Source organism: Equus quagga, chromosome 19 (assembly GCF_021613505.1).
Source record: "Equus quagga isolate Etosha38 chromosome 19, UCLA_HA_Equagga_1.0, whole genome shotgun sequence".
Lineage (NCBI taxonomy): Eukaryota > Metazoa > Chordata > Mammalia > Perissodactyla > Equidae > Equus > Equus quagga.
Window position 1 is genome coordinate 23,146,990 of NC_060285.1, and position 72,089 is coordinate 23,219,078.

The 72,089-nt window shown below is 40.7% G+C and overlaps 3 non-coding genes across 3 annotated transcripts; all 3 read right to left on the bottom strand.

The window, feature by feature from the left end:
- Positions 1–1,294: 1,294 nt before the first annotated feature.
- Positions 1,295–1,366, bottom strand: TRNAW-CCA (transfer RNA tryptophan (anticodon CCA)). The gene has a single exon. It is a non-coding gene; the product is annotated as a tRNA-Trp (tRNA).
- A 644-nt stretch (positions 1,367–2,010) lies between these two features.
- TRNAD-GUC (transfer RNA aspartic acid (anticodon GUC)) lies at positions 2,011–2,082 on the bottom strand. Its single transcript has one exon. It is a non-coding gene; the product is annotated as a tRNA-Asp (tRNA).
- Positions 2,083–30,030: 27,948 nt separating this feature from the next.
- Positions 30,031–30,163, bottom strand: LOC124230655 (small nucleolar RNA SNORA18). Its single transcript, XR_006886259.1, has one exon. It is a non-coding gene; the product is annotated as a small nucleolar RNA SNORA18 (small nucleolar RNA).
- Between the last annotated feature and the right edge of the window lie 41,926 nt (positions 30,164–72,089).

A 72,089-nucleotide genomic window follows, 5' to 3' on the forward strand; every position in this document is an offset into this window, starting at 1 on the left:
TCATTATTTTTCCGGATCCTCCTTTATGAGGCCTTCTTGTACTAACCAAGGCAGAGTTAATGTCCCTATTTTAGGACCCCACACCACTCTGTTCATGCTACTTTCATGGCACTTATCCCAACATATTATGGTATTTGGTTACTTAATATATGCCTCCTGTTGCTCGAAAAAGCCCATTTTTACTGTGTATCCTTTTCCTCAGTGCTTAGCACAGCATCAGACTCATCAGAGTTGGTGGTCCATAAAAACAGTTGAAATTGATGATCTAATCTCAATCTAATCAAATAGAGGGAAGAATAAACTACATGAAGTGCAAATACAATATATACTGCTATAATAGGTTGAATTATAATAAGTTAACATATTTTCAAAACACTAAGAAAAATTCAAGGACTTTCATGGAACATATCCAATAAAAACCTAAAAATATTAATTTCTCATAGTCTTGCTATTGATTTTTTGTGATTTTTGTGTCAAAACAAATGTTTGACACATGCCTTGAAGAAACTCCTCAGTACTGAGAACGCTGGAGCTTACAAAGGTGAATGAGTAAGCTCTGCTTCCTCGTATTAAAGTGATTAATAGTTGAAAGTGGTATCTGACTTGCTACCATTCGCATGAATAGGTGAAAACATAAAAAGCGTATTGGTGTATCACTTAAGTCCAACGGCTTCTAGCACTTTTTTTCAAGAGTTTGCTTCCACTTTTATTGTAAAACATTTAGTAAAGAGAGGAATCTGGAGTCATTCACCTGGGTTGGAATCCTGGGCGACCCTTGGCAGGTCACTATTCCTCTGTGTGCCACAGTTTCACCTGTAAAAGTGACATTTAATTACGTTTTGGGGTTGTTTACGGTGCCTGGCTCACGGGGTTAAAACACGTAAACTATTACAACATTCAGAGTTAGAAATTGTGCTGTCTCGTACTTGCTTTCAAAAGGCGAACGGGTCTGAAATCGGTTTTGGAAAAACAGCTTGGACAGTGCATTGTACATTTCCTGTGAAGGACCACAGTGCATAGGTATGCCCACTAATGTACAACAGAAAGTCCTCATTTCTACACATTACGAACGTTAAGCGACAGAAAACTCACTTTACAAGGCCTAAGGGTACATAAAAACATAAGCTTTCAGGCTCTAAGATATTCAGTTAGCCTTGTCTTTTTGCAGACAAAGTACTACTAGGATAACATTTGATCAATGAACATTGAATCCTAAAACGAAAGATATTTTTCAAAAATTGGCGGGAATACACCTAGGTTTACACAAGCCAGCGACTTCAGAAATAAAAAGCCGTGACCCCGACGTGATTCGAACACGCAGCCTTCTGATCTGGAGTCAGACGCGCTACCGTTGCGCCACGAGGTCCTGCTGGGCTCTGGCTCCCGCCGAGTCTTAGGACTCCGGTAACATGGCGGCTCTTCCGGGCTCTCCGGACCTTTCTTGCATTCTTTCCTTGCCCCTCCACTCAGTACAGTTTGGAGCTGGAGACTGATTCCGTTAGCGCCCATATTTTCCTGACACTTAGCCTTCTACCTAAGTAGGGATGGAACCAGCGGAGGCGGGAAAATGGGCTTTCCCTTTTGGTCTGGTCCCAAGCGTCAAAGGAAATCGGTCCTTCCTCTTCTTCAGCAAGCGATTTCCGTTCTTACCCGCCCGGTTAGGGGCGGAGACTTCGCCCTCTCTCTCCCCTCCCCCGACGGGTTCCGCGCGCTGAGTTCGTGACCTCGAGTTGGAATTTGGCGGGGCGCCACTGCGCACGCGCAGACCTTTGCCAGCTAGCGGCTGGAAGCGACGCTGAGGGCTAACGTTTTCTTCCTTCTTCTTCTTCCAACGATATAAAGCATTTTACTCTCAGGGTGCGCTTTTATTTCACGGTGAGCATTAAGCTTAAAAGTCACCATTTTGAAGAGAGGCACTTACAAAAGATAGAAGCATCTTGTGTTTGTCAGGAGAGTAACGCAGTTGAATTTTACACAGAAAATGCTTTGTGTTAGTAAAAGACAACCAACCTCCCCGTCGGGGAATTGAACCCCGGTCTCCCGCGTGACAGGCGGGGATACTAACCACTATACTAACGAGGAGCTGCTACCTAGCATTCTCCCAAGTCCTTCTTCAAGGTAAGAGAAGATTCCCTCCCCTCAGGCTCGGCCGCCTTCTGCTCACTCTCCCGAAGTGTGAAAACCTGACACTTGGCGCCGCTCCTCTCATTAGCCTCCTTGGGCACCTTGCAGTCTTCGTTGGTGGGAAGAGTAAATGGTATAGAAAAAAGGAAAAAAATGCACTTCCAGTTTTAGTGATGGTGACGTGTTGAAAACAGTTTCCTGGGACTCCTTAGGCTTTCCAGATGATTTAGGTTTCTGGCGGGAGGTTTTTATTTAATCGTGACCAAGAGTATGTGAGTTGAAGCAGAGCTTTACCTTCACAAATTTATGTATTCATTCTGAAGTCGAAGTTCAAGGATATCATATGGTTGCCAGATGTCCGGAGCAGTCGGGGTTGTCCCTCAGTCCGGTGCCTCTTCAAACAACTTGTAAGCTTTCATGACACAAAACTCTTGCTCATGCTTTGACCATCTGCAGCCAAATGAAATTTTATTAGCTGATTTTTTCTGTATTTGGGTCTCTTTCCTGAGGCGTCTATAATTTACTTGAAAATCACAAACACATAAGTGGTTAAATAATAATATATTTAAATAATTCAAAACAAGGATATTCCATTGATTAAACATAGGGTTAGGAAAGTGCACTAACAGAATAATTTGTATCATCCTGAGCCTTTTCATAAACAGGATCAGACCTGTTCCCAGGGGAACCAGGAGGGCCTCACATATAAACTTTTGACATTATTTCTAAATAAGCTAATTCATAGAGTGACAAATTGATGTGATTGAAAGTTTTCATTATAGAACTTAAACTTGTGGGTCATAAGGAATCCATTCCTTATAGTGTACTATGAATTAATATATTTTTATAGATCATAACTTACATGGTGTTTTCCATCTGATGAAAGAGATTATTTGTTTAATGCAGACATTAAACAAATGGCAATTTCTGAGGCTTGTTTGGCATTTTTTTTTACTCTTAAATACAGCAAAAGCCTTACTAAAACTCAGTCTCTTGGAACTCCCTTCTACTTCTGACCCTCCAGTAACTCGTGTGAGGTCCAAAGGGCACTGCGATAAGTATGGTGATGTCCTGTTCCTGGTAAGACTGAAGGGACTTGCCCCACGTCTCTCAGTTGGCAAAGCTGTAGGGCAGTGGGAACCCAAGTCTGAACTGCCCGTTACCCCCACGTTCCACACCGTGGGAGAAGAGGCTTAATCTTTGTCCCTTCAGAAGAGACACCATCCTCTCCACTGAAGCTCTGGTAAAGCTATGCCAGTGCTCATACGTGTGTTGTTACTGCTCTTCTTTTTTCTTCTCCCTAGGGAAATGAAGAAGCAACCTGAGTCAGCAAAGACCGCAGAGCAGAGAACTGAGCACCTGCTGTCCATCTTCCTAAAATGGAAAGGAAAAGAGGGGGTAGTTAACCTGAACAGGGTAGGGGAGCTCAGAGATTCCTCCCTGTCAGCACCGGGAGGAAGTAAAGGTTAAAATCTGACTGGCAGTACAGAAGGCACAGAACTCTCTTTGGAGGTAAATAGCGTGATGGCAGTCGATATTATTGAAAGTGTCAAATCTTGCACTACCTAAATAACTGGATAGCTTATCACAGCTTACAAAACCATTCACATTCATTTCATCTTCTCAACAGCCTCGGGAGGTTAATAGGGCAAATGTTCTATCCCTATTTTACAGGTGGATAAAGAGAATTTTGTGCAGAGTCATACAGGTAGGAAGTGGTGAAAGGCCAGGAATCACCCAAGCCTTGACTGCAAATCTTGTGCAGGGTTCACTTTGCTGCACAATTCCACATACAGGTATATTAACAAATAAATATGTATGGAGAGACAAACTTTGTTACTAGTATCAACATATGTGTCACACTTGTTCCTGTACGTATTAACGTTTACTCTAATTACTTAGCAGGCACTGTAGTTACTTATTCACTGTTGAACCTACAATATGCCAGACATTGTTTTAGATGCATGGAGAGGTTTAAAGGTGTAAATCTTGTTCTCATGGCACTTATATCCTAGCAGAAGGAAGATATAAGTAAACAAGGAATATAATAAATATGTTAGATGGTGACAAGAGTGGAAATAGAAAAAGACAGCATGGTAAAGGAGAGTGGTAAGTTAAACAGAATGGTCCGAGGGCCTCGTTTTTAAGAAGGTAACATTTGAACAGACTTGAAAGAAGTAAGGGATGTAGTCAGATAGCTACCTGGGAGGCACATGGGGCTTAGAAGTCATTGTAAAGACTTTGCCTTTTATTTTGAGGGGAAATGGGGAGCTACTGTAGGGTTTAGGACAGAGAAGAGACAGTCTGATTTACGTTTTAAAGGGTTTTTGGCTACTGGGTTGAGAGGAGGCTGTAGGAGGGCAGGAGCAGAAGCAGGGAGACCAAAGAGGTCTGCTGCAATAATCCACATGGGAGATGATGGTAGTTCAGGCTAGAGTGGGAGTGGTGGAGAATGTGAGAGGTGCTGATTTATTCTGAAGGTAGAGCCAATAGAATTTCCTAATAGAGTAAATCTGAGATGTGAAAGTAAAACAGGAATCAAAGATGCTTCCAAAATTTTTGGCGTGAACAACTGGAAGAATAGTGTTGCCATCAACTGAAGTGAAGAAGAAGAATGCACAACTTCAGAGGGCACCGTCCATATTGATAGTCCATGTGAAGGGCACACTGGGGAGGAGGCAGGGGACCATTCACATAGATGTTCTGTGGATGGCATTCCTTCGAATTGTGCAACATGGCATCTCTGCATGTGGAATAGTATTTGGAGGGCTAATAAGCATTTCAGTTTTGGATGTGTGAAGGTTGAGACATTGAGTAGGCTGTTGAATATAATGGTTGCGTACTCATTGTATAGGCCAAGCACAGTGCTGGGTGCTGGACATAGAGGGATGAACAAAGAACCTGACCTCAGGGAGCTTTCATTTTAGTGGAGGAGACACATATCACTAATCAAAGAATAACAACAACAACAACAAAGTAAAATTACAACTGTGACAGTTACTAAGAAGAAGATGTGGAGGGAAGAGGTTTTTCAGTAGATGGAACCGGATGTGCAAAGGTTATTGGAACTGAGAGAATGTGGTGAGTAGAGGGGTTGAAAGAAGGCTGAAGTGGCTAGGGAGAGTGAGGAAGATCATGGGAGAGATGAGGCTGAAAGGCCAATGGGAGTAGGACGATGCAGGGTCTCTCAGGCTGTGTTAAGAATCCCCCATTTTTTGGCCTGTTGTTCACTACTTTTCCTTTCTTTCTATTTTTAGGGTTTACATACAGTAAAATTCATTCTTTTTCGGGTGTACTGTTCTATGAGTTTTTACCATAATCAAGTTGTAGATTATTTCCATCACCCCATCACTTCCATCACAAAGTTCCCTTAAGCCCCTCTGCAGTCATTCCCCTCCCTCCAGCCCCAGGCACCACTGACCTGATTTCTGTTTCCAGAATGTCATATTAATGGAGCCGTACAGTTTGTAGCTTTTTGCATATGCCTTCTTTCCCTTAGTATTATGCTTTTGAGAGTCATCCACGTTGTTGTGTGTTTCGGTAGCTTTTCTTTTTTAATTTCTGATTAGTTTTCTATTGTATGGATGTTTGTTTGTTTATCCACTCACTAGTTGACGGACATTTGGGTTGTTTCCAGTTTTTGACTATTATAAATATAGCTATTGTAAACATTAGTGTACAGGTTTTTGTATGGACGTGTATGTTCATTTCTCTTGGGTCAATACCTAGGAGTGGGACTGCTGAGTCTTAGGGTAAGTGTATGTTTATCTTTATAAGAAGCTGCCAAACTGTTTTCCTACCTGGCTGTAACATTTTGCATTCCCACCAAACAATATATGAGAGTTCTTCTTGTTCCGCATCTTTGCTAGCACTTGGTACTTCAAATATATTTTTATTTGAGCCATTCCAATAGGTGTGTAGTGGGATCTCACAGTTTTTGTAATATGCCATTCCCTAATGATTAATGATGTTGAGCATATTTTCATGGATTTATTTAAGCCTCCACATCTTTGCCCATTTTTTAATTGGGTTGTTTTGTTATTATTGAGTTTTGAAAGTTCTTTACAGATTCTGATTAGTAGTCTTTGTGTGTGTGTTTATATCCTGGGAAATAGCAACACATATATAATATATATACCAACACATATATAATATATCTTGGGAGATATATTTTCTCTCGAGCTGTGTCTTGTCTTTTCACTCTCTTAAAGACCTTTTGTTTTTATGAGAGCATACATGACCTGGTTTCTTTTGTTTCTTTTCTTTTTTCTCTATTATTCTCACTTCCTCAACCCGACCTTTGAACATAATGTAAACAAGAATTTGGGCCAGTTCACTACCCAACTGTCTTTCTTCCCTTCCCTCCTCCTCCATAACTAAAGAAGAGCCTAAATTGCTCCTGAGTAGTTTTTGGATTCTGGAATCATTCATTCACAGAAATATTATGTACATCTATGAAAATGCAAAACTTCCCATGCAAATATGGGAACTAACCCTCCATAAACATTAAAATGCAAAGGTGAATGTTTATGATGTGGCCCTGGGAGACCTACATGGGTACATGTTTAGTTATTAATGGAAAAAAAAACTATTAAGGATGCTCCTACTTTGCTATTTCCCAGTGTAATTTATTTAAACAATAACCCAAAGTTAAAAGTGAGAGGCAGAGAAGTCTGTCTCCCTCCAGTTCAATCAACACTTCAGTCTTGTCTTTTCCTTTTCATTAAAAAATAAATCTTTATTGATTTGTTCTTTGTGCCAGGTATGGAGCTAGGCACTGGGGACAAAGATATGAGTAAGACTCAGTGCCGTCGAGGAACTGAGATTTCACGCGGAGCAGGACTCTAACTGATGGTTCTAATACAATTTAAATGCTATGAAGGCGGCATAGTGCATGCTTGTTGAGAGCTACTACGTGTAGGCTCTGTTTTAAGTGCTTTGCATATGTTAACTATTTAATCCTTATTACAATCCTATGAATTTGTACAATAATTCTCCCCCTTTTACAGATGAGGAAACTGAGGCATAAGAAGGTTAAGGTCACACAAGTAGAAAGTCATGGAAGTACGTGCAAAACACTATGGGCTTATAGAGAAGGAAGGACTACCTCTGCTGGGGGTGGTTGAAGAAAACCTACCCTTCAGCTGGGCATTCAAAGGATGGTGAACTTTGAAAGAGAAGGGGAAAGGTTTTCCAGCACTTCTGGAAGGGGGAAGCACTAATACAAAGGCTCAGAGCTTGTGAAAGAGTATGTGGGGGTTTCGGAAACAGCAAGGAGAGGGGCTGCTGCTTGTGGGAGAGGATTGCAGGAGGTGGGAGTGTCTTCCTCGTTCGTTGGAGTGCACAGTTGGGGAGAGTTAAAAATCACAGACTTGAGGAGCTGGCAGGAACCTTACAGATCTTTTTGACCTGTTCAGTTATACAAATAAGGAAACTGAGGCCCAGAGAGCTCCAGTGATTTCCCTCAGTTCTCAAGGCTGAGAACGTCACCATTCTTCCTTTCATTGGTTGCAGTAATGCAAGGCAATCTGTGGGCTTAGTGATGAGGTGATCATTGGTGGCTTCCAGGGCATCAGACCTTGGCATCACCTTCCCTGTGGTTACCTCCCCCTGGGCTGATCTCAGCTCCCTGTCCTTTGAGGAAACCACCTGCTGGCATTGGCCCCAAGCCTCAAGGTCAGTGACCTCCCTGTTCCTGACTTTTTTCCTCCTCCTCTTGCTGACCACCTGCTGACCTGCCCGGGTTAGTAGCAGTACTCATTGACCTGTCTGGCCTTAAGGCAAGCATTGGTCCCACTGGGAGGACCACTCAGTCCTGGTGACCCATGCTCTCCTCAAATTCATTCAGCTTATTTGGGGTGGGGTGAAATAGTTTCTGCTTCTTTTCTTTAGTCTTTACCTGTTTTGGCCTCCAAATGCGAAGTAACAGAAAAATTCCTGCTGCAAATGCATGACGCAGGTCTGGATTCAAGTTGCTCCTATATTAGGAAAAACGCTGCCTGAAGCGCTTTTGAAATTTCTTCTTTGATGATTCACTCATGTGATTAGCAAGATTATGTTATCAGAATTTATTGATAAAAATAAAGCTGATGAACCGTAAATGAGAAAACCAGCACAAAATAGCATGCAGAGTCCTATTTTTCTAGGCATTCATAAATATTGAAAAAAGTCTGGCAAGAAATACATGAAGATATTAAAAATAGTTATATCTGGGAGATGTCTGTTCTTTCTGCTTTTCTCTATTTTCTAAATTTTCTACTATGTGCATATTTTATTCTTGAACTCGGAAGAACAAACAATGAAAAATTTTTTTTTCAAGTTACTCACATCAAGCAAAGCAAACAGCTCAAACGCATACCCGTGATAGTCTTCCCCAGGCCTGTGCTAATCTATTCGACTGTGATTTTCCTTGTTAGTCGAAGATTTCATTATTTTGCAGCATAAGTTGTTTATTTTTAGTTCTTTAAGGCACAGAGGTCGGGGTGGATTAGGAAGCAAACAGCAGCTCCAGTAAAACTGGGCGTGCGGCATTTTTTCCCTTGTCCCTTTGTCTCCCGGCTCCCGTGTTCCAGGTCTTTTGTTGTTCTCCGCACGGACTTTGATTCGGAATTTAAAGAAAAACAAGTGCCGGCCCTCCGCGCGCCCTCTGGTGTCCCAGTGAGGTATAACCAAACGTAACCCACAAAGACCACAGCCATTTTCACACAGCGCTGTCCACGCGTGATGATGCCTGGAGACAAGAATGTCTGGAATTTTAGAGGAAGGAATCACACACCAAAGATCTTGACAGGTCCGTTCTTTGAAACTATAGAGGTGTGGATACTGATTTTTTTTAAAATGAAAATCAGCATCTGGGTATGTTAAAAAATAATTAGATCAGTTCTCAAAGCATTTGGTACAGGTTTCTGCGTTCTAAAACTAAGAAGGTCAAATTTTCTTCTATAATTACACCATAAATCAATACTTAGGGTTAATTGCAGTTAAATTAAGTGGAAGAGGTCTGTATACCTAGGCTTTAGCTTGACTGACAATGATTTCTGCGCCTTTGAGCTTTATCAAAATGATGTGAGAGTTGATACTGAAGGTGCTTTATAGCTATACTTTACTTCTTTGTATTGTGGTTTCACCAAACTACATGTTTTTTAAAATTACATTTCCCCTACAAAAAAGACAAGGAATTTTTTTTAAAGATTTTATTTTTCCTTTTTCTTCCCAAAGGCCCCTGATACATAGTTGTATATTTTAGTTGTGGGTCCTTCTAGTTGTGGCATGTGGGATGCCGCCTCAACGTGGCCTGACGAGCAGTGCCATGTCTGCGCCCAGGATCCCAACTGGTGAAACCCTGGGCTGCTGCAGTGGAACATGGAAACGGGGCAGGCCCCCTAGACAAAGAATATGTATATATATTTTTTTCTGCTTTATCTTCCCAAATCCCCCTTGGTACATAGTTGTATATCCTAGTTGCAGGTCCTTCTAGCTGTGGCATGTGGGACGCCACCTCAATGTGGCCTGACGAGTGGTGCCATGTCTGTGCCCAGGATCCGAACCTGCAAAACCCTGGACCACCACAGCAGAGCACACGAACTTAACCACTCGGCCACGGTGAGGCCCCAGGAATATTTTTTAAAAATGTTTATGGGTTGATAAGATCTCAGGCATTGCAGTTTTATTTGAATAGGTGTTGGGAAGACCAAAGTTTACCTCTACCCTCTTAGGGTCTCCTGCTGGGCCTGAGGGTTAAATTGACATAAGACGGATTAACAGGAGGAAAGCACACAGATTTTTATGTGTACATGGGAGCCCCCATTGGAAAATGAAGACCCTGAGAAGTGGCAAAACCTAAATGTTTTTTTATACTAGGTTGAACAAAGAGATGCTGTTGTGGAAAAGTAAACAAAATATATGGGGCGGCTAAAGGAAGATAAGTTATTTTTTATTTTTGTTTTTTCCAAGATTAAGCTTTTTTTTTTTTTAACTTTTTGCTTTTATTTTTTTTTCCTTTTTTTTTCTCCCCAAAGCCCCCCAGTACATAGTTGTATATTCTTCGTTGTGGGTCCTTCTAGTTGCGGCATGTGGGATGCTGCCTCAGCATGGCTTGATGAGCAGTGCCATGTCCACGCCCAGGATTCGAACCAACAAAACACTGGGCCGCCTTCAGCAGAGCATGTGACCTTAACCACTTGGCCACAGGGCCAGCCCCTATTTTAACAAGGTCTATTTGTACAGGATCCTTTGGGCCTCCTCTCGGGATAAGAATGTTTCTTTTTCTTTCCTCCTGTCATAGGCAGGACACCTTTCACATGGGAGTTTTGTCTCCTGCTTTCCGGAAGAAAAAGGGGAGGTCAGAGCTCCCTTCTTGCACCTGTTGTTTTTCAAGTGCTTTTTTACTCAAAAATAATCCTTATGCCAAAGTGGCATATTTTGGGGTGGCATGTTCTGCCACCTGTTACGGGTGATGCATGTACATGGTATGAAATTAAATGAGTACCAAAGGGTATACAGAGGAAAGTCTTTCTCCTATCTTTGATCCGTAGCTACAATTCTCACGTTGTCAGGATATCACGATATGAGGATCAGTGCAGCAGCTCGACAAGGTCATCAAGAGCTCTGGGTTCTTTCTTCTCTTTCCTCTGGGTCTTTTCTCTGTGCACCCCTTAGCAAACTGACTTTTCTTTTCATGATTGTCACTTCATGGTTACAAGATAGCTGCTGCAGCTGCAGGCATCATGACCACTTTCAAGGTTGCAGCATGAGGGAAGAGACAGCTCCAAGAAACTCTCCTTTTGAATTTGTCCCTTTTGACAGGCAGAAAGGCTTCCCAGAAGCACTGTGGCAGTTGTTCCCTTATGTTTCTTTAGCCACTGTTGGGTCACAAGGAGGCTGGGAAAGTGACTACCTGGCAAAAGGGAATGCGTAGTGATTACAATATCAGTTTTTAGTATTCTAGTGTTCTGTGCTGTTTTTAAAAACTGAAATCTGGTTAGTATAATACTGTTTTTCCTTCATTTAGCAATAATGTTTTAATCAGTTTTATGTCTGGAGCTATGCCCAGAAAATTATATACTGCATTAAAATTCCAAATCAAAGGTGCACATGTTTTGAAAGCATTCTGACCACATCCTTTCTCTATTTCAAGTCTTTCCACAGCATCTTATTGTTGATTTATTTCCAATTTTCCTCATTATTAAAGAGGTTGACTGTCTTCTCATATTTATCTGTCATTCGTACTTTCTCCAGAGCTAGTTGGGGTTCTAATTTTCTTCCAGAGTGGACTGGAAGACTTCTGGTGGGGTCATTTTAGAATGGAAGGGCATGGTTTAGAACAGCAACTGAGACAATGGTGACATCATCATTATCTCAGGATAACTAGGGGTAGCTGTATCTCCCAGTTTGCCTGTTGTCCTCGTGGGTTTTATTAAAAGCACTCCAGTCACTCTTAAAAGGGTCTCGATTTGGATGAAAAATTATGTGGTCATCTATTATTTGAAATATACATCAAAATATCACAGTTGTCATTTTGCTCGAGTCTCAATCACTAGGCGCAGGATTATCATGAAGGCTGGAGTTTGGTCAGCTTCTTTTGTTGTTGTATCTCCAGAGCCCAGACCAGTGCCTGGTACACAGTTAAGTGCTTAATAAATATGAATAAATCAATAACTAAACTCATTGCTTGGAGCTCGGCACATTGCCATCTGAGCAACTGGCTTCTGTTAGCAAGGAATATAGAGGAATAAGTTTGGGGTATATAACCAATGGTGCCTGCCAAAACATGCATTTTAGATTTTGATAGATTTCATCAAATTGTTCTCCACAGGGGTTGAGCTGGTTTATACTCCCACCAGCAATATGTGAGAGCATCTGTTTTTCTAACCTTCATCCACATGGTGTTATCAAAATTTTTATCTGCCAATCTGGTAGCTTTAATTTGTATTTCCCTTATTATGGAGAAAACTGAGCATATTTTCATATGTTTAAAAGCCATTTGAAATTACTTTCCTGGGAACTGTCTGTTCATATCCTTTGCCCATTTTTGATCAAGTTATTGGTCTTTTTCTTATTGATTTGTAGGAATGTCAATTGTTGTTCCCACTTTCTCATGTCTGCTGAGTTTGTTTATGGTGTTTTTTTTCCTAAGCAGAATTTTAAAAATGTATTTATATTTAACTTCTTTCGTTTTATAGCTTCTTTGATTTGTATCATGCTCACAAAGGTTTTCTCTACTTCAAGATTATAAAATAATTCTCCCATATTTTCTTCTCATACTTTCAGGTTTTCAAATTTTCAAGATTTGTACATCTTGATCCATCTGGAATTTATTTTGGTGTAAGCTTTGAGGTATGAATCCAAGCCAATATTGTTTATTGAATATTCCACCTTTTTCCTACTAATGGAAACTCTTAAGGGTTCCTTTTTTCAGGGACTCCATTCCTATGACCAGTACTTTTAACACTCTAGTAAGTTCTAAGGAAAGGAATTCAAGGGCAGAGCAGTCAGGATGAAAATTTAATCTTTAGTTTCATGTCTTACTCTTCTTCATTTTACAATAGCAATACCTTTTGCTATGCACTTGTGTGTTAAGTATAATACTGTATGAGACATATATGTAGAGTTTAAAGAATAATGGTAAAATGACACTGTGTCCCTATTACCCGGGTTAACAACTGAAACATTGCCAGTAGCTTGAAATTCCTCCGTACTCTACTTCAGTCATATTCTCTCCCCTCTTCCTCAAGAGGTAACCACTCTCCTGACTTTTTGGTAATTATTCCTTGCTTTGCTTTATACTTTTACCACCTATATGTATCCTTAGATAATACACCGTTTCTGTTTTTGACAACTGAGTGGCAAGCACAGCCATTGTGGCAGGCTCTCAGAAGATAAGCTGAACAGATCTCTGAGTCAAGTTCAGGTTCAGTGTTCCTAAGAGAATCCAAGAGCTTCCTCAGGGAAGGGAGGGGTCAGGATCAAAAGAGAGTTCTGGGAAACAAAGGGTATACCACAGTTGGGAAATCTGCTAGAGCTGTGATTTGGGCCAGGTAACGGACATCTGCGGAAATATAGTCGGGGGTGGGCAGCTCTCTATCTGCTGCTTTCCATCTCTCGCTGGCCTCTCTCCTACTCTCGAGAGGAAATCAGACCCTTCCATGGGGTGAAGTAATTTCCTCAGCTCACCCAGACAACAGGCCATGGTGGAGGTGTTAGTCTTCTGTTGCTGTGTAACAAATTCTCACAAATGTAGCAGCTTAAAACAACACACATTTGTCGTTCCCAGGTTTCTACAGGTCAGGAGTCCGGCACATGTTAGCCGCTTCTGTGCTCCAAATCTCGTGAGGCTGAAATTGAGGTGTTGATTGGCTGTCCTCATCTGGAGGCTCAGCTAGAGAAAGATCCTTTTCCAAACTACCTCAGGTTGTTAGCAGAATTCAGTTCCTTGCAGCTGTAGGACTGAAGTCCCCATGGTCTTGCTGGCTGCCAGTGGGGACTGCTCTCAGCTCTTGGAGGTGGCCCTCAGGTCCTTGCTCAGCAGCTCTTTAGAGTGATGAGATTTCTGTGGCTTACAGGTGAAGTTCTGTGAATCACCTGCTTCTACCGGCTTCTCCCTTGACCTTCTCTTCACACCCTCAACTCAGTTGTTTAAGCCTCTGATTCCTTCTGTTACACCCCTTCCTATTTGTGTACCTGCAGTGGCATCTGTTTTCTTGGCCAAACCCAGACTGATACAGTTGTTTGCTTTCAGCATTGTTCTTGGGAAATCTAAAACTATTTTGATTCCTAATACTTTATATGTGACTCTTTTATCCTCTCTGGGGGGTGCTAGAATCATCTTTTTGACCCTTAGTGTTTTGAAATCCCAAGTGGTGTGTCATGAGTGCTTCTGTTTTCATCCATGGCGTATGGCTTTCAGAGAGTCTTTTCAAACTGGGGTGATTCATGCCCTGCAGTTCTATGATGTTTTTATGAACTGATTATTTTCTTCAATTTATTTTCTCCATTTTATATTTTTGGAACTCCTATTATCTGGATGTTGATCTTCTTGGGTTAGTTCTCTAATGAATTTTTTTTTTTTTTTTTGGTGAGGAAGATTGGTCCTGAGCTAACATCTGTTGCCAATCTTCCTCTTTTTGCTTGAGGAAGATTGTCGCTGAGCTAACATCTGTGCCAATCTTCCTCTATTTTATGTGAGATGCCACCATAGTATGGCTTGATGAGCCATGCTAGGTCTGCACCTGCGATCCAAACCTGTGAACCCTGGACCACCGAAGCAGAGCACACAAACTTAACCACTACGCCACCAGGCTAGCCTCTAGTTTAAAAAATTTTAATTGTTCTTTCCCATAGCTTTATCTTTTTGCTCTACTTTTGGGAGATTTCTACAAATTTATCTTCTAACCTTTGAGTTTTTAATTCTGTTAGCATATTTGAAAAATTTCAAGTGCTCCTTCTCACATAAAGATTACAATTTTAAAATGGCATTTAGTTCTCGTTTTATGGGAACAGAATATTCTTTTTTTTCCTCTGAGAATATTAGAATCTTTTTGAAGTTTTCTTCTCCTTTCTGTTTCCTTCAAGTTGCTAAACTTTCTGTTTGTTTGGTTTCCAGTGCCTGTGCTAGGGGCTTTTCTTGACTGATTGGAAGTCCTGGGTTGTCTGCTCCTGATTAAGAGTGAGAACCCGAAGACAATTTGTAGTTTTGAGAGTGTGGGTAAAGCTTGTTCTCTTTGGGAGCCTTACTGTAGGTGTCCTGAGTAACTATCCGCTGTTTCCATGTCTGTATCCTTAGTTCTTTCCTCTTGAGCTGCTTAGGTTACTCTGAAAGTATTTCAGTCATCTACCTGGAGGACTAAGATCTGGTTGCCAATGTTTTGGGAGCCAAATAAGGAAAGAGAGGTGAGGGTCTCAGCATTCAGCCTTCAGTGAACACATAGTTACTTAATATACCTGATTTCGTACAGTATCCATGATTTCAACTGTCTTCAAGTCCAGAGAATGCCATTTTACCTTCCCCAGTGAATATACCATCAGTATATTGCTGGTGTGAGAAAGGGGCATGGGCCTAGCTGTATGAAATGAATAAAAGGACCTAGGGGATTAACTGCTGCCTCTTTATTTTATCATCGTATTCTGCCCCCAGTTCCAGAGGTCCTTGATACTAGCAGTTATTCTGAAGTGTTAATCAGGTTGATTCTCAGCTTCCCTCACTGCCAGCTTAGAATTCAACTTTCTTGGGTCTGCTATCAGTTACCCCTCATCCATTTGTTTTCTAGTTTCCAACATTTCTTGATGCTTCCTCTTTTCTTCCCCTTGACTCGTGGATTTATGTTTAAAAAAAAAAAGTTCTTCAAAGTCACAAAATGGCTGCTGCAACTCTTGACCTCTCATCCACGCATTGTGACATCCAAAACAGGAAGAAGGAAGTTTTTATTGAGAAGATAAATTGTTCCAAAGTTAGACCACCTCTCAGTTTGATTGGTCAGATTTGTATGCCCACCACATGCCCACCCCTATATCAAATCATAGCAAAAGGGAAAGGAAACCATCAGGGTTCAGTAGCTGGGGCTGGGGAAGAGCCCACTGTCTCCAAGCATATTTCTGCCTTATACCTGCACAAACAGGGGCCTCTGTGAGCAATGGATAAGGGCAAATATCTGCCAAATAGGCAACCTACATTGTTTGCCATGTTCCTGATATAAGCATGCCACACGTAACACTGAAGACTTGTTGATTAGTTGACAACCAGTAGGCAAAAAGCAGATAAAAGTGTCTTGAATGCCTCCTGATGATGTCACATCATTTAAGGTGCAGTGATCAATCCATCAGTAGCACAGAGGGAGAGGATAAGAATGGTATTTTATAAGAATGAGATAGGTGGCCAGAATTAGCAAAAGTTTCAGAGTTTGCTTTAGGAAGAAAGTTAAGACAATGGAATAAGAATTTGATTAAATTCACAGCTAGAACCAGATACATCACTTTAACATTAATAGCAAAAAAGCCAAGAAAGAAAATACTTCCAAAAGGAAAAAAGTGTATTTGAAGCTTTTTGGGATTTCTATTCATGAAAGAAATGGTTTTCAGTTGGCAAAAAAGTCAGCGGACCTCTCTACATAGCTGAGGAGGTTAGCTGATCCTGCTGCTTTTGATGAATTATTAGAAGACTCACCCACTTAGAAAAAGCTGTGTGCATTTGAAATAAATCATTAAAAAGTAAAGTTGATTGTAGCTTGTGAAAAACAAGACAAACAGGTACATGTAGTTCCTTTCGAAATATTTGTTCTCGAGTTCTGAAGGGATTGTGCCAGTTGGGTTCTTAGAACTCACACTAGCTAGATTAAGCAGAAACAATTTATTAAGGTTTAACTGAGAGCTCAGAGAAACTCTGGGAGGGTCAGAGTCAGGCTTGGTGGCCTCACAACCAGAAACAAATGACATGGTGGCTTCACTGAAGACTCCGTTATATCGTCAGCCGCTGAAGACCCTGTTAGAGTGCCCTCTACCGCTGTCTGCACTGAAGACCCCCATCGGAACATCTGCCACTGCCGCCTCCTCAGGTCGGCACCTGTACCTGCACCCTTTCCAGAAACATGGATTCAGTACACTGCCTCTTTCCTCCTGTTCTGCAAATTGAGTTTTCAAATGGTTGTATCTGATTAGTAGAGCCATGTCACATGTCTGCACCCTAGCTGCAAGAGAGGCTTAGAAAATAAGTTTCTGATTTCTGCCTTTGAGAGTGGGACTCATGTGGTGGGAAATTCTCCAAGCAGAGGAAGAATGTACAATAGATGCTGGGCTGCTGTGAAGAGGGTACATGCCAAATGGGAAGAAGACAGACAGGGCTAAGAGAATGGACTTTGGATTCAGATGGACCTTAGTTCAAGTCCAGCTCCACAGCTTCCCCAGAGTCACTCTGGGTCAGCTACTCAAGCCTGTTTCCTCATACAGATAATAATAGTGGTGACCTTGTAGAGGTGCTATTAAGATTGAATGAGGCAAAGCATAAAGGATTTAACCTGATGCTTAGTACATGATCAACACTCACTAATTACAGGTTCATATTATTATTGTTTATGTGGTTATTGTTATTGTTGATGTAAGGACAATCAAAACTGAGCTATAAATTTGAACCTTTATAGTACATTTGGTGGTTTCTGTCCCAAGAATTACAATTACAATGTTAAATTCAGATCCTCCTTTTCTAGCTCAAAGAACCCCACAAGGAGTTAGTACCAATATCCTGATAAATTATAAATGCCTTTGTCATACTCACCATCTTCCTATATCTTCTCCTTGCTTAATATTTGTCCATCAGTACAATCACAGAATGCCAGTTATAGGTCAAAATGTGCCCTTATCAAAACCAAAGTAGAAATAGAACAGCTCAGTTCATGTTGATGTTGATAATGTTATGTTTGTTGTTTTTTTGGTGGAAGGGGTCTTTTATATATGTGTGTGCTAATAAATAAACTGGTTTGATAAAAACTTTGGCTGGGAAAGGATATTAACATGTAAATATCTCTATGAAATAAAAGATTAGTGGATGCATTGCCAGTGTATACCATCACAGAAAAGAACAAGGAATGAGGCAGTGGAATCCTCTCCATGTCCACATTTCATTGAAATCCTCCCTCGCTTTTTAGAGGAATGATGAAAGTCTGGTTTTATTATGCTGCATAGGCTGTTCTGCAAGTGCTCCACAGCTAACCCCCTTGTAGTGTAGTGAGCACGGCGTTTTGGAGTCAGAGGGTTGGCATTCAAACCTCTACTCTGCCATCTATTAGCTGAGTAACTGTTTTGAGCCTCAGATTTGTCATCTGTAAAATGGAGATAAAATACTTTTCTTGCAGAGTTCTTGTGAAATAAATGAAGTGTTCAGTATGTTTGGTGCTTAGTAAAGTGTCTGACACAGTCTGCATTAGCCACACATGATAAAGAGAAAAGGTAGCAGAGACAGTTAAAAAAAACTTAATTGGGGCTTGACTTTCATTGTACTGCCTTAGCTGTTTATAGAGAATTTAGTAAGTTTTTAGGCTGGCAACATTATTTTAGTTTCCCCTGTGTCTTAATCTGTTCAGGCTGCTCTAACAGAATGTCATAGACTGGGTGGCTTTAAATAACAGACATTTATTTCTCAGAGTTCTGGAGGCAGGAAGTCCAAGATCAAGATTACAGCAGATTTGATGTCTGGTGAGAACTCTCTTCCTGGTTTATAGATGGCTGTCATGTCCTTGTGTCTTAACATGGTGGAAGGGGCAAGGGAGCTCTCTGGGGTCTCTTTTATAAGGGCACTGCCCTCATGACCTAATCACCTCCCAAACGCTTCACTTCCGAATACCATCACATTGGGGGTCATGATTTAACATATGAATTTTTTTGGGGGACACAAACTTTCAGTCTCTAGCACCCTGGATACTGTTGGACCTGTGGTCTGGTTTTCAATTGCTGCAGAACAAACCACCATAAAACTTAGTGGTATAAAATAACAATTTTATTATGCTCCCAGTTTCTGTGGGTCAGGAATCCAACAAGGGACCATGGAGTTGGCTTGCCTCTGCTCCACAATGTCTAGGGCCTCAGGTGGGAAGACTTCAATAGCTAAGCATGGCTCAAAAGGTGAGGGGCTAGAATCACCTGGAGACTTTTTACTTACATATGTAGTGCCTGGGCTGGGATGACTTGAAGACTGGGCTTAACCAGGGTTGTCACCTGGAGCATTACCTTTGGCCTCCCTGTGGGGCTTAGGCTTGTGATAGCGTGGTGAGTGGGTTCTAAGAGAGAGCATCCAGACAGCGCACAATCCAAGAGTACCAGGCGAAAGCTGTGTGGCCTTTTCTGACCTAGTCTCAGAAGTCACAAAGTGGTCACTTTTGCCACATTCTGTTGGTATGAGTGAGTCACCGAGGCCAGCCCAGATTCAAGGGGAGGAGAATTAGGCTCCACTTCTGGATGGCAGAGTGGCCAGGTCACATTGCAGAAGAGCATGTGGGATAGGAGATGTTGAGGCCTCTTTGGAAAGTGCTGTTTCCCAGAGCCTGGTAGGGTGAAGTGGGTTGAGCATATTTCAGCCTGGCACTGAAAGTTTGGTTCAGGTGAAGATGTTTCAGATATGTTACTCAATGAGAAAGGCAGCTTGTAGAACAGCATGTACAGTACGATTTCATTTTTGTTTAAAAATATGCAAAGCTGTATCTGTATGTCTTTGCATGTGTATGTGAATGTGTGCATTTGTGAGTGTGTAGTGGGTATGATATATCAAGGGCACAAAAATTGGGTGTGCTAGAAATATGACAATTGTTTTCTAAAACTCAATTTCTGACTACTATTCCCATATTCCTCCCCCCAGAGTCTGTCTTCTGCCCATTCTTCCTGACACAGAAAATGGTCCTTAGTTGCTACTAGATAAACACAATTGACTTCAGTGGTTGCTCAGTCGCTTCAGTCTTAAAGTCCTGGCATATTCAGCATTGTTTCCTGTCAGTATTCCTCTTGCCTCCCTGGAGTTAATGCTAAGCTAAGCTAAGCTTATGCTAAGCTAATGCTAAGCTAAGGGAGTGTTAAAAGATAAACTGAGGCATATTAACCATTTTAAGAGTTTATTTGAGCAAAAATTGGTTCAAATGGGGCAGCACCAAACTGGAAATGGTTAGGGGCATTCTGTGGACTGGAGCCAGGGGAAAGACAAATAGAGAAGGTGCAAAAGCAAAGAAAAGAAATTCTTTGATTGGCTACAGTTTAAAGCCTGGATGGCTGTTTGTGGTTGGTTGTCCTTAGCCTTTGGATTTCATAACCTTGAGGCATTTACAGGTTTAGATTTTGGTTTGCTTGTAGGCTGCCAGGGCATTAGAGCCACATGAGTCTAATGGCCTCCTTGATTAATTAATTTAATGGGAGTTTGTGTAAATGCCACTTTGGCAGCTGGGGAAGGGAGTGCCTGCTTTTTCATCTTGCCCATGACATCCTGCGTCAGGTGTCTCTCTGCCCACCTGTTGTCTGAAGGCCCTGGCTTGGCTCTGCCTGGTTTCCTGATGCTGGTGCTCTCTGGAGATGAGACCTCATCCTCCACACTCCCCCAGTGCAACTACTCCATGTCATATCCCTCCACTGCAGTGATTTCTTGTCTGGGCTGAAGGATGATCGTGTAGTCCAGACTGTTCTTTTCCTCTCTCAGCTTGCTTTTGAGAACCATTTGGGCCCTGGGGAGCTTTTGGAAGCTCTTGCATGACAATCAGGGAGCCATGGAGATCCAAGGGACTGACCGTGTATTTTTTCCACTCCTTTGTGTTTTATGCTGCAATATGGCTTTTGGTCTTTTTTTTTTTTTTTTTTTTAAAGATTGGCACCTGGGCTAACAACTGTTGCCAATCTTTTTTTTTTTCTGCTTTATCTCCCCAAATCCCCCCGCCCCGTACACGGTTGTATATCTTAGTTGCATGTCCTTCTTGTTGTGGGATGTGGGACGCTGCCTCAACGTGGCCTGACGAGCGGTGCCATGTCCACGCCCCGGATCCGAACCCTGGGCTGCTGCAGCAGAGCGCGCGAACTTAACCACTCGGCCACGGAGCCGGTCCCCGGCTTTTGGTCTTAAAAGAAAAAAATGTGTGGTGTGTTCTCTTTAGTACCTCTGCTAAAAATCTCTAAAGTAGTGGATGCCCACCCATCTAGCTGGGGGCAGGGAGCAACAAACACAGACTCTTAGAAGGCAAAGCAATTAATATTTTATGTATCATCCTGCCACATATACATAGGAAAGAGAATGATGTGCATCTGGATGATGAGAAAATCATGGGGATTTTTTCCATTTCTTTTTGTTTATCTGTATTTCTAAGTTGTATACTATAAAGAAGTATAACTTACTTATAGGATTAAAATTTTTGATCCGTATAATCCAGATGTAGAAAATCAAGATTCTTTAATATCAAATGATCCAAGGATATAATTTTTTACTTATAGGATTAAAATCTTTGATCTGTATAATCCAGATGTAGAAAATAAAGATTTTTTAAATATCAAATAACCCCAGGATATAATTTTAATTACTATGATACAATAATACTCAAATATTAGTGTATATTGCCAACAGGATATTTGGGGGGTATATATAAAGGGCAGATCTATAACCCAGTTGAACCTCTTTGATTAATTTTGTCAGAGGTTAATGAAGTCATTGGAGGAAGAATAAATGCTGGTTTAGTTCAGAGGCAGCCCCTGATTTAGGTTAGCTTGGGTTGGTGGGTTTTAACTCACTTTCTCCTAAGTCATTCCTAGGTTAGAAGATTCCAAAGCACCCGGTCTGGAGCTATTGGTTTGCTCTAGGCTAGAAGTTTGGATCCCAGTCCAGATTACGTCTGATTCAGGGTCACACATTCCCTGAGGGGGGCCAGATGGGGTGCTGTTTTTCTTGGCAGTCTCCTGGCTGTTGCTTCAGCCCAGAGCACATTCTTCCTGTCAGGCTGATGTGCCTGTCCAGTATCATCTATGAGGTAGTGCTTGGCATTTCTGGACAGCCAAGCATACGGAAAAGCACAGCTTCTTTCTCTAAATCCACCCTTTTAAAACCAGTAGGTTTATACCTACTGAGGGGCAGGGCTGAGAGACTGTGGAAAAGTCCTTTCTGCAGTAGAAAACTGTCCCTATAGTTCCGCACAGACTCCAGCATGTGGTGCTTGCTAGTTAGCCCATGTGTATTGGTTCATACCTTTTAGGTGTTAAGTACCACTGAAGTGAACTCAAACTTATTGAACCTTTTAGAAAGTTTGTTGGCTTATGTCACTTCAGAGTCCACAGGTAGAATAGCCTTCATAATTGGTTTGATCTGGGAGCTCAATTATGTCACCCAGAACTTAGTTCATTTCCATTTTTCAACTCTGCCTTTCATCGTGCCAGCTTTATTGAAAGGCAGGCTGCCTGCTCTCATGGGTGAAAGATGGCTTCCAGCAGCTCCTGGGTCTACATACTTCTTCCATGTCAGAGAAAGATAGACTTTTCCTTCAAATATTAAAGAAAATGCTGGACTTCATTCTGGTTAAACCCATTGAGGTTATGTGCTCACCAGTTGCTGTGACCGGAGAAATGCTACGTGATGATAGATCACTGAAGTAAAAAGTGATTGGCTCAGGCTATTTGGGCCTGGAGCTAAAGGGGTATCAATTCTACCCATGGCCAAGCATAGAAGAGGGGCAACACCCCAAAGGAGACTCTGGATGCTTTTAAAAAGGGGAGAAAATAAGGGATGAGTTTGAGGTAGTCACCTCAACAATTGCCTACTACGCTTTGCTTCTTTATCCTCTGCTAACCGTGATTTCTTAGCTCCTCTTCTTGCAGTCAGAAGCTCCTGAACTTGCTCTATAATCCTCATGCTCTGTCCCATAGCCCACCAATTCTTTTCATTCTAGTCATACATGAGATCTGTTCTTAGAAGGATGGTTCTCTAGAAAGGTAGAAATTTCCCTGGAAGTCATTCTTTTCTACCCAAAGCAGTGAGGCCATGATAAAAAGCACCTCCTAGAATGCTGAGAGCAAGGACCAGAGGAGCAATAAGATATGAGGGTCAGAGCCTCCTGGAATCATGGCATTGTCAGGATAAAGCCAGCACTGGCCGTGGAAATCATCTGGTCAGCATGGCTCTAGCTCAGCACAGTAAAATCAGGATGGTGGGACTGGTGACCCCAGGCATGCAGGCAAGGGCAGAGTTTCTTGGATGTCAGGAGGCCTGAGACCTCTAATATCTAATGTGCCTCCTTGAGCAGGGACGTGATGTACTGCCTACAAAGGACACACTGGTCCCTGTAGCTGCCTATACAGGAAGAACCAAGGCCAGGACAGAGGAGTGCAGGACCTTGAAAGCAAAAGAGTAAAAAGAATTTAGATCTTTTCCATCTAAGTAGGAAGAAGAGCATCTCCCACCCAGTGCAGTAAGCTTCAGTCATTCATGAACTTCTTAGTGAGTTCTGACTGTGTACTTGGGGCTATGCTGGCCCTGGAGACACAATGATGAACAAGTCGTCCCTGCTCACTTGGAGACTGCAATAGGTGGGGACACGGATTAGCCAAGTTTCTTATGGCTTAAGGAAGCAGAAGTGACCTTGTATGCTTGTTGAAAGAATACTGGAGGTTCTTAGAGAATTCACGCAAGAGGCAGAGACTAAGGCAGCTTGGGACACATTGCTAGTTAGAGGTTAACAACGTCTCTGAAGAGTGCTGTTGTTAGTGTGAAGGGTTTCTGTGTTCAATCTCTGTGGGTCTCGATTCCAAATTCCTAGAGGGGGCATCTGATTGGTCCAGCTTGAGTGAATCAACTATGGTTCAGGGCCCAAGCTTATGAAGTACAGACATGGTTGTCGGAGTCTTACCCTGTCTGTTGAGTGCAGTTCCCAGAGAAGGGAAGAAGGCTGTGACCATGAACTCCACTCTCTGTGGACAGGGAGGTAGATAAGCAACAGCAATTACGGCCCAGTGTCACCAGTGCTGTGTTAGGGGAAGCACGGAGTTATATGGGAATGTAGTAGTCAAGATTCTTTTGGAGGCAAGGTTTAGAAGCCCAACTTAAACCAATCTAGGCAAAAAGGGGAAATTGAAAGACTCACATTGTGGGGCTGGCCTGGTGGCGCAGCGGTTAAGTGCGCACGTTCTGCTTTGGCGGCCCGGGGTTCGCTGGTTTGGATCCCGGGTGCAGACGTGGCACCGTGTGGCAAGCCATGCTGTGGTAGGCGTCCCACACATAAAGCAGAAGATGGGCATGGATGTTAGCTCAGGGCCAGTCTTCCTCAGAAAAAAGAGGAGGATTGGCAGTAGTTAGCGCAGGGCTAATCTCCCTCGGTGGGGGAAAAAAAAGGCTCACATTGAGAAGGATGAGGGGCAGTGGTATCAGCGGCCCCTGGGACTAGGGACTTCAGTGCTACTAGGTATTTTATTCTCACTCTATGAACCCAACTTCTCTCTGTGTTGTCAACTTCTTTGTCTTAGAAAAGCTTTCTTTTCACAGCATGAAATCTGGCCACTGGCAGCTCCTGAGTCCCACATCTCCTGGCCTCATCACCAGAGAATAAATCTCTTTGTCCAGCTTCAGTTACAAAAATGCTAAGGAATAACACTGATTGGCTTGGCTGTAGGTATGAATCCATCCCTTGGCCATTTAACTGTGTCTAGAGAGGTGGAATAGTGTAAAAACATATTCCACACTAAAGCTTCATGATGGTTAATGACAAACCAAAATGATTGATACCAAATGCTTTAGGTTCATATTCCCTGTACTAGTTATCTATTCCTGCATAACAAGTTATCTCCAAACTTAGTGGCTTAAAACAACAACAGATATTTATGATCTCATATAGTCTCTGGTTTGAAGTTTAGGACTGGCTTAGCTGGGTGGTTCTTGCTTATGGTCTCTCCTGAGGTGACAGTGAAGATGCCAGCTGGGTCTGGAGTCATCTGAAGGCTTGACTGGGGCTGGAGGATTCCCTTCCAAGATGGCTCACTCACATCGTGCTCAGTTCCTCTACATTTGGGTGCCACTGCAGGCAGCTTGAGGGTCCTCATGATATGGTGACTGACTGGCTTCTCCCAGGATAAGCAATCCAAGAAAGTGCAATGGGAAAGCCACAATGTCTTTGAAGCCAAGCCTCAAAAGTCACACTCTATCATTTCTGCAATATCATTTTCATTATTTAGATTAGCTCTATTAAAAGTGGGAGAGGATTACAGAAGAGTGTGAATCCCAGGAGGTGAGAATCACTGGAGGCCATCTTGCAGGCTGTTTTGCAGGCTGCGTACCACATTCCCCAAAATACATGCTATAGAATTAGGATGTTAGAAGTTGTTGTATGAAGAAGAGACTTTGCAGTCAAGTCAGTTTGAGAAAGAATATGTTAAACCAAACTAAACAAGTTTTTTCCTGCAGTGTTTCCATATAGCTTTTAGCACATTGACATCTGCTTTGAATTCCTGAAAGGGGGATAGAGTAAATAACAGCACAGTTTCTTTCTCATTCTCCAACTTTCCTTCCAGTGGGTCCTTCTCCCTTCCCCCCATCCTTGCCTCCTTCCCTATTAGAGTGCTGCCTGTCACCTATTAAAAATCATTGTCAGAATGCTGCCTGTCTCCTGTTAAAAGTGTATGTTTCTGGCAAAGCAGTACATTTTCATTTGGAGTTGCTCATCTTTGACCCTCCAAAGCCTTCCTGTTCATTTGGACAATGCACATCATGAAAACCTAGGAGTGGTTAAAAAGTAAGGGAACACGTTTTCTTGTGGCATGAGTAGTTAGTCTCTGAGGAAGTTCTGCGGGAGTGGTTTATGAGCTCTCTGTATTGGCAATGGTGTTGGGTGATGAGTCATATAGTGACAAATACTGTTTGAAGGCCAGCAACCATTCATACATAAAGGTTTGGGTCGCTTCTTTAAGATATATTTGTTGGTAGAAACACAAGGTACAGGTTAGTAACATCTTGTACTTTGAGTTTTTGCTGACAAATACTGAACTTTTCAGTTTTGGGACCTTGCACGCCTCCTCTTGTCTAAGTGGTTTTTTTGTTGCTGTTGTTTCTTTTGTTTCAGTTATTTGTCATGGCAACAACCCAATTTATTTAGAGTGTTTTATTACATTTCTGTAAGCTGGTTACACCACCGTGAATTATTTAACTCAGTCTAAACACTGAGGTGGTATGTATGTGACAGCTCCTACACCATATGTGTTTTTGGAAATGTTCTTATAGAGATGCTTCCAAAGACAGCATCTGCTCTCATGCATCTTTTATAATATTTTGCATCAAGACCATATAATAATTGATCTTCACCATCTGATAATTTTTCATTTAAGACAGTTTTTCCTCTTATGTTTTTGATAAATAACTTTTAATATTTTAGAGAAAAATAGCATCTGAATTAAAAATAAGAATGACAATAAAAATGTCTTCCCCCGAGATATTTAATTTCTGTTATCCAGTGTGTACTTTTTAGAAAGAGCTGAAGTCTGTGCATTTAGAAGAATAAGGTTTTCTGGATATTTTCTCAAATGGAAAAACCCAAGTTTATTCAACCTGTGTTTCACATGGAAGTCTAGGTCACATAAACGCTGCTGAGAATAAAATTCTCCTATCCATCCTTCTTCTCTGGACTGAAAATATGGGCCTACTCTAGGTTCCTGTTTACATGCTCTCAGGCATCCTGCCTTCCTGCACAAAATGGAGTTCCACAATGTCCAGTGTTAACTAATGACCTCTTTTAAATTGCAAATCCACCTTAAGATCCTTTGGTTGTCTCTGTGGAGGGAAGACTTAATAAATCCCCAAAGACAACCCTGCAGAGACCTGTACATGCACAGCTACTGATTTCAGAAAACAGTGCATCATGCAATAAGCTAGTGTTCATCTACCTTCTTGAAATAGCACTTGAAACAATCTATTATTAATAACATTTCCCGAGTTCTCAAAACCAGAAAATTGGCTCTATATAGGGGACCAACTTCTTGATTTGCCTAAACATACATTGGTTCAAATGCAATAAAGGAAGTGCAACCACTTTGACTATAAAATCTGCTGCTTTTCAAACTGGGAGAGGTGCCTAAGGGCCTCCAAATGCTGTGTACCCCGAGGTCTCCCTAGCGTGATGTGCAAACCACTAGCAGAGTGCAAGATGATTTTAGGTGATGTATGGATAAACTTTCAAGAAAATCCTAATGGTTATTTACTTGTAGTGGGTTGACTAGTGTCCTTCTCAAATTTCATGTCCACCCAGAAGCTCAGAATGTGACCTTGTTTGGAAATAGGGTTTTTGCAGATGTAATTAGTTAGGGATCTGGAGATAAAATAATCTTAGATTTAGGGTGGACCTTGAATCCAATAAGAGAAAGGAGAGGGAGATTTGGACACAGAGACAGGGAGAGAAAGGGCGTGTGAAAATGGAGGTAGAGATTGAAATGATGTGTGTACAAGTCAAAGGACATCAAGAAGCTAGGAGAGGGGCATGGAACAGTTTCTCTTCCAGAAGGAACCAACACTAGTGACACCTTTATTTTGAACTTCTGGCCTCCTGAACTGTGAGAAAATCAATTTCTCTTCTTTTAACCCACCCAGTTTATAGTATTTTGTTACAGAGGCCTAGGAAATGAATGCACTTAAAGATTGTTATACAAAATATACATGTATAAAACGTGTGATTTCACAGTTGTTGCTCTTTAGACTGGTGTTCTCTAATTTATTTAGGTAGCAAAAAGTGCACTGATTTAAAAAAAAATTGAGTAAATAATCCCACAGGAGGTAGGAGGATATTGCAAAACTGATGTGGGTGGCATGTGGGTGGAGGACCAGTTTGGGAACCACTGCTGTTTGCAACCCACAGTCTCCTTCCTCCTGGAGCAGCATTGTGGGAGATCTGGGTCAACTCTTCTCTCCACACCCAGTCAACTCCGTGACTGAGTAAAATACAAATAATGGTCTTGAGAAGCCCCATCTTCCTCAGCAGTAAAATGAGGACAGTGATAAATATCTTAGAGAACTTTTGTGGGGATTATAAATTACTTTTCCTTCAGCCTAGAAATACGAAGAGCTTAGTTATTGGAACCAGTTTTGCTGAGTGTTGGGGCTGGGAGCTCCTGGCAGCTGAGCTGATGTACAAAATAACATTTTGTAATCAGTGCCCTCACATATGAGCTGCAGGTGATAAATATATAGGGCTAAGCAATATGGGAAGTGAGTTGTGGTAAAGCAGTAGGAACTGGTGCAAATAGCTCTTGGTGAGTCACAGCTGAAGTCAACTTTCTATTATTTCTGGGTCTTATTATGCATTTTATGAGTTATGGTGGCCTTTATTTCTCCCTCTTTTCAACCCTATCTTCTTGGAGTTCATAAAAGTGAGGAAAAGAACTCTAGATGTAATCTGACATATCTTAGATGTAGGAAAGTATGTACTTAAGAAAGTTTAAAGAAATTTTGTAAATTTGATGTGGATCCCTGGAGATACTCTAGGATAGTTTCCTAGGCAGACTTGGCTGGTACCAGCAAGGTGTCCTGGAGTGGGAATGATACAGCTAACATCTATTGTGTACTGGCCTATGGGTAGGCACTGTGTTAAATGCTATCTCATTTAATCAGCCCCAAAATCTCTGAGGTAGGTATTGCTATTAAAATTATTTTACAGATGGGAAAACTGGGCTTGGAGAAGTTAAGTAACTTGTCCCAGTTCTTATAAATAGAGATTAAGTAACTTTTTCCAGATCATCAAGCAAGGAAGTCTGCACCTAGAGCTTGCACTCCTAACCTCTATATTATGCTGTGTAAAGCCTTAAAAAATGTAGAAATACAGGAAGGGGAAGAACACCCCTAAATGGTGCGAAAGAAAGAACTTGGTCTTTGGAGTCAGGAAAGTCTTATTACAACCTTGGTTCTGCCACTTAGAAATTATTTGACCTCAGGCAAGCTACTTGAACTCTGTGAACCTCAGATTTCCCATCTGTGAAATGATTGCAGTAATGTCTTAGTGTTCCTGTGAGGATTAAATAAAATGTATCCGTTACAGTGTGGGATGTGTGGGAAATAGTCTGCATTGTGCCAAGTATTTCTGCTGCAATAACTTACTTAATCCTTACAACAACCCTTTGAGGTAGGTATTCTTATTGCTCCTATTTTACAGGTGAAAAAATTAAGGTTTAAAGACATTAAGTAATTGTTATGTAGTCAGCACATGACAGAGCAAGAATTCAAACTTAGGAAGTCTGATTCCACAGCACAAGTGCTCATCTACTTTTACTGTCTTCCTTCCCCATGTGAAAAAGACTTCGGAGTTGGGGTTAAATACAAGCTTGAGGAGATTCTACAAGTATAGCAGCTGGTAAAAAAAAGCCAGTTCATATTTAGGGTACATTCGTACCAAAATAGGATCCAGCGCATATGCTATATTCTGTACTGTTGTTCCATCACACACTCAGCTGGGTGAGCAGTGCGGGATAGATTGCTGAGAGACCAAAGACTCAGAGACAGTGAACGAGACATATGGGTTTATTGGGGAGTTACTTACAGGGAGTGTCCAGTGGCGGCCAGCTGGACAGGCAATGTTCATCCGCTACTGCCCCCTTAAGCTTGCTGAAGTAGGCAGAGGAACAAAGGCTGCATTCTTGCCAAGGGGGACTGTCCCTGTATGACCTACATTCCAAGAGCCAGAACCACCACCCCCAGAAGACCTCCGTGTTTCCTCAGACCTCGAGGGTCTTTGTGCTAACTATCCCATGAGAAAGCAGCTGGGTTTCCCAAGCCCAGGACTGTTATCAAGGCACCTCAAGGACATATGGTTTTATAGGGGCATGCCAGCTAGTACCCCTACAGCTGTTCAGATTGCATCTGCAGTAGTGTGGTCAAGTTTGGATGATACTTTTTAACAGGTATGAACAAATTGGAAATGACTATCATAATGAGAGGGGTTGGAAGTGATAGCAAGAGAGGAACAGCTGAAAATGTTTGGGTTTGATGAAGGCCTGCAAGGGATCAGAGAGATAGATGTCTTTGGGAAGAGCTGACTGTCCGGCAGGTTGACAGTACCTTGTTATAATCACTAATGGGTCCCACCTCTGTTCTCAGACTTGCAGGTTCAAGATTTCAGTGTATCAGTTAATCCACATTCAGAGTTGATCATATACTTGGCTTCTTTTATCCCCACTTGAAAATGGACATACTGATGACAGACTTCAAACATTTCCCCACCTAGAATCTTTGGGATCTAATTTCTTCAAATAATTTATTTTAGGGCCACTTTTAGGGTCAGAGTAGATGTATCTGCCTGGTTCTCAATTTCAGACACCCTCTAAACATGAATGAGTTCAAATCATATTCACTCCTAAGCTATCATGCCCAAGAATAGTACAGAATGCGGGGTATGCCAATACCTAAGGTACAAAATTTAACCATTAGGTCTATCATACTTTTAGGAGCTCTGTCTTGTAGTTCGTTACTACACATCTAGTAGATAGTTCTCTGAGTAAAGCGAAAACCACAAGGTTACTCTGTGAGGCATTTCCAACAATGTGAGTCTACGGGAAAAGCTCCATGGGGATAGACCTCAACTATTGGGTTGTTTTTTGTTGATTGATAGGTTCTTTATATGCATATATATGTATATAAAATATTCCACTATATTAGATAATTCAGATAAAATGCGATATATATGTATGTATACATAGGAAAATAAAATGAGGTGTAAAATTTTGGTATATCAGTTGCAAATATTTACCGTCATATTTCATTTGCTTTTTGAATTTGTTTATATGTCTTCTACCATACACACAATATATATCTAAATTTTATGTTTTGTCAAAATAGCTTTCTCCCCTGCAAGATTATAAATATGTTTTCCCATTTTTTCTTTTATCTTTTAAAAAATTTACATTTTAAGTATAACTGGAATGTGTTTTTAAGTATGATGTGAGGAAGGCATTTAATTTTACTTTTTCCCAAATGGATAGCTCCTTGTCCAAACACCATTTACTAAATAGTCTGTCATTTCCTGACTGATTTTAAAGGCCTCATTTATCATATACTAAGATTATATGTATATATATATTTTTCTGGGCTTTTAATTTTGTTCTGGTAATCTATTTGCCTGTTTTTCACAATACCACATTATTTCAATTATTGTGACTTTATAGTACATTTTGGTAGAGTGAGAGTCCTTTTTCTTGTTCTTTTTCTAAAAATCTTGACTTTTTTGACACTTCTCATCGATGAACTTTAGAATTAACTCACCAATTCTATAAAACATCCTGTTGGAATTTTGATTAAAATTGCATCACATTTATTATTTAATTTGGGGAGCATTAATATCTGTGCAATATTGAACCTTTTTAACTACGAGTATCTTTTATGGCCTTCATTAAAATTATATGGTTCTCTTCAATAAATTTCATACTTTTAAGTTTTTCCTAGGTGATTCAAGGTTTCACTGGAATAGAACATAGCTTTCTCCTCTTATGTTTTCAAATTAGCTTTTGCTGATTATAGAAAAGCTGTAGATTTTTATATGTTAATCTTGTTTCTACCTTTCCAAAAATTTTAATTAGTCCATATGGATATTTTGTGGATTGCCTTGGATTTTCTAGGTATATGCCTGTCTTGCCAATATTCATATTTATTTCTTTTTTCTGATCTTCTTGTATTGACCAGTAACTCTAGGACAAAATTATTGACCACAAATATAGGCATTATTATATCTTGTTCCTGACTTTTATGGAGATGTGGCCTAATATTTTACTTTTCAGAATATTTGGAATTGGCAGAATGTTGATAATTATTGGAGCTGAGCGATAGGTACATAGAGCTCATTAATCTTTTCTATATGTTTATGTGTGTTTGAAAATTTCCATAATAAAGAGTTAAATAAAAAAATAGAGTTAAATAAAAAAAAAGAACAAGATGTTTTAGGTTTGTGGTGGAAATCCTTTTTCAAATTAAGGAAGTGTCTTTTTCCCCTAGCTTATTGTAAATTTTTTATTTGGGATGGGTATAGAATTAAATGTGTCTTCAAAAAAAATTTTTTTGAAAGAAAAACTGTAACAAGGTCCACCTGTCTCAAAAGACCAAAGAAAAAGGTATGAGAATCTTAATATAAAACATTGAGGGGCCGGCTCTGTGGCCGAGTGGTTAAGTTCGCGCGCTCTGCTGCGCCAGGGTTTGGATCCTGGGCGCGGACATGGCATCACTCGTCAGGCCACGCTGAGACGGTGTCCCACATCCCACAACTAGAAGGACCTGCAACTAAGATATACAGCTGTGTATAGGGGGGATTTGGGGAGATAAAGCAGAAAAAAAAAAAAGAAAGATTGGCAACAGTTGTTAGCCCAGGTGCCAATCTTAAAAAAAAAAAACAACATTGAAAACTTGTTCACCTAATATTTAGGTTGGTTTCTCTCTCTTTTCATTGACAGCTTTCAATAAGAGTAAAAGTACCTCTAGGGCCTAGAACATTGATGAAAACACAGAAGGGACTAAATAAATAATGTATCATTGTTAGAGACTTTTGGGGGGAGAGAGGTAAAGGTCATGGAAGCTATATCGCACCACCCAGATCTCTCCAGGACTGAAGGACTTATCCCCCCAGCTGCTGCGATTATAGTTGGCTGACACTTTCCAGCTGCCGACCCTTTCCAGAACTTGCCCGTGGCTGAAGAGAACCGCCTTGCTCAAGCTTCTACCCCCTTCCCAGGAGCAGTTGCATCCAACGACTGGCCTATGTGGGGCTGTAAAATCCCAGCACCCTTGCCCAACCCAGGACAGGTTGAGAGGGCTCTCCCAGCTTCAAGAGCTCCCTGCGGGGGGCAGAGGTCTTAGAGTTGCCAGATAAACTAAATACAGGATGCCCAGTTAAATTTGACTTATAGATAAACAACAAATAATTTTTTAGAACCAGCATGTCTTAAATGTTGCATGGGACATATTGCTGCTAAAATTCTTTTTGCTGTTTATCTGAAATTCAAATTTAAATGGGCATCCTGTATGATTATTTGCTAAATCTGGCAGTCCTATGAGGCCTTGCAGCCTAACTTCTTCTCCTGTAATCCTGCTTCTTTCCCTTACTCCACAGGTGTTGATTCTGGGAGCTCACCCTAACCAACTTCCTGCATGCTAACCTCAATCTCAGAGTCTGCTTTCTGGGTGACAAGCTTGCAGTAGAGTGAAATTCGAAATAAACACCTTTCTTTGCCCTGCCCAAATGTTAGAACCAATTGAGAGATTGGCACATGGGTCCAGTAGACAGAGATCTCATTAGATTGATTATTGAAGAGCTAAGCCTGGAGACCATGGCTTGTCTGAGAGCCTAACAGGTTTCCTAATATGTCATTCCTAATTGAATTTACTCAGTTTGCCCCACTAAGCCTACTTTATAGCTGTTTCTATTACCTGTTCATCATTGGGTAAGTCATTCTTCCTTTCCTGGGGAGGAGTGAATAAGGAGGTGGGCAAGAAACCAGGACTGTTACTTTTGTGATGGCCCCACTGCATGAAAAGATGAAGTCAGAGGAAAGGTCTCCCACTAAAAACTGCTTTGTATAGGATAAAAGCAGCCCTGTTCAAATGGCCTAAATGACCGCATATGTTGTTAGTGCTGTCCAGTCAATTCCAACTCCTAACGCCCCTGGGTACAGCAGAGAAGAACCCTACCTGGACTTTTTGCACCATCCTCTCACCTTCCGGCGCTATATCAGACAATACTTTGCTGCTATTTAAAGGGTTTTCATGGTCAATTTTTCAGAAGTGGGTGGCGAGGTCCTTCTTCCTAGTCTGTCTTAGTCTGAAAGCTCCCCTGAAACCTGTCCACTGTGAGTGACCCTGCTGGTATTTGAAATACTAGTGGCCAGGAAACGAACCTGGGCTGCTGTGGTGAGAGTGCTGAATCTTAACCACTAGACCACCAGGGTTGGCAATCATAGATGAGCCTGATGCAAAATAGGCTGGGACCTTTCGAAAGTATGGGTTCTGTCTCCTTTTCCTCCTCTGTCTCTTCTCCTGTAAGTGAAGGATTCCCTCAGGACTTAGGCTTGTCTGTCTTCTCCATCTATGTTATCTGCTTTGTCAGGTTATCTAGTCTAACATAATGCTTTTATGGGCATGACCTTCAAATCAACATTTGCCTTGACCTCTTTCCTGAGCTTCAGTTCTTTCCAGCAGTTTCGTCCTCTATACCTTGATTTTCTGAAAGTACCCTAAGTACAGTATTCCCTGATTTAGTCACACCGTTTTGCTTGGGTGTGAACAAAATTCTCATTCAAGTTGCCAAGGAATGAGGGGTATGTTGTGGGGAGAACACACATAGGCACCTGGGGAAAGTAAACATCAAGGCTTCAGGGAGAGCAGGGACTGGAGGATGGGACAAGACTCAAATGGCCTTTGTTTTAAATTCTCAAAGAACCTACTTCTTGAGTGCTTACTATGTGTGGGCAAGGAAGGAATCCCAAAATACCTAGTAAGAGACCTCAGCTGCGGCTGGTGGTAGATTTCTACTCTAGTGCTTCACTATCAATGGCACTCACTTTCTGCGTGTCTTACTTCCTTCTATATTAAGTGCTGGCTTCAGTTTTCCCTCTTTCTCACAGCTTTTGCTTCTTCATTTTACTTATGCTTTATGGTTTTCTCAAGTTCATGACCCTTCTTGGCACCTACATTTAACAGCCTTATTTCCTTGTTTTTTTTTTTTTTTTCTTTCTCTCTCTAGATTCCGGAGGCAAGTAATCTGATTGGCTGTGCTCCAGTTTTTGAGCCAGGGCAGCTCATAGGTCCCTGGATGACCTATAGGTTGGCTGCCTTTGGGTCAGATGTCTACACTGCGCCAACCAGTTGTGGCTGGAGGGATTATGTGGTCCCTGAGAACTGCCCGTTTACCACTTAAGCAGGGCCCATGGCAGGACAGGCACAATGACCAGCATGGCCAGGATCATCCTAAAGTTCAATCACTTCTCTTTTGTTAAAGGAACAATCTTCTTGTCTTCCAGTTAGATGGCAAACCCTAGTCTCATATTTGAATCCACTTTTCCTCTTGATTTCCAATTCCTGCTTGCCACATCGTATTGATTCTATCTTTGTAGACCATCAGTTAGCTTGGGCTTCTATAACAAAATACCGTAGACTGGATGGCTTAAACATTCTCATGATTCTGGAGGCTGGGAAGTCCAAGATCAAGGTGCCAGCATGGTCAGGTCCTGATGAGGGTTCTCTTCCTGGCTTGTACACAGACACTTTCTCACTGTGTTCTCACATGGCAGAGAGAGAGAGCAAGTTCTCTGGTGTCTCTTCTTATAAAGGTATTAATCACATCAAGAGGGCCCCACTCTCATGACCTCATCTAATCCTAATTACCTCCCAAAGGCCCTATCTCTGATACCATCACAGTGGGAGTTAGGGCTTCAATATATGAATTTTGTGGGGGACACAAACATTCAGTCTATAATATAGGCTAAAACCTGTTCCCTTTTTTCCATTCTCACTGCCTCTGTTCAAATCCAGAAACTCGTTATCTCTTTATTAGACCCTTACAATAACTTCCTAACTTATTTTTCCCTATTCTTGATTAACTTTCTTAAAGTTCACCTCTGATCATGTCACTCTGCTGCTCAAAACACTTCAGGAGCTCTCTGAGGTTCATTGAATAAAGTTTCAGTCTTCATTTGGCATTCAAGGCCCTCCATGATCTAGGACCAATGGATGGTTTCAGTGTATTCTCCATTAGTTTTTCTTTTCACATTCTCTGTGTTTGTGTCTTGTATTTCTGAAAGTTGGTCCTCAGGACACCTGACTCAGATTTACATGGATGTGGTTGAACCTACAGTTTCTTGAGATCCTCTCTGGAAACAGTGAATATCTCTGTGTGTAGGGCCCAGGAATCCCAGGTGATTCTTACACATGTTAAACTTCAGGAGTACCCAGTGCAGAAAAGAGGAGTCCTCATTCTTTGAGGTACTCTGAAAGGAGAGATCAGGAGAGTTTTTTATTGGGTAATGTAGGGTTTAGGCACTTTTGGTGGCCTCATTCTCATTAAAAATGGCCAGTTGACATATGCATCAAATGGCTGGTGATTCTAATTCTTTAAGACAGTGATTTTCGAGCTGTGCTCTGAGAAGCACTCAGAGGTCCCACAGGAGGTGAGGGCCATGCTGAGAGGATGAGCTTCATAACTTCCCTTTCTCTCCTTTCACTAAAATAATCCCACTTTTGTCTGTTTTGTATTTTCAGGTTCCATCTAAGATTATATTTGAAAGCAGTGTCCTGCTTTGACTTTTTCTAAGTATCTTTGTTCTGGTTTTAATCACATCTTTTTCTCTTCCAACTTTCAAACTATTTGAGAAGTAAATGCAGTAGTTAGATGGAGATTTTTTAAAAATCAGCTTTATTATTGGCAAAACTCAAATGGGGACTGCAGCGTGGGTCTATGGCAACAATTAAATTTCCCAGTATCATCACTCCTAGCCTCAACTTTAGGACAGCTCACCCAGGGGAGTAATGCTCTTCTCTGGCAATCCCCAGCTTTTTGCTTTTTAATTAATTCTTAGGGTTTTTCATGTCCAGTATGGTGATTTCTCTTGGTAGAGGAGATGGTCAATTTCTACCGCTTTTTCTCTCCTGCAATCACACTCTTATTACCAACCACAGCTCCTCTGAGTATCCTCCTGTGACCACAGGTAAGAGGTTTATCTTTTGCTACCAGAAGGCTCTGAAAGGGGATGGAAGAAGAAAATGAATTAAATTATCAGCAAGGCTGGTCTGCATTCTTGGCTGAAAATGAGTCCCCAGTCTGTTTCTCATTTTAATTTATGCCCAGCTATTTTAGTCAATAGAGAATATCAGAAGTCAGGCAACGAGCCCAGACAACATGGTAAGATTCTTCAAATAATATCATATCAGCAAAATAAAAAAATCCCCCAAATCAAAAGTCCAATAACTAAATTTTCTTTCCTTCATATAAATTTAAGTGCCAATAAATTAGAGCTCTTGCTAACTTGTCATTCTGCTCAGGGTCAGAAGGGTCTCACTCAGACCCTGGGGAGAATCAAGTTCTTTACCATCGGCAGCTTTGGCTTTCTTCCACTGGAATGGATATCATTTTCCGTGAGAATTATCAGCACTGTGAACTAAAGATTTCCTGCGTTGCTCTTTCATGGCACATGATAGGATTTCACTTTGCTGCTGCCTTTGAAATTAGGCCTTGTCATATGACTCACATTGGCCAAAGAAATGTGACGTGAAATGATATATTACCTCCTGGTGGGAATTTATGAGCCAGTGTGAGCTTTGCTTAGTCCTATACTTCTGCCCCAGCAGAAATTGAGATGGAATGGTCAAAAGACAGGGTCTCTGATTTACTATGATAAGCAGAATCCCCTTGCTGACTTGTCATAGACATGTAGTGTGGACTGAAAAACAAACTGTCATTGTTTTCAAAACAATGTTTTCGAATTATTTGTTACTACATAATACCTAGTTCATCCTGACTGATACATTCTCTCAGGGATACTGAAATTGAATTAAATTCAACTTCAAGTCTTTCAAAAGCCCCACTTCTGGCTGGCCCCGTGGCCGAGTGGTTAAGTTTGTGCGCTCAGCTGCAGGCGGCCCAGTGTTTCGTCAGTTCGAATCCTGGGTGCGGACATGGCACTGCTCATCAAACCACGCTGAGGCAGTGTCCCACATGCCACAACTAGAAGGACCCACAATGAAGAATATACAACTATGTACCTAGGGGCTTTGGGGAGACAAAGGAAAAATAAAATCTTTTAAAAAAAAAAGCCCCACTTTTTAAGGAGTCTAAAATATGCATGGGTCACATGTAAATACAATTATCCAGCAAAAAATTGAAAACATAGTCAAATCCCTTGCCTCTTGAGTAGTTACTACAAGCAAGGTGATCTTCCCAGAACACTGATCTTGGCATATCCCTGACCAGATATTCAGTGGTATTTGAAGGAAGGAGAGAGACGGTGCGAACACACATGTGCAAAGAGAAAGTCATCCTGGTCTTAGCCTCACCAGGGTATCAGTCAGTGTGTGCTTGATGCTTGGAGACCATGACCGTGAAATGGAAACTCAGGAGAATCTTCCTCAAGAGATTAATTATACAGTAGCTATGGCTATATGCACTAGGCCCTATGTTTACTGCATCTTGGGAAAAATCCATCTATGCATAATGCCTCCTGTCTCCGAGAATGGCTTTTGTAAAATTTAGAAATTTACAAAGGTGACATGCCCAGACAATTATTTGAGATGCCCTCCTTCCTATTTAGCATATTCAAAACCTCCTTCCTCCCATCTGCCTTTGAGGCCTGTGTCTCTGCCGCACCAGGGCAGAAGTGAGTGTGAGCTCTGCAGGGCATTGCCTCCACATTTTTCAGTGAGAGGCATTTCTACTCCTTTACTACAAGGGCTGTTACCATGGGCTTTTGTTTTGGAATTGACTAGGCTAGGGGGTTTGCAAACTCTGGCTGCTGCGCAGAATGTAACCCACTGCCTGTTTTTTATATGGTAAAATATAAATTTACATTTATATGTAAGCATACTATAAATTTGTTACATTCATTAATAAATGTAATGATTTTTATATTTTAAATGGCTAAAAAATCAAAAGAATAATATTTCTTGACATATGCAAATAGCATTAAATCCAATTTTGATGTCCGTATATAAAGTTTTATTGCAGTACAGCCAGACCCATTCATTTCTGTATTGCCTGTGGCTTCTTTCACACTCCAAGACAGAGTTGAAGAGGGGCAGCTGAGTGAGCCAACTGTGTGGCTCACAAAGACTAAAATATTTATTAGCTGGCTTTTATAGGAAAAGTTTGCTGACTACTGGCCTAGGCATATGAGCTTTGCCTCCTTCAGCCTTCAACTTGGAGCTGTTGTTAATGTCTCTGATGTGTTCCTAGGGGCCTGGTGAAAATCCATACTTCTTCAATGAATTCTATCTTGGACCTTGCCTTTCTCGTTTTTTGACTTTTTTCTGTTCTTGACTAACTTCTGATATTTCAGAGGAACAAAACCACTTCATTCACTACACCTTTGCCTGAAATAATGGGATGTGACCTAGTGGTCCATTTTCCTCCATGTCTCCCCTAATCTTCCCAAGGAGGCTCAGCTGAGTTAAAAGATAATAATCGAACCTTTTAATTTGTTCCTTTCCTTCTCTATGTAAACAGGGCTAATACTGAAGGATCTGAGTGTTTTTACTTTTTTTTTTTCTGGGCCACACATGTCTTTTCCTAATATACTCTTCTAGATTTTTCTACTGTGGCTTTTTTCCTTGTGAGAGAGATGAAACAGGGAGTTCTGGCTTTGCCTAAAGCATTCTGGGAGATATTCTACCATCAGACTAGCACCCGGTCTAGGCCTGCACTCAATGTATTATAGTCCTCCCTGGGTCCCCCACAATATGTCTCATTTTCTTCTGCAGCTTAAAGTGCTAACTTTCTAAAATTCCCGGGCTTGTTTCCTCAGGACATAAGCAATACCTGTGTCTCTTCTTAAAATAGCTGTGTTATCTTGAAACTTACTCAGGAAGGTTTTAAGAATTCTGCCCTGATGGTCTCAGTCTTCCCTCTCCAATCTTATTGGATGACTTTAGTGTAGCATTCCTAGTTTTCAAGATGGTTCCTTGATTCCTGAGGGACTGTTAACAGCTTTAATGGGATGCTCCTGAGCAGTTTTCTGACCTGGGCTCCCTTTGAAGGCTGTATGAATTTGTTATGGCTGCTGTAACAAAGTACTATAAACTGGGTGACTTAAACGACAGAAATATATGGTCTCACAGTTTTGGAGGCCGGAAGTTCAAAATTAAGGTTTTGGCAGGGCTGGTTCCTTCTGAGGGCTGTGGGGGAAGGATCTGTTCCAGGCCTCTCTCTTTGGCTTATAGACGGTGGCTTCTCCTTGTGTCTCTTCACATCCTCTTCTCTCTACATGGTCATCTTATGTCCAAATATGACATCAGTCATACTGAATTAAGGATCCACCCTACTCCAGTATCCATCTTAATTTAACAAATTACATCTGCAAGGACCCTATTTCCAAGTAAGATCACATTCTGCGGTACTAGGGTTTAGGACTTCAACATATGAAATTTTGGGGGACCCAGTTCACTCCAAGCTTCTCTCCCATACCTTGGCCCCTCCTCTAGAAGGTTTCTTTGCACTCCAGGTAGCCTCTCTCTTCTAGTATCGGCTCATCTTCTCATTTTATGATACAATTTTAACAGTTAGATTGGAGTATGTACCCTTTCTTTCTTTTTGGTGGTCTAGCCTGGCTTTGAACATTCCTTATTTTCCTTTTATATCGATATAGCTTTTTCTCTAAGCCCTTACCCTTTCTCATAAGGAATTCTCCCCTTTCCTCTAGAGTCTAACTTGATCAACTAGTGTTCTTTTATTTTTCATTTTTTCCCCTCTGTTCTTACTCTGCTAATAAAACTAAAGCATGTCTTTTAAAATCAATGCATTTCTTTTCTTATTTCCTGAGCAAAACTGATTCCCAGAGACAGTGTGCCAAGCAGAGGCCTTTTAAATTATTTTTTTATTATAAAATTTAATTTAAAAAAACTGTGGTAAAATACATGTAAGATTTACCATCTTAACTATTTTTAAGTGTGCAGTTCAGTAATGTTAAGTATATTAACATTGTTGTGTTTAAATTATTTTTAACCTTGATTTATGATTTCATTGAGTTCTCTTCCTCAAGCCAAGAACATGACGTGTCCCTTATAGAATGAATACTTACATTCTTCTCTAAATTTTTATTATGAAAAGTTTTAGATAAAAAGAAGAGTTGAAAGAAAAGTACAATGAACACTCATATACCTACGTGCAACAATATTATTTAACTGTATTTGCTTTGTCTATCCACATGTATATATATGCATAAGTATATATTTACATATTTTGTGTTTACGAATGCATATATGTATATAAAAATATATAATTTTCTGTACCATCTGAAAGCAAATTATGGAAATCAGGACACTTTGCCCCTAATATTTCAGCATATATCACATAAAAATAAGGATATTCTCCCACATAACCATAATACCATTATCACACCAAAGAAAATGAACAAATTTGCTAATATCGTCAAATATTCGGTCTATATTCAAGTTTCCCACATCTTCTCTAAAATGTCTTTTATACCTTTTTTTGTTTTTTTTTGAGAACCATCAAGATTCATGCATTGCATTCTAATTCTTCCTGTTTATCCATTGAAATACCTTTCACTCTTTTGTTTCTGAAGCCAAAATTTGAGTCTCTAAAATAAAAAAAGCCATAGTGGACTTATGTAATTAACAAATTTCCCTGGACAAACCAAATGATTTCAAGAGATTTATACTGAATTCTTTCCTTGGCCCTAGAACTATTGAAGTTCAAAACAAGATGGAGGGGCCGGCCCCGTGGCTGAGTGGTTAAGTTCACACACTTTGCTTCGGCGGCCCAGGGTTTCACAGGTTCAGATCCTGGGCACAGATATGGCACATCTCATCAGGCCATGCTGAGGCGGCATCCCACATGCCACAACTAGAAGGACCCACAACTAAAATATACAGCTATGTACTGGAGGGATTTGGGGAGAAAAAGCAGGAAAAAAAAAGAAAAAAAAAACAAGATGGAGAGGAATTGAACCTGGGTCTGCTGAACTTTTGCTACCTATGCATACCCAGATACTGCAATTAAAAGGCCAGTCCTCTGTGGTCCAAGTGCACTTCACTGTCTGGTGTAATTTCAAGCCCTAGTCTACTGTCCTTACTCAGAAATATGTTATAATGAGCAAAAGTTATTCTACCAATGCGTAATAATCCTGTTTATTGAAGTTTTGTAAGTCTTACATGGCGTGAAAATACTTTTTTCTGGTAAACTAATATTTGATTCGGTCACACCTACTTAAATCTAAGTCTGCCAGAAAAAACTTACTAATGTCAGTAAAAACTGGCCTGTGTCTGTAAACATCAGCCAAAATATAATGTGTTGCAGCCTACGATGGTCAAGACTTATGAAAGTACTGAAGTCACAGCCTCCTATTGTCCTTTATCTTTCCATGTGTTGTTTCAATTGCCCTAATCTAGTGTAGCATTGATCTTACAAGATTTCCTCGTCAGTATGGCCGTGTATTAGGGGAAGAGTTGGAGTGATGCCTAATTCCACCTTGTCTCTTACTCCTTGAATTTAGAACTATTTGAGAAGTAGATTCAGGGGTCATTCAGGAGATGGACGTATCAGCTTTGCTATTGTAAAGTGAATTGGAAAATGTGGTTGGATCCATGACTGGGGCTTCCTTTCCCCAAGTTCTAGAGCTTGGGTTAACCCCCCTGAGGGAAAGTTTCAGTGTTTAAACCAGACTCACATACCCAGAATTGCTGTCTTGCACTCTGTGAGCCCCAATAGTGTGAGCAGAAAAAGAAAAAAAACCCCATAACTGGGTACTGTCTTTTTTAAAAACTGAAATAAAATTTAAATTCAGTAAAATTCATCATTTTCCATGTATAGTTGGATCAGTTTTGACAAATATATAGAATTGTGTAACCACCATCACAATCAAGATAGAGAACAGCTCCATCACCCCAGGAGGTTCCCTCCTATGCCTTTGCAGTGAATGTCCTCTCCTTTCCACCCTCACCTCCAGATCCGCAATTCTGATCAGATTTCTGTCTCTATAGCTTTGCTTCTAGAATGTCATATAAATGGGATTATACAGTATGTAGCATCCATGTTGCTGCGTGAGTCAGTTTGTTTCTACTTATTGCTGAGTTGTGTTCCATTGCATGGATGTATCACAGTTTGTTTATCCACTCACCAGTTGCTGGACATTTGGGTTGTTTCCAGTTTTTGGCTCTTATGAATAAAGCTGCTTTAAACATTTGTCTGCAAGTGTTTGTGTGGATTTAACATTTTCGTTTCTCTTGGCTAAATTCCCAGGAGTGTGATGGTTGGATCCTATGGTAAGTGTATGTTTAACTTTGTAAGAAATGGTGAACTGCCTTTTTAAGACATTAATTCCACCCAATGGAGGAAGATGAACCAATGTATGTTACACTCTAATCTCTCACAGGTAGGTAAATTTCTCACTTGGGGATGAGTAAGTGAGGAGTGTGGAGAGAGGTTAGAAATATGACTTTTTTATAGTGATTCACAACCCTGGAGGAACATTAGAATCTCATGGGAAGCTTTTATAAAGTTTAAGGCTAGTTCCCCCTCCCCTCCCCTTCAGAATTAATAGGTTTTTGGTGGAACCTTATGTTTTTTAAAGAGCTGCAGATGATTCTAATATATAGCAAGGATTGAGAACCACTGCTCTAGTGGAAGTTCCCGCATGGAAACATGGTGCTTCTTAGTAACCAAGAGGCCATTTCCTTGATGAAAAAGAAGCAGTAATATGATAAAATTAGTGGTAACTTTCATGATGTTGCATGAAATAGTATGAGACTAGTAACATTTTGGGTTCTAAATATATTTTTAAAAATGTAACATCTTGTGGGGGCCGGCCCCATGGCTGAGTGGTTAGGTTTGTGTGCTCTGCTTTTGCGGCCCGGGGTTTTGGTGGTTTGGATCCTGGGCATGGACCAAGCACCCCTCGTCAGGCCATGCTGGGGCAGCGTCCCACATAGCACAACCAGAAGGACCTAGAACTAGAATATCCAACTATGTACTGGGGGGCTTTGGGGATAAGAGGAAGAAGGAAAATAAGATTGGTAACAGATGTTAGCTCAGGTGCCAATCTTAAAAAAAAAATAGCATCTTGGATAAAGTTTTTAAAATATATGCAAGGAAGAGAACTGTAATTCTGAATTACTTAGGCCACCTTAAATTGTATTTCAAAATATTTTGTGTTCTCATATAGAAATCTTGCTACTCCTTTTCCAGGTTAAATATATAAAGAAACTTGCAATAATTTTTTGATTAATTCTGCAGAGTCTCCCAAGGACATTACCTCTCCTGATTGGTTGAATATATTTTGTTAGGATAAAGACAAAATTCAGAAAAGAAAAAAATTCAATTTTAAATGGTGCAATTTCCTTGAGAAATTCTAAGCTAATTTTAGACTATGACTCGCGAAACAAACTACTGTTTAGTACTTTCGATTTGATTTGAAAGGAATGCCTTTTGAAACAGCTTTATATATTGTTGACCCGTTTGAAAAACTTCTTATCTTGTCTCATGTTCTTTGGGCTTAGTTTGTAGTTCAGAATCTCAACTTCAGTCTAAAAAGTGTTGAATTGTCAAAGTAAAGTGTTAATTATTCAAGAAAAATATCTCTACATTTTACAGATGGGTTTCTCATTTTTTTTTAGAAGTAAAATATAGACAGGCTACTTTAGGGTGATAATTCCAAAATAAAAATGAAATAAAATGATGGTTAATAAAGAAATGAAGTCTCACTGGGCACAGGAAGCTCCGAATTAGCTGGTCTGGAGAGTTGAAATCTGAGGACAAATTAATAGATAGCATGTTTTACAATGTCTTTCCATGGAATATTTACAATGTAAACTGATAATTACTTATGATTGTTTTGAATTACCAACGCTACCGAAAAGGGCAAAAGGAAAGAAAAAAGGAAGGTTCTTTATCATGAATACCATAAGCTCATTGATGAAGAAAGAACTTAACTATACAAACATTATTATAGCAACATGAGTGGAACTTTAAATAAAAGAAAAATATTGCACTCGCATTCCTGCTACCTGAAAATTAATCAGGTCTCATTTTTCATTTTTTAGGTTTCTTTTGTTGCATTTATTAGATGGAATGTTGTTCACTTATCATTTCCAAACTGTAAGGCACACAGCCAGGTTTGTTTTGTTTTATTTTGTTTTGGTATTATAATATTGACATGGAAATCTTTATGCAAGTTTAGGAAAAAATTTTGGATTATTTTCTTAGAATAAATCAATGGAAATAGGATTTCTGAATCAAAGGACATAACATTTTAATGGTTCTCTACTATGTTAACTCTTCTTTCAGAAAGCGTTATCATCCCCGTTTACTCAACGCAGGTACAAGTGCACCACCTCACCAGTCCCGGGCATTCTAATTTGAAATCAGATCGATATAAAGTGATATCTCATTGCATTTTAATGATTATTCCTTTGATTATTAGAAGGGTTGAACTTTTCCCTGTATTTGTGTTTACTAATTATAATTTCTAATTTTTGATGCAAACTGTTTGATTATGTCATATATTCATTTGTGTCCAGGGAGCCTTAATAATGTTCTTACCAATTTTTACAAGCTCATTTTAGTGTAGGTATTAACCTTTGCTTGTTTAGTTACTGTAAATATTTGATCTGTTGTGTTTATTTCCAGTTTAGTTTTTTTGTTGTTGTTTAGCACGTTTTGAATTTTTAATGATAAACTTATTGATCATTTCTCTTACAGTTTCTTCTATTGCCTCAAAACTTAGAAAGTTATTACTCCTCCAGAGATTTGAGCTGAGCTTGTTGTCAAACCCAATGAGCTCCTAGTGCTGTGGCGTGCTGGGAACTTAATGGTAATGGGAGTTGAGTAAGGAAATCAGGACAGATAGAGCTAAGGTTATACCGTAGTTGTAGCGTTAATTTGTGTTTGTGTGTGTGAAGCATTTTCCCACAGAGAAATTATGCTGTCCTTCCTGAGAACTATGAATACCTTCAGTGAGGCTGGTACCCATGCGACGAGACTATGTGGTAAGAAGAAAGTAGGGAGTGTGGTGCTTTATGGGAAATTCAGCTTCAGGGAAGTAGCCAACTAGTTTATTCACATTCAGAATGATTTTTTGGTTCTGTTTTGGTTGTTTGAGATGAATTGATTGTAAATAGAAGTCTACCTAAAACATTGCTCCAGAAAAGAATGAAATCTCACAATGGTGCAACTGTTGCTACATAGTTTCCTGCTTGCCCTCAAATTGACCAATTTCAGAAGAATGGTGGAGATCTCATCTTACAACATGTTGTAACGAAGAAGGAGGGGTTAAGAAATCATACCGCCTCATTGCCACATGCCTGGAGTACTTACAAGAACTAGAGATTTTCTGGAACTCCCTTGGTTCAGATATTCTGTTTTGTTGATGGATGTTCACTCCTACTCGTCAGATCACAGGCCCTAACTTGTGTTCAAAAGGTAGATTCACCACAGGAATTTGGCAACAGATTCTTAGCCGGTGTTCTCAACCCCGTTCTTCTCTTCTAATCCGTTTTGCTTATCTTTGTTTAAGAAAAAAAAAGAACACAAAAAATTATTTTACTGAAGTTATATTGGCTTATCATATTGTGTAAATTTAAAGTGTACATTATTGTATATCAGTTTCTGTATAGACTGCATCATGTTCACCACAATCTAGTCTAGTTTTTGTGTATCACCACACATGTGTGCCCCTTTCGCCCTCTACCCACCCCTTCCCCTCTGGTAACCACAAATGTGTTCTCCTTATCCATGTGTTTTTTAATCTTCTATATATGAGTGCCAATGCTTAATTTCAGAAGCTCTAATGGTTCCCTACTACTCATTGCAACAAGCCCAAACTTCTTTTTCCAGGTTTAAAGACCCTGCCCTACTTAGGTAACTTTTTCTCTTGCTTTCTGGACACTCACATTTGCTCCAGTTAAGTACCTCTGGCCTCTTTTCTTTGCAATGACCTGTTCATTCCCGTCTGTTACGCCTTTGCTTCCCTTCTGTCTTAGTCTATTTGGGCTGATAAAACAGAGTATGATAGACTAGGTGGCTTATCAACAACAGAGATTTATTTCTCAGTTCTGGAGGCTGGGAAGTCCAAGATCAAGGCACCTGCAAGTTTGGTGTCTGGTGAGAGCCTGCTTCCTGATTCACAGATGTGTCCTCGCATGATGGCAGGGGTAAGGGAGCTCTCTGGGATCTCTTTATATGACTACTAATCCTATTCATGAGGCTTCTACCCCCAGGACCTAATCACCTCCCAAAGGCCTCACCTTCAGATACTGTCACACAGGGGCTTAGGTTTCAACATATGAATTTTGGGAGGACACAAACATTCAGTCTGTAGCACCTTCTATGCCTAATGCTTCCTTCTTGGAGGCTTTCCCTCCTTTCCTCACTTAAAACCAGACTCACTTGTCAAGTGACTTGCTCAAGTGTGACGTTAAACAAAATAAAGCACATGTAGAGCTCACCCTCCCGGGAAGTTTTGGTGCCATTGCATAGGTAAGGCTCTGGGTAGAATCTTATCAAAGGCTGCTCTAGCCTCTGAGAGGTGGTTTTCCCTTGGTGGTTCTCATGTGTCTACTGTTTTTTCTTGAGTCAGTGCACAATTGTTGGGCAGCATCCTGGTTCTTAAGGGATGCTAGATAGGCCCCCACAAATGTGATGTGTATATTGAAGGTATTGGCCTTGGGTGCTATGCCAGGAGCAAATCACTTTATTCTTTCTTATCACTACCTTCAAATAAAACTTTTAGGGGCTGGCTCTGTGGCCGAGTGGTTAAGTTCGCGCTCTCTGCTGCGGCGGCCCAGGGTTTGGATCCTGGGCACGGACATGGCACTGCTCATCAGGCCATGTTGAGGCGGTGTCCCACATCCCACAACTAGAAGGACCTGCAACTAAGATATAGAACTTTGTACGGGGGGGTTTGGGGAGATAAAGCAAAAGAAAAAATTGGCAACAGTTGTTAGCTCAGGTGCCAATTTTTAAAAACAAAACAAAGCAAAATAAACTTTCAAATAAACTCCACTGCAAGCTTCTTTTTTTTTTTTGTTTTGCTGGACATTGGGGATTAGAGCAGTTCAAGTTATTAAAAATTCTAGCCCAAGCTAAATCAAGACTTTAATGACATATCTGATTGAAAGCTTCTCCTTCTATGTTCTTCCATAGACTTAAAATGGGAAGGGGAGAGGCAAGGTCTGCCTTTTCTTTCTTCTTCTCACCACCTCTTGCCCCTGCTTGCCAGATACTCCAGAGTTAGTCCATGGGGAGGGGCTAGAGTTGAGGGATATATTTTTTAAATCTAGTTGGTGTTAGTCTGTTAAAACCCTCTGCATAGCAAACGTTCAAATACTGACCATTTTTAAAATAGTGGACTTTCGTGGGTTCTTTGGGGAATCCCTATTGGAGACCTCTGACTTTGCAACGTTTCCTGACATGGGCGAGGCGTTCTCTTGCCGCCCTCTTCTGATATGCCCTCCACTCTACTCCAGCAGTGGACACTGTGTAACCTTTTTCTGCTGAGAGAGCCTGGAGCCTGGTGGGCAGTATTCTTGAGTGAGGTCCTTTCAAGGAACTCTAGCCTGGTTATCCTTTGCAGCACCCATTTGGCCCACAGGTAACCTGGCAGGTTGCTTCTTTCAAGTCTGGAAGGGCAGTGTTCTTTCTTTGCTCTCCATCATAGGCAGCTGCAGCCGGCCTCTTCCCTTTTCTAGGTGAGAATCAGGCACTAGTCTCTGTGCTCCTCAAACTCCAGGGAACACAGTCAGACCCTCTGTGGTAGGCAGAATAATGGCCCCCTGCAGACCTACACACCTTATTCCTTAGAACATGGAACCTGTGAATATATTACCTTACATGGCAAAAAGGACTTTGCAGATGTGACTGAGGTTATGGACCTCGAGATGGGGGGATTATCCTGGATTATTTGGTGGGCCAAATCTAATCATCTAACCCCATGAGTCTTTACAAGTGGAGACCCTATCCCAGCTATAGGCAGGGAGGGAGCTGTGACTACAGAAGAAGCGTCAGAGAAATGTGACACTAGAAGGATCCCCTCCACCATTGTTGGCTTGAAGATGGAGGAAGAGGCCACAAGCTAAGGAATGCAGTGACCTCTAGAAGCTGAGAATGATCCTCAGCTACAGCCAGCAGGAAAACGGGGACCCAAGTCCTTCAAATACAAAGAACTGAATTTCGCCAACAACCTAAATGAGTAGGAAACAGATTATCCCCTAGAGCCTCCAAAAACGAACTTAGCTTGCTGACACCTGGATTTTAGTCAGGTGAGACCCCTACTAGACTTCTGCCCTATAGACTGTAAGATAATAAATTTGTGTTGTTTTAAGCCACTAAATTTGCACTAATTTGTTATGGCAGCAATAGAAAACTAATATACTCTCTCCCAGATTTTCTCCCTGGGTCTTACTGGTTTCTGCCTCTTTGTAAGTGCGGGGTAAGAGGGAGGTAAGATTGTATCCTTCCCTTGACAGGAACTCTCTACCTCCATTCTCTACCATTGCTTTTCTTGAAGCTTCTCTCGAGCCAGCCCTGATGACCTACTGGTTAAAGTGCGGTGCTCTCACAGCTTTGGTGGCCTGGCTTTGCTTCTCGATTGTAGAACCACACTGCGTGTCTGTCAGGTGCCATGCTGTGGCAGTGGCTCACATAGAAGAAGTAGAGTGACTTATAACTAGGATATACAATCATGTACTGGGGTTTTGGGGAGAAAAAAAGTTGAAGCTTCTCCCACATGGTTTGGGAAGGCAATGGTGTGTTTTTCTATACCACTGGATTGACAACTTTGTTAGCACTCTTTCTTATATATAGGCTGGAGGTGCATGTCTTGCTGTGTCTACCACCTTATTTAAGCACCTTACCCCCTCAATCACAATGCAGAGGCAGGAAAAGCCTCATTTAACCTCGTTGGACAATAACAATCGTAAATCTTGTCCCTTGTTCTGTGTTTCAGTGCATGCACATATAGACCATTTCTAAGCATTTTCATTACTCTCTAGCTACTTGAATTCCTCTGCCAGCCTAGGTCTCCTGTATGGAGATCCTGTTACTGATTGTCCTCTGCATTTTGATGAACACATCCCTCATGCTGAACTCTGTACACTTTAGGTCCTATTACTTGTCTGAAATTAATTTCTGTGACCAAGTCAGTTCCTTCAGTCTCTCGTTCCATTTTATGAAAATTGCCAGCAGGGCATCATCCTTTCATCTGCACCTTCCACAGCACAGACAGAACCTCAGGTTTGGAGGAGTAGAGAGGACCCTAAAGATCAGCTGTTTCACTACTTCTTTCTTCCCACTCCTTACTGTCATCCAAGATAATGCATATGTAAGATCCACAGAGGATCTCACTACTTGTGGTGGCAGCTAATTCCATTGTGGAGACTGTCTTTGCGCTCCTGAGGGCAAGGACCAAGTCTTATCCATCGTGGCAACAACAGCCCCAACTCAGAGCCTGGAGTATGGCAGTAACTCAGTGAATGAATGAGTGAATTAATGAGTAATTGAACGAATATTGTTGGGCCCAAAACTGACTTCTCTGGGTTTCCATAAAGTCTTCCTTAGGATGATTCAGAATGATTTAAATCCCTTCTCTACAGAATGGTCTTTAACTATATAAAGTTATCCTGTCCTAATTAAGTCTTTTTTTCTTATCTGATATATTTTCAGTCCCCCAAAGGAGAATCCTACACATCAAATTACAACCCTTTCTACTTTAGTTGTATGATAGCCTCCTGAGGAATGTACAGTTTTCTGGAACACATTCAGCATGAGGGTGGGCCGGAAGTGATTGTGCAACTATTGCAAAAGTCTGTGGTTTAAATCTGTCCAAAAGTCTTATCTCAGCAGTGCAGACGCAGGACTCTGCCAATAGTCACAGCTTCTCTGTTTCCCATTGTGTAGTCTGCAGATAGCTCTGATGAGGACAGAGGGTTTATATGGAAGGTGTCTTGTTGTGTTTTCAGTGTAACAGGATATCGAATGGGACTTTTCATGATGTCTTCAAATTTCCTCTGAAGCCCCAAAGGTGAGAACAAAAGGTGATAAGTATCCCCAGATTTCTGAATCAGGTACTAGCACTGGACATATCCATGCAGACATTGTCAAAAGACAGCAAAACTGGTAGGTACAGTGACTGTCAACCTCCTTCACACACCTCCAACTGTTTCAGGAGAAAGGGGATTAAAGAGGCTCTGGGCAGTGGACAGTGTTGTGGCATTTCCCTTTCTCTTCTTATGAGGAGGCCCTTGAGAGGACTGGGGGCTCTAGCAGTGTCCCTGGGATTGGAATAGAGCAGAGTGAGAGAATTCGTGGAGAAATGGATATGTGTCTTCTGGAATTTAGGGACGTAAATTGATGGAAACTGGTGCTTGCTCCTGCCTGATGAGTCTGGAGTGTGGGAGGCTGGTCAGAACAACCAGTGAGCCCTAAATGAATGAAGAGGACAGCAGTTAGAGCTGTCTGTATGACGAGAATTTGTAATGGTGAGGATATGTGTTTTCCAGGAGTTACAATGGAAGATAGCTGGCAGTGAACCAGGAGGGGACCCCAGCAATAAGCTGCTATCTGGTTTATTTCTGAGCAGGAGCTGAGATGTTTGCAAGAAACTTCTGGCAGAAGTGAGAGAGTGCGTTTGCTTTGAGGGGAGGCTTTTCAGCCAGGTAGACACCACAGGGAGCCTTTGAAAGTCTGACAAATGTATCCCATTGGAGAGAGTCAGCATATAGGCTCTTCCAACATCAAGGCCATGGTCTACTGTATTATAACAGTCCCTACCACAAAAGATACATTGAGTCATTTTCCTCTAATCCCCCTGCTCCATGTTTTGACCCTGGAGAAACCAGAAGCAGCAGGGTGAGGGGCAGGAGGGTGAAGGAGATGGAAGAAAGACAGATGGCACTTCCTTTCCATGCTGTAGGGCTGTAGTCATCAGGTCACAGGTTGGGGTAAGGCTAGAGGTATGGTGAGGGGGAACTCTGAATTGGATATGTGATTGAAGTTTTAAGTAGGACTTTTAAATGAGTTTTAATTCTTGAAAATAACTTAAGAATCTATAGGATATGCCTGAGATGTTGCCCAGGGGTGGAGAAGGGTGATTTGACAGAGCATGTTGGGAGGGAGTGATTAGAAAAAAATAAAACTCTTATCTGTTATATGCCACTGAGTTTTGCCCATTCGAGAAACTGATTAAATAGCAATTTTAGGTAAATTCCAAGGAGGCCAGGCCTTAGGGATGGGTAGGCAACAGACTGTTCTTTGGGACTTTGGTATTATGAACTCTGTTTTTCTGAAGTTTTTGATATTGCTGTTTAATTTTTTAAAAGTTTTTATTTTGCAATGATATTACAACTCAGAAAAGTTGCAAAAAAATAGAGTTCCCCTATATTCTTTCCCCAGCTTCCCCTAATGTTAACATCTTATATAACCATACTAGAATGATCAAAACTGGGAAATTAAGATTGATGCAATACTGTTAACTAATCTACAGACTTTAAGTTTTGCCAGATTTCCCGTGAACGTTCTTTTTCTGGCCAGAATCCAATCCAGGATCCCACATTACAGTTAGTCGTAATGTCTTCTTTGTATCATTAAATTTTAAGATTGGAAAAGACATTAAAGGTCTTCTTGATGAATCACCATGTGGATTCTTGAATTCCCTCTATAAAAATCCCTGTTAATCATATTTTTGCAGAAGATGCCTCCAGGGCCAGTCTGTTATAAATGGGACCCAGGTCTATGAGAAAGTCCAGAGTGATGATTTCCTTTCTTAAAGCTTCCACCTGTTGGTTCTGGTTCTTACCTTTTAGAACAAAACTATTTTCCCTTCTACATGACAGCCTTCAAAAATTTGAGGACCATTATATTTCTACTCCCCCTGGAAACCCCACTCCCCACTCCTTCCACCAAATCCTTTCTGCTTTAAGGTGGACATTTTCAGTTCCATCAACTTTTCCTCATATAACATGGTTTTAGGTCATCCTACACGTGGGTCACTATACCCCAAACAAGCTCGAGTTGCATATATAGACGTAGATGTGGGCGTATCCATCTATTTATCTATGTAGTGCCTGAACAGAGAAAAATCAAAGCTATCATCCTCCACATTCTATAGACTGTCTCTGCAGGCAAAGATTACACGACCATTTGTATAAAGGTAGGCACGCCCTACGTAGACATATAATTTTAAATAGCCATTTTCAGTGAACTTAAGTAGGTAATCTAATCTCCTGTGTCAGTTGCTAAGAGAAGTTTGGCATCTTTCTTAGAAATAATTTCTAGAGTGGAAAGCTGGACAAGATAGATAAGTTTTCCATACATGATTGGCTTGGCAAGATTCCAATTGAAAATGGTGCCTGGCTAGAGGATCCTGTTATATCTTCTCCAGAAAAAGAAAAGGTGATATATTTTCAAAAATTAGAACAGACTCTCAATGTATTGGCAGAATCTAGGATAACTTCCATTTACTGGACAGCTGATGGAAATGGATTGAGAAACACAATGTTGCCTGAAATAGAAGAAATATTTATGTTTAAAAAGAATTCTCAAGACATGTTTTTATCAGTCTTCTACTGCCTGTACCCTGGTTCAAAATGCAGGGTACGTTTTGACCTTACCTGTACTGTATGAGTATTGCTAGAGGAGAGGCCTGGAGTACTTCTCTCCTTACTGTTCCCAGGGTACCTCACTTTCCTCACACTCTCAGAGTCTGCAGTTTCCAGAGATGAATGGCAGGAAGTGCGAAGGGATTGGAGATGGTGCATTTCATCTTGGAGATAAGCTCTAGTACGAATTCAAGCTAGAACACTTTGCATCTGTTCAGGGAGTGAGAGAACCAGCAATGGAGATACAGCGACTCTAGATGAATGTCTGCTTGATCCTGGGAATCAAGCCAAGGAATTGTCAACAGCTTTCCCTCCAGCAATGGATTCCATAGAGGAATTATACTAGCACTTAAGTGATGAGAAAGAGAAAAGCAGTCCCTGACATTCAGGAACTAGCCCTTGGTGGTGTTGTAAGCAGGCCTGGCACTCACAGCTAAGTCTGATGTGCTCTGGTTGGACATAAGCAGTTTCACAGAACATCAACATCAGACAAGGCCACTCCATGACCACAATGCTTCAAAGCCAGAACAAGAGCACTCGGTAATTATGTATGAACACAGACAACACATGAACATTGTCCAAGTCACAAAATGCCAAACATCCTTTGCCAGCTAAGATGAGTGATGGCTGCTTCCTTGCCAATTACAGTCTGCCTTCCTTGTAAATAAGACTTATTGAGATACCCAATTATAAAATTGTCCCTGTTTTCTGACGGTGCAAGATCTGCCAAATCACCCAACTGAATCCCAAATCCTATAATAAGCTTTTTCTAACATCCTCTTACTGAAATGTCCATGGTTCCCCATGGCATGCATTCTGTCTCACTGCAACTGGTTATAAGTCCAACTTGTTCAATCCATTACTGATGGTCTTTGGCTTGAGGGCATTGATGGTGGACAGACAGTGGGACAATCGATACTTGGCAAATACCCATTAAAGGTATCTCTTCTTTGAAAGATAAGCAAACAATAAAATGAAACAAGACATGGAGTCTAGGGAAAAAATTACCACTGAATAAAGAAAAAAGAACTCTATCCCTAGACTTAGTTAGGATCCCAAGCTATACGTTCCCATAATTCCATTTTTGTACTGTTCATCATAGAATTCCAAAAAAACTAATATTTAACAGGAGAATTAAAATCCTAATTGGAAGTATTAAGGAGCCAAACTGATACTGTAGAATATGGAAGTGGTGATATCAAAAGGAAACTTTAGAGGTTTTCCTAGAATGCAGAGAAAGATAATGGGAAAACACATCGTGGACAGGAAGTGATTCAACCCAAGAAGTATTTGTGTTCCCAATGAAGAAATAAGAGTGAATGTAATAGAAGCAATGCTGGTTACTGTAGACTGGCTTCCTTGGAATGCATTCCAACCCTCTGATAGTATGCAGAGACTGGAAAGCCAAATCCCACTCTTTCCAGAATTGCTTGCAGTTTTGGATGTGATTTAAGTTCTGCAAGACGATGCACTCAAGTGAAACTGGATTTAGAACTCAGTCACGTGGGAGAGAGGGAAGTTGTGGGGCATCCAGTTTTCTGGTGCTGATTATGGCAGAGGCGACTCTAGAGGCAGCTTTCCAGTTCACCGTTCAGTTTCCTGATGAGGATGGGGCGGCTGAGTTCCAGAGCCAGCAGGTGTGGCAGTGGCTCCTGTCTTGGCAGGCAGCCTCCTGATTCTACACTCCCTAGCTGTGGCTGGAGCAGCAGCTTTATTGGCAGCCCAATTCTCAGATGTGCCTTTGGGAGTCGCTCATGGAAGGTCAGTCTAGAGCAGCACTATCCTACAGAAATGTAATGTGACACATAGATATAATTTAAAATTTTCTAATAGCTGCAGTTAGTACAAAGAACTAGGTGATGCTAATTTTAATAATATATTTTATTTAACCCAAAATGTCCAAAATATTACCATGCCTACATGTAGTCAATATATCACAGTCCTTTTTTTTTTGTACTGATGCATATCTCATTTGAGAATAGCCACTTTTCAAGTACTCAGTAGCCATGTGTGCTTCCTATATTGGACAGCACAGGTCTAGAGTCTGTTTTTCAGTTCTCCTGGTGATTTAGTGAATAATTTAATACCTTGTAACAGATCTCTCTGCTTAAACTGGTGAGTTGTGTTTTCTGCAGTTGAATACTGGCTGATAGAGAAGCAATAACTGGATAAGAATAAACATGAAAAAGATTCAATATTTACCAGCAAAATTAATAAAAAGAAAAGCATACCCAGACCCACTCAGACAAATTCTTTGAATTGTAAAGGTAAAGAACCTCAGATGCATCCAGACAACCTCCCCTGCCCCCTTGCAAATCTATTAAAGAACAATATATGGATTGGCCTCAGCCTCCTTTCCTGCAAAACTAAATGGCAGAAGGAAATGGACCAATGACTACATATATATTTGGGGGATAAAAGATATGGCTTGAGAATTTTATACTCAGTCAGGTTGTTTTTCAGGTGTAAACAGAGCAGAATGACCTTTAGGTATGCAAAGACTCATGAAATATAGCATGCATAGAGCTTTCTTGAAAAAGTTATTTGCAGTTTTTTTTCATATCATATTTTTTCATATCAACAGATTTTTCCCTGTTTTGCTTCTGCCTCTTTTTGTTTCATAATTTTTTTTGTTCTTTTTTTCTGGCTATTTTTCTTTAATTTATCTTTTGAGGATACTAAAATATATTTATTTTTAAAAAATTTAAAGTGTGTCCTTTTTATTTTCTTAGTAGTGATTGGTAGTGTTGGTTATCTTTCTTAATATTAGTTTTCTGGATTTCAGTTTGCAGGCCTTTCTTGGGAAGGAGGATGGAAGATTTTATTTCTTTATTATTCTGTCTATTGTTTCCCTCTGATTCCCCCCACTCCCCATTCTAACAGTTTGAGGTTTGTCTCCACCTGGTCCATAGAGTCCCCAGGTCTTGTATCAGCTGCTTGGTGCTCCTGCCCCACAGGGATGTTGGGGCTATCACAGATACAGTCCCTGAGCCCATAGATGATCTGCCTGGAACCCAAGTGGAGAGGCTGAGGCTTGCCTTCCTAAGCTTGCAGCATTACAGGTGCTGTGGTTGTGGTCACAGGCAGCAATCGGTAGCAGCTGTTTTTGTCCTCCCTTCTTGAGGTGGGGGGCCTCACCTTAGCCCCTGGTCCCAAGCCAGGAGCCCAGACTCCTGTGGGCTATTCCTATTCCTGTCGCTAGGGGCTACAGTCAGCTGGTATGCTCTGGGATGACCCTATTGTTTTACAGCCAGAGTTTGTTCTAATTGGTTTCAGCATCCGTCCTCACTGGTTGGTGCCTGTGAGGTGCTGGTTATTAATATTAACAATATCAATCCTGCTTGTTACCCCACAGAAGCTGAATTGCTGACCACCTCAGATTGCTTCTGACCTGGAGCCCAGCAGGCCTGTAGCTTTATCCCCATTTATTGCTTTTCATTTCGGTTCTAGTCTGGGACATGTGTTCATTTTGGTTTTGAGCATGCTTTTTTTCTTCTGTATTTATCTTTTATGCAAAGGAGCAGAGGAGAGGACCTCAAAATAAATACTTACTATGTCATTTTCTTTTTTTGAAGATTGGCACCTGAGCTAACATCTGTTGCCAGTATTCTTCTTCTTTTTCTTACTATGTCATTTTGACAAGAAGTTTTCTTGAAGTTGTGGTCCAGATAACCAAGACATTTATCAAAATGAAAGTTATAGTATTAAAGAGTTGGTGGAGAGTGCTGAAATTTTTAAAATAAAGTCTAATTGACTAATTGTAGACACAAAATTAGGTGTTAAAATTCTTTAAAGTGAATATATAAAATTTAAAATTAATAATATTCCTAATAATGTAGTGTTATTATAATATGTGAAATAATAATAAACACTAGAACTTGGGAGTGGGTGAAGAGAAATAAATACTACAAAATTAATATGCACATTTTAAACAAAAATTCACATGCACTTAGAAATGGGGGAAAAAAGAAAGAGAGCACACAATTTATTTAAATAATTCATGGTTTAAAGTGGACATTACAAACTCCAATTATAGACTATTTAGAAAATATGGAAAATGAGAATACCATAAGGGATGAGGCCAAAGTTGTGTTCAGAAGCAAATTGATATTCCCAAGGGAATTCATTATTCAACAAGCAAGGCTTTAACCCAAGAAAAACAAACTGAACCAAGTTAAGGAAAGCAGTAGTAAGAATGAAGTATTAAATAAACTTAACACAAACCTTTGAATTAGAAAACAGAAACAATATTTAATACATTAAGCTAAGAGCTGATTCACTGAAAAACCACTATCTTTATCAAGAAAACCTTGTGAAAATAGAGAAGAAAAAATTAAAAAGTTAAAAATGAGAAATGGGATAAAATCAGAGACATAGAAGAGGTTAAGCTTTTATATAAAGAAGTTGTTTTTTGTAAGAAGAATTACCAAAGTTTATAGCTGATAATACTGTCATGTATAATTGAAATTTGCTGAGAGTAGAACCTAAATGCTCTCACCAAAAAAAAAAAAAAAAAAAAAAAAAAAATGTGAGGTGATGGATATGTTCACTGGATGGAGGAATCCTTTCACAATGTATATGTATATAAATCATCACAATGTGCACTAAATATCTTACAATTTTATTTGTGAATTATACCTCAATAAAGCTGAAAAAAAATAGTGCTCCATTTAAAAAAAAGTGATAGAGGAATAAGTAAAAGAATATTGGCAAAAATGTTGTTTACTGTTGAAGCTGAGTAATGGATATGTAGGGGTTCATTACACTATTCTCTCTACTTTTATGTACGCTTAAAACTTTTCAGAATTAAAAGTTGAAAAATTTATAAGAGAATGTTGTGTCTGACTCTATGCTGATACATTTGGAAATCTCCCTAATGAAGTAGATGGTTTTCTGAGAAAACACATTACTAAAACTGACTCAAGAAGTGGAAAATCTGAATAGAACAACAATCCTGGAAGAAATTACAAGAGAATTACCTCCAAAAGAGATTTTTAAGATCTGATAATTTTATTAGTGAATTTCTTCAAGAAACGTATAATTCTTGTACTCTGTTAAATAGAAATAAATGATACCGTCAAATTCATTCTATAAAGTTAGCACAACCTTACTACTAAGACCTGATAGATGAACAACAAAAATGTCAAACTGTAGAACAGCTTTATTTGCAAATATATATGGGAAATTTCTGAGTGAAATAAGAAGGAAATGAAACTCAGTTGCATTCAGTTGATCGATCTCCTCCTAATCAATTTATCAGATTAAGAAAAGATCATCATTTCCTCTGTGAAACATACTGACTGATATTCACAGAAGGACAAATGTTCATACCAATTTGCTCTGGTGTGTTCTTGCTGGTTTACTCTGATTATGACAGGTTTCCAAACCAGTTTGTGTCAACTGTACTTCTTTATTTATGTAATGTAATTAAATATTTATGTACACTGATGAAATATGAGCATGGAAAAAAGAATTGTTCCTGTGAAAGCTAAATTGAATGTATTGGAAAAACTCAGTGCAAGTGAGTCAGTAAAAAATTAACTTAGGTAAGGATGAGACAACTATAAAATTTGAGAAAAAGTCACAAAAGTCTAGAAGTCTGCATGCATATTGTTTTATAAACAACTTACAATTCTGTTCTTTAAAGAAATAGGGAATATCTTCTTTATGGGAAATGGCAATCCATTTGGGATTTAATTTAGGTAAAAAAGATGGTACAGAGTTCTAATTAGCAAACTGATAGTCAAAGAAAAGACTTTTCCCTACATATTAGGTAAGGTAACACTAGCTGTTATACTAGACAAACCCCCAAATCTCAATGGCTTAATACACTAACCAAAAATCAAATCTTACTCAAATAAGTTTAATATTAAAGGGCAATTACTGGCACATGTATAGGGATTATATTAAAAACATTTAACAACCAGTGCAAGATGAGTATTGGCCAATTAGAATGGACACTCAACTAATAAGAATGAATGCAAGCCATGTACAACAAAGATGGCTAGTCCAGTGTGTGCAAGTGAATAGATATACCTGGGCTCATGTGATTGAAAAATCCTGAAGCAGGCTTCCTTCAGGTGAGGCTTGATCTGGTGGTTCAACAATATACCAAATATACTCAGTTGATCTCTCTGCTCCACTTTCTTTGCTGTGAACTTGTCCTAAACTGATTCTCCAAGATGGTTGACAGCAGCTCTTAAGGTTATGTGCATCAATATTCTTGTTTAGCAAGAAATAGGGAATATTTTTGTGTCAGCCTTTATAGCAAGACTCCTGAGATTCACCCTGATTAGACTGACTTGGGTCACATGCCCACCCTTGTGCCAATCATGGGCATGGCTTGTGTTGATTGACTTGGTCAAGGTCTATACCCAACCTGTTGTTGCAAGGGGAGTCAGATTTTCTTGAACCACTTGGATCCCTTGACAAGCATTAAGAGCTGTGGGGAAGGAATGAATGTGGATTCTGAGGAGATAGTCAACAAATATCCTCTATATTAAAGCAAAATATGTTGCAATAAAAAAACCAACATGCTAATCATAATGGATTAAAGGACGTTCTATATAAAAATATATGGCAAAGAGTAAACACTAATATCTCCGAAGAAAAATGGGCAAAGTGCATAAATAAGCATAGAAAGAATATAACTGGCCAATAAGTATGTGAAAAGGCACATAATTTCATTAGTAATCAAAGAAATGAAAATAAAAACTGTCAACGTCATACTGCTTTTCGCGTAGTTAATTGAATAAGTATTATCCAAGGAGCGGGATTGTCCCGAATAATCCTGTGTGCTTACCTGGTGTTATGGACTGAATTTTGTCCCATCCAAGATTTCATAGGTTGAAACTCTAACCCCCAAAATGACTGCATTTGGAGATAAGGGCTTTCAGGAGATAATTAAAGTTAAATTAGGTCACAGGACTGTTGGTCCTTATAAGAAGAAGAGACACCAGGAGTTCACGTGCATGACAAGGCCATGCAAGGCCACGATGAGAGGGAAGGCAAGGAGAGAGACTTAGGAAAAATAAAACCTGCCGACACCTTGATCTTGGACTTCCAGCCTCCAGAACTGTGAGAAATACATTTCTGTTGTTTAAGCCACTCAGATTATAGTAGCCCTAGCAGATTAGTATACCTGGGTTGCCTGGACCAGAGGCTAACTAGGAGTCAGGGCCTTGCCCTTCTCGCAGTTGGAGGGGCAGTGCCCAAGCTCAGCTTCTCATGGAACCTGGGCTTCTTCCCCGTGCCAAGGCAGGGACTGAACTGAAGCATCCTTGGGGTTCCAGAGCCTCCAGGTGCTGGGCAGCTGGCATTCCAAGACAATTCCTGTAAGTAGCTGGTGCCCCCAAACCAGACTGCTTGGCGTGCTGATAAGGCTGCTCTCTCATGGCTTGTCATATAAGAAGGAATAGGGCATGGGTCCAGCAGACCCTGGCATGCTTCTTCTCGGAATGAGGGAGTGACTATAGTCCCTTGTCATGCTGACCCTGGCCGTGAAACTTTCTTTATCCAATTAGGCCCATTCCTTAGCCTACGTCACGTGATGTGAAATTTCACCCAAACCCTAGTGGATTAAATGGCAACACCAGCTGCTATGCTAGACAAACCCCCAAATCATGTTCAAAGGAACATCTTACATAGAAGAAAGATTAAAAAAATGCTATACTCAATGATGATGAGGTGCAGGTGATGAACATTCTCAGCTTGTCTGTTAGCCTAAAGCTAGTTACAACCTTTTGTAGAAGCAATTTATGATGTGTTTAAAGAGTCTTCAGTATACCACTTTTTAAAAAATATGGTAATATACTTATTAAATAGTGTATTTATTGCTATGCATCAAGATACCAGGGAAATTTGACAAAGTATGTAGTGTTAAACAGAAAACATTTTGGCTGTAACATTAGAGTTAAAAAATGCATAAAATTCTATTTTCTTCCCCTGAAGACACTGCATGTACATTGTTATTGATAAGTTAGATGGAGAATCCGTGGAACAATAGAAAAGCTGTCACTCGCTGATCACGATTTCAATGGCAGTCTTTAAGACACACCTCTGTGCCTGCTGCCCTGCTTTGAAGACCAAAACTGCAACCTAAACACCTAATGTGGGTCTGAGCAGTGAGGCCATCTTGTGGCCACTTGGAAGTTTCTGATTTCTGACACCCAGCGGTGTCCACATTCCTCCGCTGCAGCCCCTCTCACGGAGGTGCCGTCTTGAACGTGAAGCTGCTGCACAGTGGTGAGGACCTTTGGTATTTCCTGCACTAAATCTTCTGGAATGAGTCCAAGATTCAATTGCCAAATCCAAATTCCACTGTCTGTGGGCTGGTTAGTGTTGTAGAAGGATTTCATGCTATGTGGTATGTATGCACATGTCCTGTCTGTCACCTGTTCACAGATAGGCTCATCTATCAATCATCTTGTTGAGATGGAAAGTTTTAAAACAAAAAGATTCCACTGGAAATACATAACGATCGGATACTGTGAACAGAAGCAGGACCAGATTGGAAGGACAGTACATAGAAAGAGAAACATATTTCTGGATTTTCCTAGTCTCACTCCTTTGTGGATAATTTATAAACAATTATAGTCAGCGCCCAGAAAACATGTTAACCCCTGTGTGGGTGAAAGAGAAATGTTATTAAGATATAAAGAATAAGTGAGTCATATTTTCTAACAGTCTCTTTTCCTGGACAAAGCCCTAGACAGAGACAAGAATCTACTAGAATTCTGACTTGAGTTGTGACAAGCAAATTTATCTTTGCTTAGCAAAGATATGCAAATACCTGGAGCATCGTTTTGATGATTTTATCTCACTGTGCTGTGAAACCACAACTTCTACTTGACTCTACATTACCAATTAGCTTTATAAATGTAGTTTCTTTTCAATTATCCTTGTGTATGAGATACAATATCCCTTTCCAATCCTCAAGTTCTCTTATTTCTTGTATTTTTTCTCTTGTGAATCAAAAATGTAAAATTTCCTTATAGATTAGAGATACAAAACCCAAAAAGCACATTTTGAGCAAAAAGTGGTTTTCCCTCCTTTTAATCACTTAAGTTTTCTTGAACTGTCTTTTTGGGTTGGAATGCCACATACTGGCTTGAATAACTGTGTGAATTATGAAGCAAATGCAGACCTGTTCTTTGGCTACTTTGAGCTAGTGCAGAGAGATCAAAGGAACTGGAAGGAAAAACAAAGACCAAAGAGAATTGGAATGCATAGTGAATCTCTGTCTGAAAAATATATTGCAAACTTTAGAGAGCTGCGCTGTAATATTAACAGCCTATGCTTGTCTAGCGATTTCTAGTTTCTAAAGCGCTTTTATGTCCCTTAGCTCAGGGCCACCTTAAAGAGAAGGGCAGGCCAGGCATTATTGTTTTCCTATTTCAAAGGAGAGCACAAACTTGGAGAAACTGAGTGCATAGCATATGGCAACCCACCTTATGAACACGGGAACTGGTATTTGAATCTGGGTGTGCTGACCCCAAATTGTGGCCTCTTTCTGCTTCACTACAAATTTCTCCACTTCGGTATCCTGTGTTCTCATGTGTTCAGCTAGGAGGACTCAAGGCTGTTGATCTTGCATTCCTGGGTCTCCTCCACACCCTCCATCTGCATACTACAAATGCTTTTTCCATGGAAGAACTCCAGACAGGGAAATATTTTGGAACTAGTCTGATATAAATACCAAACCCTATTTGTAATTTCTGCTTAGCCTATGACACTTGAAGGACTCCAAGGAGTGACAATTGTGAGTCCATGTGGCATCCCTTCTTGGGGCAGTGGGGAAGGGGGAGTGGCAAGTCAAAGGAGATTAGAATTATCCAGCCCCAGCTGAGCCCAGCTGCCAGGGACTAAGCTGAATTGGTAGTCAGAGGAAGACCCAGCAGAGAGCTCTGAATCAAATTTCAGTGGTTCCACCTCGAATGGGATTTTCTCATGGCTCTGGCAAGAGCCATGCTGGATTTAAAGTGAAATTAAGCTGTGGACTCTGGGGAACAGCACAGGAAATTACAAATGATAGCTGCTTGTCTCAATAACCACATCTGGTCGAGAGGCCCAATCCAGGGCCCCTGCTATGTGAAAAACGGGGATGCACTAGGATCCAGTTTTGAGCCCCTGGGAAAAGTTGTTTTAGAGCAGAGCAGAGACTCAGAAGGTTGGTTCTATTTCTTTACTAGCCGTGTGATCTTGAATCAGGCATACGGCTTCTACAAGTCTCAGTTTGCTAATCTGCAAACAGGAGAGTAATAATACTTGTCTCTCAGGTTGTTTTTTTGTTTGTGTTTTTTTGGTGAAAAGCATTTTGTAAGCTGTAAAGTGTTCTAGAAATGCAGAATTTGTTATTATTGTTGTTACTTACAGGTGTTTCCTGGAGGAAAAGCGAATAGAGAGGGGCAGGCCTAGTGGCGCAGTGGTTAAGTTCGCGCGTTCCGCTTCCGCAGCCTGGGGTTGGCCGGTTTGGATCCCGGGTGCGGACATGGCACCGCTTGGCAAGCCATGCTGTGGCAGGCGTCCCACATATAAAGTAGAGGAAGATGGGCATGGATGTTAGCTCAGGGCCAGTCTTCCTCAGCAAAAAGAGGAGGATTGGCCTCAGATGTTAGCTCAGGGCTAATCTTCCTCAAAAAAAAAAAAAAAAAGAGAATAGAGAAGCATAAAAAATAAGTGGGAGTACTGAAGAGAAGAAAAAGGAACAGTGATAAGACAAAGTAAATTTTTAAGTATTTATAGGCACCTGGAACCATGCTAGGAGCTATACAAATAAGGTTACCAGAATATAACCTGTTAATCCAAGGCTGTTGCATGAAATGGCGCAAAGCTGATATGCAATGGGGTAGAGGAGGGAGTTAGAGGAGGAAAGAGGAGTAACATCAGTGTAATGCCTGTGATGTGCAAGGCATTGTTGAAGATAACATTTCTCATTAAGCCTTCACATGAAGAACGTACCCACCTCATTTTAGGGAGGAGGAAACCCAGACTCAGAGACATTGAAATTTGCTCAAGGCCATGTGGCCAGTAATTGATAGAGCTGGGACTCTGCCTCTAAAGCATATCCTCATATGCAGACAGTGAGTCAACCAATAAAGTATAAATTAGGTAATTCACAGGATATGTTATCAAAAGGGTGAAGTCTGAGAAACAAAAAGGCAGCCCTGACAGCTAGAGTGACCAACACATCCCTGTTTGGCCATGACTGTCTCCGTTTTAGCACTGGAAGTCGTGGCCCAGTCCCTCAGTTGGCGGCCTCCTGGCTCCCAAGCAAACTGGGACAGTTGGTCACCCCACAGCTGAAAGCTAGTAACTGCCTTACTTGCTACCAGTTGGGTCATACTGTTCCCTTGGTGAACATAAGCAGTTTCACGGAATATCAATCTCTGATGAGGACTTTCATGGATGTGATGGAACAGGACAAAAATAAGACCACTCCATAATTAAGCCTGAGCAGGGATAAAGACAGACATGATGCAACTGCAAAAATGATCAAACACTCGCCTCTCCTGGCTATCAGGAGTGATTACTGCTTCTTCTTCAATGACACCTCTAGCCTTATTTCTTTCCTCCTGCTCATCAGGTAAAAATTAAGATAATCAATTAACTTCCCTGCTTTCTGACAGCTCCCAATTCACTTCCTCGAGCCCTTCCCCAAATAAGCTAGTACAGGCCCAACTCCTAGAACAAATCCTTCCTGATACCCTCTTTTGGAGACACTTTGTGATTGTTCATGATGTCCCCATTAGGGAGCAGTCCCAACCCTCTTTGGCCTTAGATGTGTTCCTGGATGGTCGTTGACTACAGGACATTGTTGGGTCTTACCCGAGGGCAATGTGTGAAGAGGGGCCATCTTTTACTTGTGATAGTGTAATTCTCTCTCTCTGGGCCATCTCTACAGCTAGACCCGATGCTTCTTCAAAGCAGTATCACTTACTAAAATTGATAACTAGCATTTATTGAGAACTTCCACTCACCAGACGCTGCTAGGCTCCCCCCATGGATTGACCCATTTAAGGCTCACCTGCACTTTCTGAAGCAGATGCTGTAATTCTTATTTCACAGATGCCAAAGAGGAGACTGAATGAACCTACAGAAATTGCCCATAGTTGGTAAGGGGAAGAGCCAGGATTCAGAACCATTGAGTTTGACTCTAGAGCCCTACTGGCACTCACAGAACACTCAATGTTTGGGAAATAAGTCAATGACCAACTTATCTTCAAAAGAGTCAGAGAAAATCTTGGAACCATAATAGTACTAAAGTCTCCTGCCCTGAGCCATACACTGTTTTGAACACTTTATGTTTATTAACTTGATGCTTACAACAACTCCATACAGTGGGTACCACTATTACCTCCATTTTACAGATAAGGAAACTGAGGCCTGAAGAGGTACATAAAGCATTTATATAGAACTTATAATGAATAAAGTTATTTTCACATTTACATTTTCTAGGCCCTGTGAAATACTGCGTTTCATTAATCAAGATGTCATAGATTATTATGTGCTACTAAAACTAAAAAAAAGCTGCCAATTGCAATTTTTAAGAAGCTCCTGATTTTATTCAGTTTTCAGAGATGCTAAAATGTAAAGAAAGAGTAACATTTTAGAATTGATGAAATGGAGTAGGTATTATTTACCCCATTGTACAGAAGCAGAACCTGGGCTCAGAAATAAGTACATTTCTAAAGGTCACAAATGTGGCAATGGAGGGACTCGAATCCAGGTCCACAAAATATTCTCTTTCTTCAGTGCTCTTCTAAACATTATGGGAATCTTTGACCCCTGATTACAAAGGAGGACCAATTAAGTGTGTCTGACTCTAGGGCATCCCTAAGACAGAAGACTGTTTGGGCAAGGGAACACTTTTTGTTCAAATCACATCGTGTGGATGGCCAAGTACTTCATCTAAATGCAGAGTGAGCTCTTCTTCTTTGCTTTTTTCACCTGAGTAAGACATTAGGTTCCTGTGGATCCTTTGGCCAAAGAGATTGTGTGAATGAACTCAATGTACCTGGGAGATGCTTCTCTTTTCCAAGCCTCAGAGATTCTCTGTAGAACTCTCTCTCCCTGGGCTTCCCCAGTTGTGGTTTAGGTCTGGGATTGTCAACTTGCTTTTGGTTATCTTGGGTCAAAGATCTTGCAAGGAGTCTGACTCCATTTTTTGATGTTTGACTGTGGATAGCTTTTCTTTTTTCACCCTGGGAAAGATTCACTCTGAGCTAACATCTGTTGCCAGTCTTCTTCTCTCCTATTTTTTTCTCCCCAAAGTCCCAGTACGTAGTTGTATGTTCTAGTTGTAAGTCCTTCTATGTGAGCTGCCGTCACAGCATGGCTACTGACAGATGAGTGCTGTGGTTCCATGCCTGGGAACTGAACCTGGGCTGCCGAAGCAGAGCATGCTGAACTAACTGCTAGGTCATCAGGGCTGGCTCTGTGGACAGCTTTTAAGCCTCACCTCTTCCTCTTCCCCTCTGCCCTACAGGGAGGCAAGCCGATAAGAAAGCCAGAGTGCTCTCTCCTTTGGTGCTGGTGGGAGATTGAAAGCACACAAGCCCCTGCCAGTGTGTGGGTGAGTACTCTTACTCTGGCCCCACCCCCTGTCCACAACACATAACCCAACCCAACGTCCTTCCTTGGGTTCGCAAGCCATTTTGGACCTGATTGGAAGGCCTGCCCTGCTCTCTCCAGAAAAGCCTCAATTATGTAAATAATAAACCTTTTCATAGCCTTTTGGTATGTGTGTGCCATCATCAGCCTGGACATCCAAACCAAATTCTGAGTAGGGGTCCCTCCTGCTTCTGCAGATCCCTCGGGTCAACTCAGCTGAGCTGCATCATCTCAAAGCTATTTAAAATCTTTTAACAGAGAAAAATATTAATCATTCCTACCTAGCTGCTTTTAAAATGAAGAGAAGTCATGCTCACCAGCTTCTGTGTTTAATTGAAAGTCTATAGACACCTGTCTATAGCGGTTTGCTAGGAGAGCTGGCATTAAGTGATGGCTATGTGTCCTGCATGGGACAGGATATTGAAGATTAAGGTAGGCGAGGGAAGACATTCCATACTGTCGTTTGAAATAGGCAAGGCTAAGAGAATCTGGATGGCTTTAAAAGCTTTTTCTGGAGCAAATGAGAGATGAAATGGATAAATCAGACAGTAAAAGAAAAATGAGCAAAAAAGACCAGTGAATTAGAGACAGAGAGATTATGAAACTGGAGGAAAAACAAAGAGGAAAATTAGAAATAAAAAGAATGAAGAATGAAAAACTAGAACTAACAAATTGCCAGAGAGGCCTGGTACATTAAGAAATGAGAAGAGAAATGAAAAGAGAATAATTGGACAAGGAGAAGGCAGTAAACAAGGTAAAAATAATAGAAGGAAATAATATTCCCGTCTTGTATAGGCTTTTAATCAGGAACCACAAAGTTTTACTGCATGAAGATTAAAATACATCCACTTCTGGGAGGTGGTATGAATGGGGCAAGCTAGTTGCTGTTTGGACATGATTCACAAAGTAATTACAAGTTCTAACAATGTCATTCCCAGGACTGAATCATTAATCACCATTTGCGATGATGTTGAAACCATAATGAGTAAACCCATACCAACGCTTTCCAGGTCAATTTCAAGCTCTGTTATAAGAGGTATGGAGAGAAATCGATGGCATATTATTTTCTTGATTCTGAGTCGACATTTCAAACAGCACAGTGTGAAAATATAAAGACAGTGCCCTTTTAGAGGTCAATAGTGATTTCCATTACAATCCCTGATTTATCATTCAGCCCAGAAGATTTATTCCAGGCTGGGATGTAACATAAGAGTTTGCTCTACACAAGGGAAAAGCAAAGCAGAAAAAAAATTACTTAGTAGTTTTAAGGGCCTTCCCTCCACCCTTTACTTTTTCCCCTTTTGGCTCAAAAGGCAGGCATCTGAAAAGACCAGATATTCAAACATTTACATTGGAGTTTTCTCTGTTTTGTGATATATTTTCTTTCATCCCTCCACAGAAGCCCTGCTCGCAGTAGTCTGAGAGGTCTGGGGAAAATGCCTTTCAGAGTTTCTCCTTTTTGGCATCTTGAAGAAGTATTCTTGAAGAATGTTAAGGGTCTCTTCCCAGTTCTCCATCTGCCTTCCTCTATCTGGCTTTGCTTCTGGAGAATTCTTCAGGCCGTTTAACCATCCAGGAAAAGAATGATTTCAATAGAGAGGATCTCAAATATTTAAGAAAGGGCTATCCTATGTGGCTTCTGCTGACACAGGCAAGGTTCTCAGCTTCACTGGCAGCTCAGTGGCTGGGGGTGCTCTAGGCCAAACCAGAGAGCGAACTGGCTGGGAGGCTGTAGAGTAAGCCATACGACCATAGCTGGATCAACAAAGGTGATAGAAAGTATTATTTTGTAGCTTTATTTCCCTTAGTTATATTACTGGCCACTAGTATTGTGGGTACCCAAACTGATGGAAAATGACTAAATTAACTGGGCTGCCTGAGCCTCTGGTTATTTTGTTGACTTGAGTGGTGCTACTTGCTCTCTCTCCTAATTATTAACATTGACCTGGCAGACTTAACCAATGTGGCCAAATTCAGAATCTTTACAGAGAGCATCTGAAAATAGGTGTATTTGTGGTCAAGGCTAGTTGTGGGTGGGAGAGGGGAAACTTACTCCCCCCTCCTGTTGTTTTCCTCCACGGGAGAGACTGGGAGCCCCAGCAGCTGACTGGCCTGTCCGTTTCCTCCCTCTCTGCCTGAAGAAGGTGGACGGGTGCCTTCTGTCAGTGAGCAGGGACGAAGAAGCCATGCATTTGGGGCCCAAAGCTTCTGCCCTTGCTCTTGGGGATGAGCTGTCTGCAGGGAACCTGTGTCCTCCTCTGCCATAATTTTTCTTTTTTGGTCTCTTTTTTATCCATTTTTTTATTAAGGTAAAATATATATAACAAAATTTACCATCTTAACTGTTTTTAAGAGTACAGTTCAGGGGCCGGCCTGGTGGTACAGCAGTTAAGTGCATGCGTTCCGCTTTGGTGGCCTGGGTTTCACCGGTTCGGATGCTGGGTGCGGACATGGCACCGCTCATCAAGCAAGCCATGCCGTGGGAGGGGTCCCACATATAAAGTAGAGGAAGACGGGCATGGATGTTAGCTCAGGGTTAGTCTTCCTTAGCGAAAAAGTGGAAGATTGGCAGATGTTAGCTCAGGGCTGATCTTCCTCAAAAAAAAAAAAAAAAAGAATACAGTTCAGTGGTATTAAATACATTCATGATGTTGCACAACTGTCACCACCATCCATCTTCAGAACTCTTTTCATCTTGTAAAACTGAAACTCTGTACCCATTAAACAATAGCTCCCCATTCGCTCCTCCCCTAGCTCCTGGCATCCAGCATTCTACTTTCTGTCTCTATGGTTTTGACTATTCTAGGCACCTCGTATAAGTGGAATCATAGAGTGCATGTCTTTTTGTGACTCGCTTATTTCCCTTAGCATAATGTCCTCAAGGTTCATCCATGTTGCAGCGTGTGTCGGAATGTTTTAAGAGAAGCTTCCCCACACCAAGCAGGGACTGCCCAGAGATAAGGGGTTGACTTGATATGATTCTGAGGTTTAGTACCATGAGGTCATTTGCCAAGTTCTTTGATTTTGGCTTGATTTGCTAATAAAAGTAAAATTTTAATTCTCTAACTATCAACTCCTTTGTTTTAATTCTCAACTGGTTCATACAAGGGAAAAGAGTCCTATTTCTTGGGCCCCCATTAGGCCCCAACAAGGCTAGAATTATAACTTTCCTAGTCATCTTGAAAATTAAATACACGCAGCTGACAGAACGTGGAGATTCTATAAGACAGTTTGTTCCATACTTGGTGGCTTCACTCATTTCTTTAACAAATGTTTTTGAATACTTATCGTGTTTCAGGAGCTATGCCTCGACAATGGGCAAGACAGACAAAATCCTGCCCTCAATAACTTCTAGTGGGGAAAAAAATATCAACAATAAAGGAAATTGTTATAAATTGTGATTATTCCTAGGATGGAAATAAACAAAGGGTAAGAAAGAATAAGAGAGGCAGAGGATGATTTTAGAAACAGTGGATTTGGTTAAAGGGAGACCTCACCCTTGCGTGTTCTACCATTAAAATTGCTCATGCGGCCAGTCCCATGGATGAGTGGTTTAGTTCATGCTTTCCACTTCCAGTGGCCCAGGGTTTCACTGGTTTGGATCCTGGGCGCAGACATGGCACCGCTCATCAAGCCACGCTGAGATGGCGTCCCACATAGCAGAACTAGAAGGATCTACAACTGGAATATACAACTATGTCCTGGGGGACTTTGGGGAGAAGAAGAAGAAAAAAATATTGGCAACAGATGTTAGCTCAGGGCCAATCTTTAAATAAAAAAAAAATAAAAAATGTTAAAAAAAATTGTTCATAATGTTTGCATAAAGACAAAAACCAATAGTTAGTAAATTTGATATGTGGTCTTACAATTTTCAGTCTCTCCATAATTTACTAGACTTATTACATATTGTCATTCATTCATTTACTCAGAAAATGCATATTTTATAACAGGAAGTTTGATAGGGGTTAAGGCTATAGGGAAGAATAATACATTCTTGTTGCCCCAAGGAACAAAATGCCTAGCTGAGAAAGCCAGTGACATGAATAAATAATTTTAATATGGTGAGATAAGCTGTGGGAAGATCACGAAAACACAGAATAGGGAGTGATCAACTCAAGAAGTGGAGGTTGGGGAATTTTAGGCAGAGTGGCATAAGCATCTGCAGAGGCACCAGAGCAATGAAAAGCGTGGCTCACTTTTCAGTGAAGCAGGAATGCAGGTGCCAGGGAGAGAGCGTGGCTAATGTACCAAGGCCCTGGAAAAGCCAACATTTTCAGCATTCCTCAGAAACTCAGGCCTGATAGCTCCACCTTTTGCTTTGAAACTGTCTTTAAACCTTCGCTTAATTATTATTCCCATTTGAAAGGTAAGCAAACCAAACCTCAGACAGGTCAAGTGCCTTGTTCAGGTCATGTAAGGTCAGGTCATGAACAAGTGACTTGCTCAGGATTGGTAAGGAGCATAGCCAGGTTAGAATGACCGCGAACCTGAAATGGATTTTACTGGAATCGAGTTAGAGTTTATGGAAAGTCAAGGTTAAGATAGCTTTAAAAAAAAAAATCTATCCCACAAAGTACACTTTCCTGTTTTATGTAAAATTTCTGCTTAATCCTCAGAAAAGTATATAAAATCCCACAAGAATTTAATGCTGGTTTCGGATCTATCCCTGCCTTCTAATGAAATTATAATTTGTGGGGGAAGCAATTCATTTAATTATCAGCTAAAACACAACAGACAAAATTTAGCAGTGAGTGAGATTTAAAAACAAGGAAAAAAGTCAATTTAATTATTTGTTTGGCCTGAGTGTATACTGTTTCCTGCTTAAGCTCTTATTGGATAAAGTAAAAAGATATTTTCTAAAATATCCAAAGCAGTGTTTGGTGAATTGATCTTGGTACGTATTTAAGAGGTAATTAGAGAAAAGGAGGAGTTTAAAAGTGACTTATGCACTATCTCCACTAATTATTTTTAATAAGGAATGGTTCTGGATACAGTGTGCTATTTTTTCCTTCCCTTTGCATGTCTAAAGCAGAAGCGATGCTACGTGTGTGCTAAGGCATATCAAAGCTTGGCTGAACCTTCCTTAGCAGGTCTGGTGGTTTGATGTTAGTTCAAAGGAAACCTCCAATCTCAAAGACTTTTAAATTTCTTTCTGCAAAGTAAATTAAACGCAAAAAGCCAATATAAACCTCTCTATGCCTCTGTATGTGAGCGATATAACCAAGTTGTTTCTCTCCAAAATGTTCTTTGGAAATGCATGTTTTTCTTGTGCATAGCTTATATGTGTATGATGTTCAAAATATAATTCAATCTTGGAAAGATGGACCGAGAGTATAGGGACGGCTCTTGAAGGCAGCTCTGCTCACCTTCTCTGTGGCTGGCCCAGGGTGAGGCACAGTGGGATGCTGAATACATGAATGAGATGTGGTAATTTGTTCTTCACACTGAAGTTTTCTGCAGCACATGTGTAAGCATGTCACTCTCTCTCCCCCAAATGAATTAAAAAAAATTCTTCATTTGACCCCTAGTCCCAAGGATCTGGCTTCTTCCTCCTTTCCTCCAGCCCCATCTGGTACCATCCTCATTCTTGTGTTCTTTCAAC